Source organism: Quercus lobata, chromosome 1 (assembly GCF_001633185.2).
Source record: "Quercus lobata isolate SW786 chromosome 1, ValleyOak3.0 Primary Assembly, whole genome shotgun sequence".
Classification (NCBI taxonomy): Eukaryota; Viridiplantae; Streptophyta; class Magnoliopsida; order Fagales; family Fagaceae; genus Quercus; species Quercus lobata.
This window is the reverse complement of record NC_044904.1, coordinates 5,607,998-5,679,786: the sequence shown is the minus strand read 5'-3', so window position 1 is coordinate 5,679,786 and position 71,789 is coordinate 5,607,998. Positions and strand designations below refer to the sequence as shown.

At 34.7% G+C, this 71,789-nt stretch overlaps 6 protein-coding genes across 6 annotated transcripts; 2 read left to right on the top strand and 4 right to left on the bottom strand.

The window, feature by feature from the left end:
- The first annotated feature begins 9,057 nt into the window (after positions 1-9,057).
- LOC115975970 (protein FAR1-RELATED SEQUENCE 4) lies at positions 9,058-14,850 on the top strand. The gene is made up of 4 exons (XM_031097031.1): positions 9,058-9,268; positions 11,186-13,400; positions 13,480-13,533; positions 14,436-14,850. The coding sequence occupies exons 2-4, from the start codon at positions 11,346-11,348 to the stop codon at positions 14,595-14,597; spliced, it is 2,271 nt and encodes a 756-aa protein (XP_030952891.1). The 5' UTR covers positions 9,058-9,268; positions 11,186-11,345; the 3' UTR covers positions 14,598-14,850.
- A 13,170-nt stretch (positions 14,851-28,020) lies between these two features.
- Positions 28,021-29,459, top strand: LOC115975961 (DNA damage-repair/toleration protein DRT100-like). Its single transcript, XM_031097020.1, has one exon. It carries the CDS (start codon positions 28,056-28,058, stop codon positions 29,151-29,153), a length of 1,098 nt encoding a protein of 365 aa, XP_030952880.1. The 5' UTR covers positions 28,021-28,055; the 3' UTR covers positions 29,154-29,459.
- Positions 29,460-31,466: 2,007 nt separating this feature from the next.
- LOC115975952 (60S ribosomal protein L31-like) lies at positions 31,467-33,497 on the bottom strand. The gene is made up of 2 exons (XM_031097009.1): positions 33,321-33,497; positions 31,467-32,032 (listed from the first exon to the last, which is right to left on the bottom strand). The coding sequence occupies exons 1-2, from the start codon at positions 33,395-33,397 to the stop codon at positions 31,753-31,755; spliced, it is 357 nt and encodes a 118-aa protein (XP_030952869.1). The 5' UTR covers positions 33,398-33,497; the 3' UTR covers positions 31,467-31,752.
- Positions 33,498-35,642: 2,145 nt separating this feature from the next.
- LOC115975940 (18.2 kDa class I heat shock protein-like) lies at positions 35,643-36,539 on the bottom strand. The gene has a single exon (XM_031097000.1). It carries the CDS (start codon positions 36,300-36,302, stop codon positions 35,835-35,837), a length of 468 nt encoding a protein of 155 aa, XP_030952860.1. The 5' UTR covers positions 36,303-36,539; the 3' UTR covers positions 35,643-35,834.
- Positions 36,540-47,306: 10,767 nt separating this feature from the next.
- LOC115971426 lies at positions 47,307-54,420 on the bottom strand. Its single transcript, XM_031091707.1, has 12 exons — positions 54,071-54,420; positions 53,524-53,729; positions 53,233-53,430; positions 52,688-52,759; positions 51,546-51,641; positions 51,187-51,266; positions 51,004-51,079; positions 50,709-50,919; positions 50,303-50,499; positions 48,767-48,872; positions 48,381-48,470; positions 47,307-48,218 (listed from the first exon to the last, which is right to left on the bottom strand). Exons 1-12 carry the CDS (start codon positions 54,363-54,365, stop codon positions 47,368-47,370), a joined length of 2,478 nt encoding a protein of 825 aa, XP_030947567.1. The 5' UTR covers positions 54,366-54,420; the 3' UTR covers positions 47,307-47,367.
- Positions 54,421-64,246: 9,826 nt separating this feature from the next.
- On the bottom strand, positions 64,247-71,514 carry LOC115975922. The gene is made up of 12 exons (XM_031096983.1): positions 71,008-71,514; positions 70,523-70,725; positions 70,231-70,428; positions 69,701-69,772; positions 67,790-67,885; positions 67,383-67,462; positions 67,203-67,278; positions 66,787-66,997; positions 66,466-66,662; positions 65,605-65,704; positions 65,278-65,367; positions 64,247-65,122 (listed from the first exon to the last, which is right to left on the bottom strand). The coding sequence occupies exons 1-12, from the start codon at positions 71,489-71,491 to the stop codon at positions 64,371-64,373; spliced, it is 2,559 nt and encodes an 852-aa protein (XP_030952843.1). The 5' UTR covers positions 71,492-71,514; the 3' UTR covers positions 64,247-64,370.
- Between the last annotated feature and the right edge of the window lie 275 nt (positions 71,515-71,789).

Sequence of the window (71,789 nt, the reverse complement as noted above, 5' to 3'; positions counted from 1 at the left end):
AGTAAGAGTTAAATGAGCACCAAAGCGTGCAACAGAATCAGACCAACTTGGAGGCAATGGCAAATGCATGAGAGCTAGAAAAGTAATGGGCTCGTATGAAAGTGAAACATGCATACAAGGCTTTAGCCCATAAGCCCAGAGGCAACAACAAGTCAAAAAGATAAGTGACATCACAGCAAGAGTAGTACAGTGACATGACAAGAACACCAGTTAGCCCACGGACACAGGATGAAAAGGGACATGGGCCAAATTAAAGAAGAGAAAGCCCATACCCAGCCTGAAGAAGAGATGAGATGCAAATAATGAAAGCCCAAAGTCTCATTCACGCAATAAGAGTTAAATGAGCACCAGAGCGTGCAGCAGAATCAGATAAACTTGGAGGCAATGGCAAACGTGTGAGAGCTAGAAAAGTAATGGGCTCATATAAAAGTGAAGCATGCATACAAGGCTCGGGCACCACCTATCTGTACCCAACCAATTCAGGAGAGGTGGGCTATGGCTTAGAGGTATAAGAGGGTGTGGTTAGGCGGTGAGGAGAAGGGAGAGCCTATTTTGGGGTTCCCGCTCAAATTCTTTTGTGGGAAATGTCTTGTTGGGATGACATCTCATTCAAAAGAGGTAAACATGAGCTAAAATCATTAGATGCATATTATAGAGGTTGGGAAGGGAAAGGTTTAACCCTTATTCGGATGAGAGTGTCAAGGGGAGTAAGAGACAACCACTTTTGTCTGGGGATGAGGCGTGGCACAACCAACATAGTGTAGTGGTGGTGGCTGGGTAGCTGGCAAACCAGTGGGTAGTCTTAGAAGGACACCCACAACAAGCCGAAAGCGGTTGAGGGGTAAAAATGGCAAATCCTGTCATGGCAGGCAGTATAAAAGGCAATAGACGTGCACAGTGACAAAAGGGGGGGAGGAAAAAGGAAGAGAAAAACGGTAAACAAGAGATATAGAAAAACAGAGTAAACAAAGAAAGAAAGAAGGAATACAAAAAAATCAAAGTAAGGGAAAAATACAAGTGATAGGAGTAAAAACATGCATCAGTAGGCTACCCACTTCTCTCCCTCTTAATAGCCCACTCTTTAATGAATCAAGAATTCAAGATTAAGCCATCTAGGTTTTTTTTTTCTAAAGTGTGTAACTTCTACGGCAGAATTCCCCTCTAAGGTTACCCATATTGGAGATTGGTTCCCTTTTGGACTTGAATTTGCTAAAGAGCCAAGCCCATTCTTTTAGCAGACTAATCTCTTTTTTTTCTCTTGTTTTGATTGATTAATGACTAACGTGACATCTTGCTATTAATCTTTATTTGCCGTAATCATGTTGTGGTGTCTTTCTTCCTGAAACTGTTCACATATTATTGTTCTTAGTAGAAGATGTTTTAGTTAAAAATATTTTAGTTATCTTGCTACATTGTTTTTCTTGGTATAACATTCTATAACAGTTTTTCCTGTCGTGAGCACATGACACGCTTAAGACTCCTGCTAGGGTGCATTAGCACAAGAAGGGCCTAACTTGCGCATAAGCTGGCCTAAGGTGTGTTTCAATTAGGCTAGTCCAAGGTGTGTTTCAATTAGGCTAGTCCCGACTCTCTTATCCCAAAATCACAGGGCTGTGGTACAGCAAGAGTAATTCAAGCCAAGACACAAAAAGGCCCACCATGCTAATATTTAACAATCGTGCTTTATTCTTAACAATACTTGATGCATCATCTCTTTTTAGAAGGATTGTTATTCATCATAGACATTATTTTTCTAAATATCAAAACCAAATATACTTTGATTGTATTTATAAATTCATGAAAATTGATTCAAAACCACCTTTAAAGATGAAAAGAAAAGGCTAGTAACTCTCATGGCTGTACTTGTACCATACATGCAATTTAGTGGGTGCATAGGTTGCATAAGATAAACTCTTATTCCTCTTTTCGTTCATGATATATAGACTTCCAAATGTTGCATATTCGTGTCCTTCGTACGTAGCATGGTTGAATGTTAAAGCATATTCCACTTTGCACTTTGTAGTATTAGGGATATTTTGTTGAGTCTCAAAGTGTTACCTTTTCTCTTTAGCACACATTCCTTTTGCTCTTTTTGTGTCACTTTTGTTTTTTTGTTTTTGTTTTTGTTTTTTTTTAAAGAAATATATTTATACGACTTTTAACACTTTCCAACACACAAACAAGATTCATTAATCTAATTTATTTATACGACTTTTAACATTTTATTATCTAAAATTTATTGTGAAAATATCATATACGTAACACTTTTCTTAATAAAAAACCAAGCCACATAAATAAAAAAGAAAATGGTGTGCATGATTCATACTTAATAGCACTTTCAAATTTCCCGATGAATAGGCATTGCTAATTTCTAAGAACATCATTTTTATATGGAAACAAATAATGACATATTGAATTCTTTCTCTTTCTTTGGGACCTCAGTACGTACCTGCCCCACACCATTGTTTTCATACCCCACATCTATAAAACCTAGCCAGACTTTAGGGTTGCACTTGAACTGTCCAATTTCTGATTGAGATTGATAAGAAACTGAGAATGACCCTACAATAAAATAACTTAAGCAATACATTATTAGGACATAAACACATATTTTCTGGAGATCCAAACTTTTAATTGTTACATAATTTAATATTTGGCGTTGTGCATGCCTTATGATGTGCATGTTCATGATGGTTTATTAATTATTTCTCGAATTCTTTTTTGGTTCACGGGTCATTTCTTAAAATATTTATAAATAGCTAGATCATGGTCAAGTAGTAGTTCAGAGGAGCAATAATTACAGAGCTTATCTAATTTCTTATCTTAATAAAATAGCTTGCTTATCGCATTAAAGTGTATGATGTTTTTGTTATAATATTTCTACTTATTGGTTATCCATCTTGACTTTATGTTTCTGATTAGAAAGATTATTTAATTTGGAAAAAAAAACTATTTTTTTAATATAGAAGAATTTGGTTCATAGCTTAATGATTGCTGTTTTTGCAAACAATAATTATACATTGATTTATATTGTTGCCGAGGACTCCATCTTTCTTGCTTGATTTTAGCCAAGACATATATATGTGAATTGCTGGAAGTCCAATAACTCAGGCAGGCTGGCTATAACTTTAAGTAATAACTATTGACTTTTGAAACTTAGATATATGTGGTCCACCTGAGTTTTGTTTTTCTCCACTAACATGTGAAGACTAAGGGCTGTTTGGATTTTAAAAAATGCTCACTTACCATTTAAATATCATCACTCATCATTGTATAACTCATCACTTATTACTGAAAATATCACAACTTCCTAAAGTGGCATGTTTGACACTTGTTTCCAACTTTGATAACTTAAAAAATTTTACTTTTTGTGGGACCCACGGATTGACTTAGTGCAGCTTTTACTTTTTATTTTTTTTGCCTTCAACCCCCACTACCCAAACTCACCGAACCCAAATTGCTCTCAAGCATCGTTCATCGCCTCCCTCTTCATCCATTCACCGAACCTAGCACCCAACTAAAAAAAACTATCGAACCAATCCACCATAGCAAATCCGGCCATTAACACCACCAACACCTTCAACACCACAACAAATTACACTATAAAGCTTAGAAAGAACTAAAAGAGGGAAAACAGAGAAGAGAAAAGATCATGAGAAGTGAAGAAAGAAAGAAAGAAAAAGAAGGAAAAAAGAAAAAGAAAAAAAAGAAGAGAACCCAAGCCTAGAAACCTAGTGAAAAGGAATGAAAAAAAAATAAAAAATAAAGAGAAAAAAAATGCAACCAAACCCAGAAACCCAATGTGAAAAGGAAAGAAAAAAAAGAAAAAAAAGAAGAAGAGAAGCCAAGCCCAGAAACCCAGTGAAATGGAATGGGAAAAAAAAAATGCAACCAAACCTAGAAACCCAATGTGAAAAGGAAAGAAAAGAAGAAAAAAGAAAAAAGAAAAAAAGAGAACCCAAGCCTAGAAACCCAGTGAAAAGGAATGGACAAAAAGAAAAAAGAAAAAAAATGCAACCAAACCTAGAAACCAACATGAAAAGGAAAGAAAAGAAGGAAGAAGAAGAAGAAGAAGAGAATAGAGAAAGGTGATCATCCTAGACCCAGCGTGAAAGACAAAAAAAAAAAGTGTGTTGGAGAGAGCAAAAGGTCTGACTGTGGGTCTCATGTATCATGTATGTGTGTTTATTTACCAAAATGCCATGGAAACTCAGTTTTGATAACTTTTTTTTTTTTTTTTGGGACAAAAATGAGCTAGATAACTTGAAAACATCTAAAATGTGTTTTCAGTTTTCATAATTCATCACTCAAAAATCAGAGCATTGAGTGATGGAAACAAAAATTGAAAACACATCCAAACAAACTACTCAATTGTAAGACTCACCAGTTTTGAGTTATGGGCGATGGAAACAGAGTTATGAGTGATTGGAATACTACAAATCCAAACAGCCCCTAAGACTCTGCTATTGTTGAAGAGTTGTAGAAAGTTAATCAGAAAAGCTGCATGATATATATGAGAAATTAAGTTAAAAATAAGTTCAAAGTGATAGAAACAAAAATTAAAAACACATCCAAACAAACTACTCAACTGTGGGACTCACCAGTTTTGAGTTATGGGTGATGGAAACAAAGTTATGAGTAATGAAATACTACAAATCCAAACAGCCCCTAAGACTTCGCTATTGTTGAAGAGTTGCAGAAAGTTAATCAGAAAAGTTGCATGATATATAAGAAATTAAGTTAAAAATAAGTTCAAAGTATTGATCAAAAAAACAAAAATATATAACCAAGGTAGTTTCCATTGGTGTATATATATGTATATATACGTGTGTATGTGTGTGTCTTTAGCTAGACATTGGTATGTTATCAATACACTTGATCTCACAAAAGAGGTCCACAATATTATTTATTATTGAAGGAGATTCTTGAATCTGCATTAAAGTCATCAACAGTATTAATAATCTGCTGCATAACTTGCTGAAGCTTAAAGCCTTTTTCTCTAGTTGTTCCTTCTCTCTCTTGGATTAAAAGAGAGAGAACTTTGTGGCTCATAATCTAGCTAAGTATTATTGTGATGTAATAGTATGTTTTTGCTGTAATAATTCCTCCATCTTGACTGATATTTGGGATGCTTGGAGGAAAGATTGTGTTTGTTTCTGCTAGCTAGTTAATGAAGGTTAATTTGGTTTTTAAGCAAAAAAAGAAGTCATTTTGTATATTTATTGTTATTTTTTGACAGTTTGACACTTGCCATCATTGTGATTTTCATTAAGATTTTGCTCATATTATCGTCCTGATCGTTAAGTTAATCACTTGTTCTCTGTAAGTGATTCGCCACAAAAAAGAGTCTAGTTTATAAAGGCTATAAAATACAGTTTCCCACTTGACACTTGAGTTCAAAAGTCGATAACACCTTTAAGTAATATAGTATTTATCTAAGTGTTTATACTTTATATTAGGAAATACATTCTTATTATTAGCAAAATTACTAATTAAGTAATGAAGGCTATATTTTGTTTATTGTTAATAACAAATTAATAAGAGATTTAAAAAAAAAATTCAATTAATTTATCTATTATCCTTTAATTTTAAGTTTTTGATATTCAATTCAAATTCATATTTAATTTCAAATAAACATTTAATTTTTTTAAAAATATTTACAAAAAAAATAACACTACTTATAATATAATTAGAATAAAACAAATTTTATAATGTAAACTTGTTTTGTCAAAGTCATAATTATAACTTTACTTAATAAAATTGTTTCGTTTGTTTTGTTGTAAAATGTTTCCTAAAAAAGAAAAATTACGAATTTTTAAGTGTTTGTTTCATTGAAAACTTTATAGCAAATCAAACGCAACATACATAACCTCAATCTTTACAAGTGAAGGTAGGTTAATAATAGAATAGCCAAAAACAACGTGATTTCATAAGAATCTACCATGCTTGTTCGTGATTTCATAAAAATCTCTTATGTCGCGAGAACAATGTGATTTTACATATAACAAGTATTCAAGCCATTGAGCTACTACGAGAGCCGGTGTGATTTTACATATATAGAGAGAGGGTGATTTTTTATGAATCTCTTTTTATCGTGGATCTCGTGATTTTTCCCTTTTGGATCAATCGAGAACAAAGTCTTTTTTTTTTTTTTTTTTTTTTGTATCAGAGAACAAACTACAAAGTCATTTTCATTTGCTCCAGTTTGCTTTTCTTCCACATTTGGCAAGACAGAGACAGTGTCGTTTAGGAGGTGTTGAGGCATCTTTATTTAGCATGTCACCAACTCGAGCAATGTCAAATAACATTTATGAGCAGTCCCATCAAAGAAGCTAAATTTTTTAGTTTTAAGTATCTCACTTTATCTACTTTACAAAACACTAAATATTAATAGTTTTATTTTAATATTTAACACATTAAAATAATTTTCATAAAAAAAAACACATTAAAATAATATAAATTTTTTTAATATTTAACACATTAAAATAATATAAAAACACAACAAAATAATGTAAGAGTTTGCTACAACAAGAGTGAAAGTGAGTCTCAGGAGAGAGAGAGGGATAGAGAACTAAAAATCATTAGAATTAGAGCGAATTCTCTCATATATAAGAGTTCACTGTATCTGAAAGTGAAATTATTTTAGATGTAGGACTTTTGATGTAGTATGGTTTTTATGGTTTAGAGCATCATCAATGGTTTTAAAATATATAGCATTTAATAATTCAAAAGGCTATTTTATTTATTTTAACATCTTATTTTACAATACACCTAAACATCAATGATTCTATATTTTTTACCACTTCATTTAAATATGATTTCTTTATTAATTTTGATACGTCTTCTACACCTAACATCTCACTTTAAAATACGCCTAACATAAATGATTTTATATTTTTTACCACTTCATTTAAATATGATTTCTTTATTAATTTTTATTCATCTTCTACGCATCTTTCTCTCTCTTCCTATCTGTCTCTCTCTCATATGAAGATTTTGAAGAACAACCAGCAAACCAAAACCCCAACCACCTCCACTGCTCAACACCTCCACTACCACCCACAACCCACAGCTACCTTTACTGCCCACCACAACTCTGATTTAAAAAAATTAAAAAAAAAAAAAAAAAAAACAACAACAACAATCACCACCACCACCACAAACCCACCTTAATCACTACCACCACAGATTGGAAAACCATATGAAACCCACAAACCCATATCAAACACAAGCCCATATGAGACCCACATACCTACAAAACCCAACAACCTAAACCACCATTGCACACCATGGTTTTGAAACTTGGACCGTTTAATGAACCGAGAAAGAGAGAGGTTCAAGATTTTTAAGGTTAAATCAAGGTTCAACCAAGGTCAAACCGTGATTTTTTAATATATTTGATACTTAAATTGGTTTGTATTGATTAATTTTTCATCCCTGACCAACAAGATGTGCGTGGCCCAATGGTTTGCATGTTGGACATGTTATTTCACTTACTAAGAGCAGGTTTAAGTCCTGCCAGTAGCATATTTCATCAATTTTTACCAAAATAATGACATGGATGAACCGGGTTCGTATAGGACCGGTTCTCAGTTAACTTGGTTGGACCTGCCATTCCTGTCCAGGTTTAAAAACAATGCCGCACACGCACACCACCATTCACTGAACTATCTATATGCATTTTTTTAGAGAGTTTATGTTTGTGAAGAAGAAGAGAGGAGGAGAAGAAGAGAGAACAAATAGAGAGAAGGAAGAGAGAAACAGAGAAAAAAGAAAGAAGAGAGAAACAATAGTATTTTTTTTTTAGAAAAGAAGAGAGAGAATGAAACAAAAAACTTTTTTTTTTTTTAATAACTTTGGAGTTATAGTAAGTTGCCATTTTTGACAGTTTACTATAGCTCTAGAGCTAAAAGTTTTAGCTTTAGCACCAACAATGTAGCATTTATTTTGTTGTTGTGGTGCTAAAAATAACTTTTTAGCAATTTAAGAGCACCAATACTGATGTTCTTAAGTTGCTAAAATAGATATTTAGTAAGTGTTTGGATAGCGTTTTGCGTATTTGACTGAAAATTACCTAGGTCCTACGTTACTATTTACAAACCTCACAAAAAGATGAAAAACGCAGATGAATTATTTTGTACTGTTCATGTTACTATTCAGCTGAAGTTGCAGTACTTTTAGCCCAAAAAATTAGTTAGCTTATAAATTATTTTGCTGCAAGTAATAAGTTTAGTAAAATAAACAGTATCCAAATAGATCTTGAGAGATTTTGACAACTCTATTGTAAATGCTCTTCGGTGCCAATGTGTTGCTTAATGGGCAGCTCATGATGACTTATGACATGTTTGGTAGATTATAATAGGCATTGTAATGTAATAGTTATTCATATGGTTTAGTTATTCTTTAGTTAGGTTATGTTTTTATTATAAAGAATAGTCATTCCTTATGAATAGTTTTTCTTCAAAATGAGGAATAACAATTAATATTTAAAAGGTTGTATTAGCTATTCCTTAGTAAGTGCAATAATTTCAAAACTTAATATATTTCTAAATAAACAAACTTTCCATATACATCTAACAATTATAAAAATAAAAAATCATAAAAATAACACATATTTCTTAAATTTAAAATTAACAATTTTTAAGAAAATATAATTGTATAAGTAAGATATTTCCTAAAAAAAGTTAAGTTTCATTATAATCTTATAACTCACAATCAAACTAATGAATATGTTTAGTTATTATATTATAACATACTTTATTACTCGTAATAAAGATTACAATTCTTATCGTAATTCTTATTCAGTATACCAAACGTATCCTTATTATTATGGAATGAAGTACCAAACATTGGATCAAAATTTTAAAAATTTAGGAGGCAAAATCAAAATTAACACAAATTTTTGGGTTGTTAATTGCAATTTTCAAAAATGAATAAAGCATTGCCCACTTGCAAAATCCACTCGCATTTTTGTTTCCAAAACAACCCTCCACCTCAGCTTAATAAAATTACCATAGCACCCACAAGTGCCACGTGGCATCACCACAAGACGAGTTGCTCTTCGTTGAAGCGCAAAGCGAGTCCCCAAATTTGATCAAACCCAGGCCTATTCTCCTTCCTCCTCTTTCACAGACCCAAACCCAAACCCTAACCCTAATCTCTCTCTGTCTCTGTACCTCTAATTCTCTCTCTGATTCTGCGTCTTTTGGAACCCTGATTGCTTCATTTTTCGGTGGGACTGATTGGAGAATGTTTGAGAAATTTAAAGGTAAGCTTTTTTGAGCTCAATTACGTTGAATTTTGGTTTGTTTTGAACTTTTGTCAAATTTTGAAATTGGAATATGTGTTTCTTAATTTTAAGTTATTGTAGTGTAATGATTCAATTTGCTTTGGAAACTATACTCTTCTTGTTGCAATTTGAAGGTTAATGTTAATTTGTGTAGGTAAAGTGAGTTAGTGTAAAAATAGTAGCTTTTTGAGTGGAAGTGAATTGGGTCATGGAAAATAACTAGGATTAATTAATGGAGTTAAAGGAATTTGGGAAATGAAAAAAATTTTCATTTTTTTGTTGGGGTGGGGTGGGGTGTGGACTATCAATAATGCCTGATTTTAACAAAGGTGAAGAAAATGAATACAGGTTCATTTTAGTGATATAGGAAGCAATTGTGTGCTAATTTCATTTCTGTAGTAAAACACCATGTCCTAAATTTGTTTTTCTGAGAAAGCTATCGGAAATGATGTGTAGTCGCTCACAATTTTTTGTGCACCATGCATCGTTGAACTTGAATGCAATATATCTTTGGGAGATGGTAGGGCAAGATGGTTTGGTGGTATTTGGAGCAAGATGCTCATTGGTGGTTATTAGGATGATGGAGGTATGGTATTTTAGGAAGACAGTCAATTTGGTAAGAAGCAAAGTTGCAAAAACATTAAAAGGAAGTTGGTTTTAATAGGGTGACTATAAGACCCCCAAGGCCTCACACCTCTGTTGATGTCTTCAGTTGTAACCACTGTGTTTATATTGCATTGGCAAAAAGTTGGCTCCGAATATGATTCAATACGGTAACTTATCAAACAAAGAAAAAAAAGAACAAACATTGTGGGTTGTTTCTTGATCTTAATTGGTGATTGTAAATGAGTAGGTTATTTCCACAAAAAAGGGCTAGTTTGTGCCTTTGTGGCATGGGCAGCTGATGCAAGGTCATGTTGTTACTCTTTTAGTTGCCCGAACTAGATTGGGCTGTGTCTTGTAGTGGAAATATTTTTTCTGCAATAATCAGCTTTGACTACAATTGGAGTGAGCAGTATGTAATTTGACGATGGATGAGCTTAATGGATGTAACATGTTGATGGGTTGATATTGGTTTTGGTGACGATAATGTTTCCTTTGGTGTTGGTGGAGTGTAGCATCTTCTTTTGAAGGAGGAAAACCATCTGAGGAGAAAAAGGGGAAGGAGGAGAAGAGGGACAAACATTTTAAATTTAACTAGCACATCTTGGTGTTTCCAATGGAGATATCTAGGCATTAGTTCCCCTCTCCCTCAACTATCAAATTATCAAAAAAATTAGTATATATCTTAGTTGTTAACAAGTTGTCTATTATGTTTTTGGGGTGGGGGGAAGTAAGAGTATGTTGGAAAATGTGATAAGTTAGTTCCTTGTGTTTCTGACATGAAGTTTCCTGGATGCTTTACTAGCCATAAGAATAATTTCATCTATTCTTCTAGAGACTTGATTGCGTGTTTAATTAAGAAGGTGAAATGATTAATGTTCAGAAAATATAAAAAATCCCCGGGGGGGGGGGGACAGAATAAGTAAAGTGATGGGTACCTCTGAACCTGATATGTGAAGGTCTTGGAGGCATTTTAAACCAGCATGGTATGAAAAGCAGTGCCATTTGTGCATGTGTGTGAGCATGTTAACAGAAGATATAGCATGTAGAAGCAAAATCATATGATTCCAGGATTGATTTATACAATGGAGTTATAAAGTTGTAAAATTTTCAGTCATTGAGCTGTAATTCCACATGATAAGAATTCCAAATTAATTCCAATTCTGTGCATTCAATTGCTGCATTAATTTAATGTACTTTAGAATCAGTTTATTGGATAAATAATATGCCTAAAAAAACTGTAAATTAGTTTGTATTGATTCTGATGGAAAAATATATGTCCTTTTGTTTCAGGTGCTTTGGTAATGTTATCGGTGAGATGGAAATTTACACTCTCCCCATGGGAGGAGATTCTGTACAATATTTATGGGACATCATATGAATTACTTTAGATAAATTCTGAGCAATTTTGAAGTTGAAGTGCAAGGTGGATCTGAATATTTCCACAACAATCATGGATTCTAATGTCATCATGGATAATGCAATTGTAGAGCCTCGTGATGACATGGAATTTGATTCGCATGAAGATGCGTATACATTTTACAAAGAATATGCTAAGTCTGTGGGATTTGGCACTGCCAAATTAAGCAGTCGTCGGTCTAGGGCATCAAGGGAATTTATTGATGCAAAATTTTCGTGCATAAGATATGGAAATAAGCAGCAATCTGATGATGCCATCAATCCACGACCTTCTCCAAAAATTGGTTGTAAAGCAAGCATGCACGTAAAAAGAAGACAAAATGGAAAGTGGTATATATATAGTTTTGTGAAGGAGCATAATCATGAACTTTTGCCTGCACAGGCGCATTTCTTTCGAAGTCACAGAAATGCTGATCCACTTAAGAATGATGTCAGAGTACGAAGACGGAAAAATTTAGCAGCAGTATCCAAGTTGTTCAGTGCCTATCAGAATGTTGATTGCTTAGAGAGTTATATGAGAAATCAGCATGATAAGGGACGGAGTTTGGTTTTAGAACCTGGGGATGCTCAAATACTACTTGAACATTTTATGCAGATGCAGGAAGAGAATCCAAGGTTCTTCTATGCAGTCGATTTGAATGAAGAGCATCGACTGAGAAATGTGTTTTGGGTGGATGCCAAAGGCGTGGAAGATTATACTACCTTTGGTGATGTAGTTTCTTTTGACACCACATATTTCACAAACAAATATAAAATTCCATTGGTGTTTTTTATTGGAGTTAACCATCATATTCAACCCACATTGCTTGGTTGTGCATTGATTGCAGATGAGACTGATTTTACTTTTTTTTGGTTAATGCAAACATGGTTAATAGCGATGGGGGAACGAGCTCCAAGAGTAATACTCTCTGACCAAAACAATGCCATAAAAGCAGCTGTTGCAGCAATCTTTCCAGCCACGCATCATTGTTATTGTCTGTGGCATGTATTGGAAAAGATCCCTAGACAGCTTGAATTTTTGAGCATGTGGTATGATACTTTTATGGCAAAATTTAATAAATGTATCTATAAGTCATGGACAGAGGAACAATTTGAAAGGAGATGGTGGAAATTGATCAACAGATTTAATCTTAGAGAGCTTGAATGGATTCAATCCTTGTATGAGGATCGCACACATTGGGTGCCTACTTTTATGAAAGATTTATCTTTTGCTGGGCTGTCTACACATTTACGCTCAGAGAGCTTAAACTCTGTGTTTGACAAATATATCCAAGGGGAGACTTCATTGATAGATTTTATGAAACGATACAGGGAAATTCTTGAAGATAGGTATGAAGAGGAAGCCAAAGCAAATTTTGATGCATGGCATGAAACACCTGAGTTGAAGTCTCCATCTCCATTTGAAAAACAGATGTCACTAGTGTACACACATGAAATTTTCAAGAAATTCCAAGTAGAGGTTTTGGGAGCAGCTGCTTGTCATCTGAAGAAAGAAAATGAAGATGAGACGATAACAATATATACTGTTAAAGATTTTGAAGATAATCAGAATTATGCAGTGGAATGGAATGAATCAAAATTGGATATATATTGTTCATGCCGCTCATTTGAATATAAAGGTTATCTCTGCAGACATGCCATTGTTGTTCTCCAAATGTCTGGTATGTTCAACATCCCATCTAAATATATATTGCAGCGATGGACTAATGCTGCTAAGAGCAGGCATAGCATTGGTGAAAGATTGGATGAGGTGCAGTCTAAGGTCCGTCGATTTAATGATTTGTGTCGACGAGCCATAATATTGGGTGAAGAGGGTTCACTGTCTCCTGAGAGTTACAATATTGCACTCTGTGCGATAAAAGAAGCTTTGAAGCAATGTGCAATTGTGAATAACCCTGTAGAGAACGACACAAGAAATATGACCTCAACAACTCCTGCTATTTGTGCTGTCGAAGTGAATCAGTGCGGTAATTCATCTAATGAGATTGTTCCTGATCCTAAAGTGACCAATGGAAACAAGGCTCCTAGGAGAGCTGGGGCTGGGAAGGAAATGGCAAGTAATGAAAATAGTTTGAGTAATAAAGGAAAGGTTAGTGAATGTAATGGTTGACATGTTAACTTTTTAACTGTGTTTCATACTGATGTTTGCTTCATGTCTATATTAACAGGTACCCCAGCCAGAAGCTGTGAACGTTGGCATACAAGATGGATTTCTCCAAATGGTATGTGTGCTTGCACCATTACACTTATTTAGCATATAAGGAAAAAAGAAAGTAATTTACTTTTCAATTTAAATGAACTCAATTCTCTATCAAAATTACTTTTCGGTGAGTTGGATTCACCTTTTGGAAATTCTTTACTTCACACACACATTCACATGCGCATGCACACACACATGCGCGTGCAGAATCTGGTGGCAATGACTTGTGAAGATTTGTTACTTCTACGCTTGTAATACAGCACCTAATTTGTGGACTATCATGTACTAGAAAGCAACTCCGGTACTTATAATCATCATCCTTGCTCCCTTTGTAGCAGTGCTACTTTGTCTATGGGCCTAAATGTTCTCTATCTCTCTCTGTGTAGTGAGTTGAAGTAAAGAAAAGAGTGGATGGTTGCGTATATGGTAATGGAAGTACCAATAAAAAAATGGTGCAACTTTCATTATCCTTGATAAATGGACCGAGTTTGATGTGACCTCAACTTTTACAACCCTTGGGTTTAACTTTTGTAGATGGTCTTTAACTTATAGAATGGGGATAACGCCACCCCAAACTATTGATTTATAAATAAAAAAAAAGGTTGCCTATATAAACTCTCGTAAACCCCGCATGAGTGAGAATTTTGTGTATTAGGTATGACATTTTTATATGGTCAAGAACATTGATTACACTGGTTACATGTCAGTATTTAAATGGAAAATTAAATTTTAAAATCATTAGCTTCGAGTTGTACTTTGTTGAGATTTCATAGTTTTGGAAACAGTTAAGACCTCCAGGTCACCACAAACTACTCAATTGTTGTGACTACTGGAGTGTTCTTATGAGGTGTTGAGCTATATAGCTTGGTTAGGCTCATTAAGGGAATGCATTTCTATAATATTTTTGATGTTATACTCGTGCAGGAAATGTCTGACATGAGGCCTGCACAGTTACACAATCAGTTTCATAATGTGGTGCCAACGCAGTTACATAATTTGGTGCCAACAATGTTTCACAATGTTGCGTCAACACAGTTCCATAATGTAGCTTCAACAAATTTGCATGAGAATCGTCTCCCCCGATAGCTTGACTTGCAGCTTTTTTTTGTAAAATTATGTACACAGTGGCTGCTCAAGGTCCGTAACATAATTACTTGTAACATTTTATAGTTGCTAACACATGCACACGAATGAAGAGTGTTGTGCAGTAAGGTGATGTCGTCCTTCTACTCACCTAAAACTAGTATGGTAAGATCAGCTGTTATTATGATAAATGAATTTTGTTGCCTGTATATGGTTAGTTTCAGTTTCATTTGCTTACATTCTATTTCTTGTTAAAGGTTGGGATTCATCTTTTATTAAAAAATTTATCTGTTAGACCTGGCATCAGAGTTTGCGTTTGTGAGATTGGAGTTAGGGATGGCAATTTTGCCCCGCCCCGCTTGACCCGCCCCTCCCCGCTTCGCCCCCTGCGGGTTTTCCCCACCCCGCAAAGGTGGTGGGGCGGGGATGGGGTGAGATTTTAGACCCGCACCACGGGGCGGGGCGGGGATGGGTTTACATTTTTTAGACCCACCCCGCCCCATCCCTGTCCCGCCCCGCCCCGCCCCGCATTAATACGCATTAATAAGGGTTAAAAGGTAATTTTTTCATACCCTAAAACCCTACTATTTAAACAAAAATATCATCATCTTATTTTATTTAAGTGGAGATTCTTTTTGAAGAACTAGGCAATTTTTATTTTGTTATGTATTAGGAGTTTGAATTATTTTATTATGTCATACTATGAGATTCTTGTTGTGATATTATCTTGTTAAATATTTAGATAATATTATTTAGTATTTGCTAAAAATTAGTTTGATTCAATAGAATAAATTTATTTATAATTTCAAGTATATTTTTATTATTGAAACATGTCATTTTATTTGAAAAAATGGTAATAATTGTAGGGAAAATTAACAAGAAATAAAGTTTTATGGTGTAGGGCAGGGCTTCGCGGGTCTTCGCGGGGCCTTAAGGGGCGGGGATGGGGCAAGAAATTTTCCCCGTCATGCGGGGCGGGGCAGGGATGGGACAAGAAAAATCTATGCGGGGCGGGGGCGAAGATCACATCCTTCGGCCCCGTCCCGCCCCATTGCCATCCCTAATTGGAGTAGGGGGACTTTAATCATGCAAAATCGTTAAAGTTGTGTTGGTGATTAGAGTAAATGGACACGAACTATTTTGGAGCTGCTGACACGAACACAGAAGTTTGAGATAAGATCCTTTTTATGAACATCGACAACAAAATCTTCCTTTCCACCAATTTTTATAGCATCCATATCAGCCTCAACTTCCCAGGACTTTCTAGCATTACGAGTCTGTTGCAGCTCCTGCTACTCACAAGGACAAGGGCTCTGCAGAAACGAAGCTGAACTCCATCCCATCATCCTGACCTTTTCCAAACTCCTTCAACAATGATGAGAACTTGCCATCCAGGTTTAGTTTGAAAAGGAGTAGGCTGAGGAAGAATTTAGTTTCTGACTCCTGGTCTGTCTATCTGCCATTTTAGCTGACTATTACCTGCAAATTAAAGACACGCTAAGAAATAAAACAACACTAGGTACTTGAATGCTACCCGAGCTCATAGAGGACTTTGTTCCTGTGATTCCAAATAGACCCCATTGTGCTAGCAAGCACAATTGAGAATGAAACAAAAATTTCAGATTCAAACCAAACAACTCTTAGCTAAGCTGCAATGCAAGAAGAAATGGTTCACAGTTCACACCCTCATCTGCAGCAAAACACAGATGGCATTTGGAGTCCACAATGAGATTTAGCTTAATCAGTTCAGTCTCTTATTTTTTTATACTGGATTTCAATCATGCCATAAAACTTTAGAAAAAATTACTTAGGATAACAAATAAATTACAACGAGAAAATATGTGCATTTTGAAGGGGAAGGATAGAAAAGGGAAGGAAAAAGAAGAAGCTTGAAGCTTTTAATCATCATTTGTTTAATAAACCAGACTTTCCTGTTAGCTTGTTCTCCTTCAAATAATGATGCCTGGAGAAACCAAGCACTAAATTCCATAAGAAGTTGTTCCATATTTAAGGGGGGAAAAACAACGAAGTTGCTCCAGGAGCTCCTCAAATTGGTCTCCCAAATCTAGATAATACAAACTTTAAGTAAGGCCTTTCAAGAATCTCTTCCCCACTTTTCTCAAGTTGGTCACAGAATATGGTCCCGAAGTAACTTAAATAAGACTCACGAATGCTCCCACAGCTTCATCGAAGCTGGATACAGAAGATGTCAAACAATTTCATCAAAAATTGAGAGAAAGAGACACAACATAGCGTGTGTTTAAGGTTTAACTAATTAGACCATTGTGTGGTGAGTAATTATTCAATATTTCTGAAATATAGTGGCGTGATAATCTTTTCTCACATGAATGTTGGGTCTTACTAATTACAATCATGGTAGAATTCACCATTCATGTAAGAGGGAGTATCATGCTACTGTACTTCAAAAGTACTAAATAATTGTGACTTGAAGGTATGTTATCAATGAACTCCATTTTCCAAAATTTTCCTGCCTTCAATTATACTTCTCCAAGCCCAATATGGATCACAATTCATCACATCCCATCTTTGCCTTCATAAAACATGACAATTTGAAAACATTGTAAAACATAGTGATCCAACCACTCGTCTCCATCCCAATTTGGTAAGCTTTACTAGATTAAAATTTAACAAGTCAATGAACCCAAGTTTTAGACCATCAATTTTTTTTTTTTAATAAACAAAACTTTTCATGTTAGAGAAAACAAGCACTACATGCCATAGAAACTATAAATAAGGCCTTTTCATGAATCTTCTCCTCCCCACTTTTTTTCCTCAAGTTGGTCACATAATATAGGTCCCAAACTAACTAAAATTAATAAGGTATCTGTTGATTCATACCAGGAAAAAAGAAAAGAAAAAAAGAAAGACACAACAGAGCGTGATTTAAGGTTCAACTAATTAAATTAAGAGACACAACACGTAGCTAATGGTCCTTGTTAAATGGCACGCCGAAAGGACCGCTGCCACTGCACATGCATAGACCCCAAAACGATAATCTGTCTCAAAATGGGATTTCTCTGCATTCAGTCAATTTACAAGTCCTGTTCTTGACTCCCCTAGATACCACCTATACACTCAAATAATAACATTTTCCTTTGACCATTTTATTATTATTTATAAGCAACATCAACCTATACACTCAAATAATAACATTTTCCTTTGACCATTTTATTATTATTTATAAGCAACATCAACCTATACACTCAAATAATAACATTTTGTTCGGTTGTGTATGTAATTGAAGTTTGGAACTACATGGGGGTTTCCAAAAATTAGTTCATTGTGGTGATCTAATACATCAACCTAATGCTAATAAATCTTGGCTACTTAAACAACTGAGATTAAAAATGGAATTCTATTTTAAAGGTTTGCCTTGCACTAAAAAGATGAAGAAGAAAAAGAAAAAGAGGAAAGAACCATTATACCTTGAGAGCTACCCCATGCCTATGTTATTAATCTATAAGTGGAATTGGACATGTATGCTTATCAGCTATCTCCTTTAAAGTTACCACTCCTTAGGTTACCTGTCTAAATACGACTTCAATGGGATTCATTCCCAGAGAGAGAAAAAGCAAAGTACTCGTGCAATTGTGAGAGCTCAATTTGGTTTTTACTTTTTTCACCTTCAAATTTGCTTTTGACTAACAATAACATATAAGATTTATGGTACCAATACAATAGTTTTCACAATAGTTAAGTTGATAAGTTATCACTAGTTTTTATTTGAGCTCACCGGTATCACTGACATCACTTTCAAATTAGGAACTTCATTTGGAGTGTCATACTCGTGTAGCATCCGTTTCGTAACGGTGTCCTATTTGTCATATCATGTTATAATTTTTAAAAAATTACTCATATTGTCGTATCGTACCTATACCCGTATCTATGTTTGTACATCCTAGCATTCAAATAACTTTTATTATTTATTATCTACCGTAAACATACAAATTTTGAGGGACACGGAATTATTGAACATATAATTGAGACGGCAGTGTGAAAGGGAGTACATGGAGTTTGTAGTATAGATACGAATCTATCTTGGTGGTTGCCCTGTCCACACCGAAGGTACGATGGTGGACTGGTGGTGGTGACAAATAGGCATGTCACTGTCTACAAGAGCGGTCATGGTTTTGAGATTCATGTTTATGGTTTTAGAAGTATAGAATAGTATAAGTAAATTAATCATTGATCAGTTTTACCTCTCAAATTTTTTATTAAAAAAGAAATTTCCGTTTGATTTTGGGCAAATTGTCTGGAATCTAATTGACTTTTATGTGCATGCGAAAATTTGAAACTATGGTCGGCAAAAGAAACAAAAGATATGAAGTGAGTCATTAAGCTTTGAGAACAGAATCATTTGAAATCAAGACAAAACATGGGAAAATGTTTGACTCTTAAGCTATGTCAAAGCTGTTATTGTTGTGACATTTGATTTAAAAATCAAAAGCTCTCAAATTTCAAAATCCTAAGCTTTTGTTTAATTACATGTTAGTTGGAAATGACTAAATTATTAAACTCTACCTATCTTTTGGGAGTCTCAACACTCAATTCTGGGTCCTCTGTGAGATCTCTAGCACATGTACACCACATGCCTAATCCAAATAATATTTACTAGCTAGAGGAAAATTAAATCATGATCAAAGTTTGGTCAATCAAAAAAAATTCGAGTGTTCTTATAATCTTTTGTGCCAAATTGCCATTGCCAGCCACTCAAGCCAGTTGCTAGATCTTGTGCATAATCTTACTAGGACCATTCTAAATCATTTCCTGTCCTTCAATATATGTCACTATTTGTTTTTCTGGATCGTAGTTTCATTGTTGGCCTTTTTTGTGATTGTAATAAAAGTTTAACTTTATTTCATTCATAGGACATCGTTGTCAGATCTTACATGCAAAATTTTAGGAGATAGGAAGAATCTTCTGGATAAGGTTCTTGTCACGATATTATCTGTAATGTTCGTAGCTTAGTTGTTGCTTTTGATTTTGTCAATTTTTGTTGGGTACGGAGAACATGCAACTCTGTAGCGCATGTAGCTGCCAAGTTTGCATTGAACTCTGATTTAGAGTTTCGCTTTAATAAAGGAAATCTCCCCCCTTGTTAGAGGCTGTTTGTAGGGACGATTTCTTAGCTTGTATTCCTGTTTTGCTCTAATAGAAGTACTGTTTACCAAAAAAAAAAAAAAAAAGGTTCTTGTGACAACAGCAACAGCAACTGGCCTTCACTGGCTTGTAAGGAAATTAATGCATTTTTTTGGGGATAGATACGAATAAAATTTTCAATATTATGACACCTATTTCGTAATAATAATTGCTCATTATGGTCAAGTTATGATATCAATTAGTTCTTTTTAGTATAGATGAGATTCGGGCTTCAAATTTATATTAAAAAATTTACTAATTGGTAGCAATTTTTTTTTTTTTTTTTACTAATACTAATTTAATCCCACTAGGAAAATCAATGCTTGTTTCAAACGAAAAAATGGGGATATTGTGCCTAATTATTACCTTCTTCTATGGGTTTTGCACGACAACTTGAGTTTTTTTGTCATATGACACATTTTATGTTTTGTTTTATTTTATTAGGATTTACTAATATGTGCCCTTAATTTACCAACGTGTGCCTTAAGAGCATATATTAGTAAACCATTTTAGGAAACTTTTTATTCAAAAACGAAAAAGTAATTAACTGTTTTGACAGTTTTTTCAATTCCTCATAAAAACTTTTCTAAAATTAATGGTTAATATGTACCCTTAACCAGATCCTATTTTATTTTTTTCATACGACCGTTGGCCCTTTCAATTGAAGAAGAAAAAACAAAAAGTGTCATATGATTATGATTATGAAGGGAAATGATTAAGAACATAAAAATTTCACCTAGGAGTCATGTCAGTTATTATTATTATTATAATAATAATTACTATTGATAATTAATTTCAGTTAATTTTAATTTCCCTCAACTTGTGAAGATCTTGGCATCATGCACAAGATTTTCTTTACCAGGATACTTTTCATAATTACATTTTCAGAACATAAAAAATGATAAATAAATGTTCCATCAATGAGATATTTATATTTTAACATGATGCTAAAGATTACTATACAACTTCAAGATTCCAATGGCTTTATCTAATGATTCAAAATTTCACATTAAAAATGTTAAATATATTACCAATTTTACTATAAATTGTTATAAATTAATGTGATAATAAATATAATTAGTACCACATCAACAAAAATATATATTGTAAGGACACGATTTGCTCCCAAAACCCAAAAGAAAGGTTAATGGCCCAAAGAGCCCCAAACAATGAATTTGTAGAGAGTGAGCTTGAAACTGAACTTTCAATGAGTTAGGTGTCTAATGATTACAATAGGATAGTTGTTATAAGAAAGTATAAAACAAATAGTCTTGGGCAAGGAAAATCCTCCTCGGCAAAGTCCGAGAAAAGTTATTCTTATATATTTCTCTTAGACTTATACAAAACTACAGTTCTTTAGTTTACAATGGTTTCTCTACAGAATATCTAATGATCCCTTTGTAATGAAATTTTTCTTCTTTATATTTCCCTTTTTTACTTCATCTTAAAGCACTACCATCAGGTGTGCCAAATGCCAAATATTTGGCATTTGGCACACCAAATAACAAAAATAGACCCTCATGAGGTGTGCCAAATGTCAAAAAATTTGGCACACCGCTACAGTACCGTCTCAAATATGAGACGGTATGGACACGTGTTATAAAATTTTTCCCTTATTTTATTCTCTTCTCTCTCTCCGTAGCCCAGTTCTCTCTCTTTCTCTGCTCTCTGGTCTTCGTCTCTCCTCTCCATCTCTCCGTCTCTTTCTCTCTCGTTTTTTTTTTTTTTTTTCCTGAGAAGGCGATTCCGATCTGAGTTTCATTTTCTTTATCTCTCCGTCTCGGCGCCTCTTTCTCTCTCTGTTTTTTTTTCCTGAGAAGGCGATTCCGATCTGAACCTCTGCTCGCCGATTGAAGCTCGCCAATCTGAACCTCTGCTCGTTGATCTGAAACTCTGCTCGCCCAGGGGTGGTCGCCGATCTTTGCTCGTCGTCCTCCACAGTCGCCGTTCTTTGCTCATCGTCCTCCACAGCTCTTGCCGCCGATCTCGTTGCCGATGGTTGGTTGAGTTTGGTCATTGATTGATCTATTGGGTTTGGGTTTTGTTGAAGATTTTGAGTTTTTTTTTTTTTTGGTTGAGGTTTTTGGATTTGAAATTTGTTGGAGGATCCGGTGATTGTGGTTGTTGTGGCGGTGGTTGTAGCGGTGGTTGTTGTTGTGGCAGTGGTTGTAGCAGTGGTTGTTGTTGTGGCGGTGGTTATAGCGGTGGCTGTTGGACCCGGTGGTGACTAGATTGTGCATTTGTATTTTTGCTATGTTTTGGATAAATATATTATTTTAATGGGTAGGAAATATTATTTTAATGTATAGAATTGAAGTATAGAACATCTGATAAATGATATGTTGTAAAATGATGTTCTAAAATGATAAAGTGGGTTTTTGTTGTGTTAAAATGACATTTTTTTTGAGAGAGCTGATGAGAATGCTCTTAGCCCTCCACGTGTAGATCAGATTGCTGGTTTTGATGTTTGTTCCATTGGCACATTCCTGAAGTCTTTGTGGGTAGTTGTAAAGCTGAATGTTATTGTTCAGGTATCATCTCCACATTAATGTGGCCAGAGGGTTAGCTGTAGAACATTCAATGCGGTGGTAGTAACTTTCTTCTTAGATATTTTCTAACTCTCTTTTGTCTTATCCATATTTGATGTTTATCCTTGCTAGCATGATTGTTCGTTGCCTTGTTCTTGACAAAAGGTCGGACTTATGACCTCTACTCTATTTAGCTGAGAAGGTACTTCTCTTCGGACAACATTTCCAGTTTCTCATGACCAAACCCCTTCCATGGACCATTGTTCTATAGGCCTCCGTTAGTATTACCTGTCATCGGATTACTTGATGTCCTTGGACACGGTCCATGGCCCAATACCCATATCTAGGCCTTTATCCCTACATATATATATATATATATATTTATTTATTTATTTATATTTACTTATTTGGATACTGTGTTTAAGAATCGGCATGTTGTTCAAGAATTTGATGTTATAAAATTTGTAATATTCATAATATTTTTTTATTGCATATAAACCGTAGGCGAAAAATCCATGAACAACAGAAATCCAGAAAGATATTTACAGATATAACTTGGTGCTTTCTCTATTGATTTTTATTATATATTAGTGTAATAGTCATGGGGGAGATGTATTGCTTCAAAGTTTTATATTTGTTATGTTAACCATTTGGACTCAAAATTGAAGTAATTTTGTGGTTAGAAACATGAAAAAGTACAATCAAAATACAACTCAACAGTTTATCAACTCTTTTATTTATTTATTTTAAAATTTTATTTCCAAATAAAATACAGGGCCCACAAGCTCACAAAGTCACCAGTGGTCAGGAATGAGTTTGAGATAAGCTCAAGTACCTTTAAATCTACATTTTTTTTTTTTTTTTTGCTGAATTAAATCTACATTATTTTTGAACTTTTTTGATATCTTTGTGATAAGGACAGAGGAAAGATTGCCATACGCACAACTTCACAAAATCGATCCCATAAAATAAATAAATAAAAAACTTCACAAAATCGATGGCCCACTAACATATATCTACATCCTTGTGGGTTAGCTTGTTATGGTTTCATGATTTGATCAGGTAAAAACCACTCAGCTCACAGATCACTGATTTGGATAGTTAAAATATAATATATATTTTTTTAATAATTTGATGGTTGGAAACTTGGGGCTGAGAATCTGAATTCCGGCTGATTTTCTTGCGAATATCAAAAAGTGCCAAATATTTGAGTTACAATGCTGTTGACGATAGATAAAATATAATTAGAATTTGAACTTTACAATTGTTTTTAGTAGCTTAATTTGCAATGGAATTGTTTGTTTGATTAGATTCACATTATAAAATCGATAAAGTGAAGATAGAGTGAAAACTATTGGACACAAAGCAATCACATATTTTTAAAACATAAATGAGTGTGCAATAACCATGTTATATAGTGTCACAATTTCGTAAATATACAAATCACTTTTTTTTTTTTTTTTTGGTTATTAGAAAGTAATACACATTCTATTGGGTTTTGAACTTACAATCTCACCTTTTACTACTTATGAAAGTAGAAAGTGTTGTTTGAGCATAGTTCATTGGTCACAAATTAATATTTTGTTATAAATGTAAAATTGATGTGCAAACTTGTGAGATTTTCTAAGATGATAGTATTTAAACTTTTGACATATATACGTTACGTGAGACTACCAATTCTTCAAATTTTGAATTTTACATAAAGATTGTTTGCTTAACAAGTTTTTATTTTATTTTATTTTACGTGAGTTTCAATTATCAATTAGTAAAGTATATTGTTATTAAATAAAGAATTTGGGTTATAATCATGCTTACACCAAAAAGAAACCAATGGATATTTTGGCTTAATAATAAAGATCAATTATCAATTTATCATATAGTGAATAGTATAGGTTTTAGATCTTATAGTAAATTAAAAAAAAAAAAAGCTTTTAGGGTTAAAAGTGGTTAATTTATATTTATATATATATATATATATATATATTGAAGGTGAATAAAAAAATTGGACTATCTCTAGTTCGTCCATTGTGTTGTCCAAGACCAAGAAGGTCGTCCACCTGATATATTAAATATTCAGAATTTCAATAGAGATTTAACCTATGAGTGCCTTCAAAGGAGGTTGTCCAAGTGCAAGAAAGTTGTCTAGCATGGAGTCCCCTGGACGATCGCCCAACACTTAGAAATTTTCAGAGTAAATCTCTATCCAAAAGCTTATAATTCGGACTACGTTCTATTATTTTGAAGTGGGAGCGAAATCCTTATTCATCGCTCTAACTTCTCACTAAGTTCTTAACTTCCAATAGTAGTTGTAGAAGTTAAGTCCGAACCTTTTAATTTCCACTCACTTTGGGGAAGTTACTAAACAAATAACCACTCCAAAACTCACTATAAAAGGACTCAACCATATCAAATTAAGGAAAATTTTTCACCACTTATAAAATTGAAATTCCTGAGTTCGAGAGAGAAAACTAACTTAAGCATTGGAAGGTTCTTAGCTGGTTCACCCCGATCATCTTTGATCTTGTGCTTCTTTCTTTTCAGGCCTTCCAAGCAATCTCAAACCCATTGAAGTCTGGAGCATTCAGCTTACTGATTATCTGTGTACTATCGTGTATATATATATATGGTTTTTTTGCTAGGACTTTGAAAATGTTTTTTTCCTATATTTTAGAAATACACATACAATTATTGTTTTCAACAAAAAAAAAAAAAAGGGTGTCGGTAAGAAAAGTACTTTCAATTTGGTAACAAACAAATATCATTTTCATATATATGGAAAAAGTACCATGGCAGAATAATATCACATTAGTGTCTCATAAAAAAAAAAAAATATCATTAAATTTAGTGGGTAATGAAATGCACTTCACTAGGAGTGTGATTTAGACTTAATACTACACTTTTTGTCTGTTAATTAACTTAACATTATATTGATTTTCTTTGTTTTGATACTCTCACAAAAGCATGAAAAATTATAAGGCTTATGATTTTTTTTTTTTTTTTGAGTTTATGTTATATTGTTTTATCATTGTGAAATATCACATTATTAGTTATTTTCAAAAATACCTCATAATAATTATTTTTGAATTGCTATATGGTCTTTGTCTTTGCTTGAACTTCATTCACTAGATCACTGGGCCACAAACAAAATTGACCTCCACCTTTGTTAGGTCACATAGCTTCTATACAGTGATGAAACTGTACCATCTGCAAAATGACTGGTGTGAATGACAAATGGACAAAATGGCCTTCAATGTGAATTAATTATAGTAATAGACTACTTTCTCCAAGGACGAATCTGGTGACTCTTCAAGGGAGACAAAGATTCAGGTATTTAACATGCATACTGTGACATTTTTTGTTAATGTGGACCTCATCTATTATTATTGCATGTATTTGTAAAAAGGACACTGTGCTTGTTAATTTTTAAGTTTTTAGGAATTGAACATGCATACATTTTAGTACATTGTTTGGTAGATCTGGGAAAAAGTTATGGTTTCCATTCTATTTTCTGTACCAATAATTGGAAGTGTACATCTTTAGAGAGGAGTTGATCCAAAAGAAAAAGAAAAAGGACCTACATACCTAATTGTAAAGTAAATGAATTCTAGATATATTCTCCTTATTAAAGTGCAAGCTCTACTACTTCAAACTTTTCAGAGAATGTTGTGCATTTTTTTTTTTAGTTTTTTAATTTTTTTATGATAAGGCAAAAATTTGTGATGATACATGTTTATTGCTATCTTACTATCTTATCCAAAACTTAGAAGTCATGATTTTTTTTCCCCAGAAATTGTATTAGTCAAATTATATACCTTAATATTTGCCCAAGTTTTGCCCTAAAGGAAATTATTTTTTCCAAACTAGATGTTAATATTTTTTTTAATACTAATTACAAGATAAAAATTATAAGCTAATCTAATTTAAATGTATATATATGTGAAACTGTCTTCAATTAAAATTTAACTTCCTCTCACTTTACGCATGGTGATACTATCACTTAAAAAAAGAAAAGAAAAAAGATGTTGATGAGCGGTAAACTCATTATTCATTAATATTTACTTAGTTTACAAGGTCAATATGCAGTAAATACTTAGTGATCCAAATTACTGAAGTAGGGGAATTTGAAAATCCTTCTTGAATGATACTACTTCATATTTTTATTATCACGAAAAACATATATATTTCGATAAGTAAAAAGGTATGTATTTATAGAATTCAAAAAGAAAAAGAAAATATTCTCCTGAAAAATGACCTTAGTGAAGTTGGACCTTAAAAACAATTATTCTCCCTTAAAGGCTTTCAAAGTGAGTCAGTGACATTCCCCAGAATAAGAAAATATATGGACAGATCTGTTTTAGGTAAAGAAATTTTTTTTTTTTTTTTTTAAGGACCTATAACTGCCACGTATGCATGTTATTCCATGCCTCTCAGCCTCTTCACACTTCTTTTTCCCTTAAAGCTTATCCTCACCACATGTTGTGCTGCTCTTCCTCAATTATTATTAGCTTCAGCTCTGAGTCTCTGACCTCTCTCCAATCTTTCGGACTTTTTTTCTTTTCTTTTGGAATAGTAATAGCAGACTAATAGTGAACTAAATAATAAGACAATGTTCTACAATCCTGACCATATTAAGTTAAATTTTCTCCAATTTTGTTTATAATGGAGCAATTAAAAAGTTCCAGAATCACTATTTACTCAGCGATAATCTATGCAATACGCTAATCAATTTGTAGCAAATATGCATTTTCATCTAATGGGGGGAAGTATATGACTTGTGTTTTGTGTTTTTATGAATTGAACACGTTACGATGCGAACATGTGTCCATTATAAAAAAGACACTGGATATAAATTTCACCTATAGAAAAATGGAGCTATTTACATATATATATATATATATATATATTTCAAATAAACATTTGAGTGTTCAAATAATGCATACATTAATGGAGATTGGTTGCTTATCTCCAAAATTTACATACATAAATATATATACTATACTATGCCAAACTGATCCAAAAAAATTATTGAAAGTCAAGTAGATCTTGTCTAAAAACATGGTAATTTTCGAATCCTGTCTCAATCCTTATCCTCACAAAAAAACTATATTTATTATTATTCAATGATTTGATGTGGCAGCGAACGCAATGAAAATTCGAGGAAACAGTGACACATGAACTCCGTGTCAATCAAAGACAAACCTGTAAAACAAAGAAAATTGTTGGACCACAATATTTTTCACCATTTCTTACCATAATTGTGATGCTGTAAATTATGATGGGTGAAGAAAAAATGGTAAGTTTGTGTGTATATAGGTGATGGTTAACTACTTACAGTCTGTCATATTTTAGTCGTAACAAGACAGTCGTATAATAATTTATATTCCTAGAACTACTAAGTGTTCGTTTAAGATCTGTTTATTTTGCTGAAATTAAAAACTTTTTGCTGAAAGTACTGTAAATAAAGATAAAAATGAACTGAAATAGTACAATGAGACTTACGAATAGTACCAAAAAATACAATGAAACTCATAAATAGTAATTAAAATAAGTTAAATAATAAAATAATTTATAAAAAATAACCCATGCAAGACGCACACTTAAAAAAAAAGAAAGAAGAAAATCAATCCTAATCTACAAATCCATGTTAGGGGCAAAATCGTCAGGAAAAAAAAACAAGACCATCTGACAATCAAAATGCCTATATAAACCTAGTCACTCACTCACTCACTTCCCATGTCCATGCTTCACTCTCCAACGTTAAAATCTAGCTACAATGGGCAGTGTGGTTTTGTTTTTAACGCTAACATTGCTCGCCGTTAGTTCTTCCACCGTTAAGTCCTGCCCGCCGTCAGACCGGGCAGCACTGTTAGCTTTCAAAGCTGCCCTCCACGAGCCTTATTTGGGCATCTTCAATTCATGGACGGGCAGCGACTGTTGCCACAACTGGTACGGCGTTAGTTGCGACCCGGAAACCCATCGGGTCGCCGATATAAACCTCCGTGGAGAGTCAGAAGACCCGATTTTCCAACGGGCTCACCGAACCGGGCACATGACCGGGTATATCTCACCAGCTATTTGCAAGCTCACGCGCCTCTCTTCTTTTACTGTCGCTGATTGGAAGGGAATTTCGGGCGAGATTCCGGATTGTATTACGTCGCTTCCTTTTCTCCGAATCTTGGATCTTATCGGAAACAAGATTTCGGGCGATATTCCGGCCGATATCGGGAGGCTGACGAGGCTCACTGTTCTCAACGTGGCCGATAATCTTATCTCCGGGAAAATCCCACCTTCTTTAACGAATATCTCCAGCTTGATGCACTTGGATCTCCGAAACAACAAACTCTGGGGCGAGATACCCCGAAATTTCGGCCAACTCCGAATGCTGAGCCGGGCTTTACTGAGCCGAAACCAGCTCTCCGGCCAAATCCCAAGTTCCATTTCGAAAATTTACCGTCTTGCAGATCTGGATCTCTCTTTGAATTCAATCTCCGGTCCGATACCGGAATCGCTCGGTCGAATGTCGGTTCTCGGAAATTTGAACCTGGATGGCAATAAAATTTCGGGTACCATACCGGCGAGTTTGCTCAACTCGAGGATAAGCAACTTAAACTTGAGCAAAAATGCGATCCAGGGTCAAATACCGGACGTTTTCGGACCGAGATCGTACTTTACAGCGCTGGATTTAGCGTATAATAATTTGAAGGGTCCGATACCGAAATCGATGATGTCGGCTTCGTATGTCGGACACTTGGATTTGAGCCATAACCACCTTTGTGGCCCAATACCTGCCGGGTCTCCGTTCAATCACCTCGAAGCGTCGTCGTTTGTTTATAATGATTGTCTTTGTGGGAAGCCATTAAAAGCTTGCTAGAAGAAAAAAAAGTGTTTCGGCCGAGATAGGATGAGTTTATCAGTGTCGGTTAAACCGAAATATCGTCATTTGTTTGTATTATGTAAGAGTAAAATTGATACTCCTATATATTATGTTTTTAATTTGTTGATTATAGTTTGAGTTTAACGTTAACCATATATAAATTATATATATGTTACGTTGAGTAATGAAAAATTTAAGGTTTCAAATTCATGCACGTAATTTGCATGGATGGAATTATGGTGTGGGGGCCACCAAATAATTTACAATTGTGGAAAAAATTAATGTCAAATTCATTACTAGTCACGGGACTTACGTGTACATGGTGACTTTCATATTGATGTGACCAAAAATAATGATTATGAATTATGATTTTGAAATGAGACTTGAGAATTTTGGTTTCAAGCTAAAAGTTAAAGAAACTATTGCTTTGGACTTTGTAGTTTGACGGTGAAAAGCAACCATGACAATTGTGGAAAAAATTAGAACAATTTGATGAAATGTGACATTGAAATCGTGTAGTTATTTCGGGCTTCATTGTCTTTGCGGTATTGGTATAATCAATGTCACCGTCGGCATGGTCCTTTTCGACATCTTCATTGTAAAAGGGCCATTGAATAAGGATGGGATAGAATTGAAGGTGCACTTGTCGATTTGATAATATTCATTGCATTTATATCTATATATTCTTGTTTTGATTAGCATATAATTGAAGCCCTCGATACAAGATGGTGGTAACTAATAAGTATTATCATCATATGAATGATCTCTAGTTATAACGAGTTATTTTTATTTTATTTTTTATTTTTTTACACTTCATTCAAATGGAAGAGAGATTATTTAAGTAGGAAAAGAGATCATTTAAAGTAGCTTAGACATTTTCAAAGTTAAATGAAACCTCATTTTTCCTGAATTTTATTTTTAAAAATATTTGTGAAAATTATAACTTCACTTGAAACATAATTTTGTCATATATTTAAACAATTATGAAAAGAAAAAAAAAATTAAATGAGATACAACTTGGGTCCAATGTGATAGTGCATTGGATTCCAATACAATGCAGACACGTCACATGTTTGCATAGTATTGAGTCTAGTGTACTAAAACATTGAGCCTTAGCATATTGTTGAGTCTTGTATTTTGGAGCATTGGACCCTAGCCTTATGGTGGTTAATAAGTCCGATGAATCACCTAATTGAGATGGAAAAAAAGCTTTTAGGAATTAAGGGTGAACTGGCACATGATGATAATCATCATTGTAAGAGCAAATCCTATTGAAAAGCTCTTTTTGTGCAAGTTGTGCAGAGACAAAACACATGGGTGTGGGGATTTGGTAGCCGTTTCTCACAAATTTAAATAGAGAAAAACAACACACGTGAATGTACATTTTACAATAAAAAGGGAGAGGGGTCCAACGGTGGAATGAAGAGCATTGCAACGTGCGGAAGACAACCCATGTATCATGTATGAATATGATTAAAGTTTGGTAGCTGAAAGCAAACTATAACGCATTACACGGACATCCATTTAATACCATGATGTGATAAACAGAACTAACACATTACACGAGCATCCATTCAATACGATGCGATGTCTTAAAGAGATAGCCTAACGATTTCTAGATAAATGGTACATGAGTAGTTCAAACTTCAAATAGCACATCATTTTATTGCAAATCTATGGTGGATTGTGAAACCGTAATTTCAAGATCCGTGGGTTCTAGTAAACTTTCTTTTTGTCTAATAAAAAATCTAAGATTTAATCCCTCATATTATTGGATTTTCAAGTTTCAACTATGAATGGGTATCAAACAAAAGAAAAAAGCTATGGATGATAAAATAATCCACTCTTCAGCCTTTATATCCTCGTCCACTTCAATATAGATTTTGTTAAATCACAATTTGTGTCAAACTTCAGGGGCCAAAATGGTTATCCAGTTCTTAGATCATTATGCCATCAACAAAATTTTAATGACCAAAAAACACAAATGAAAGTTTGGCTGAAATTGGTGAGGGATAATAATAAACTTTTCATTTATGTTTTGGAACAATTTAGGGTGTGTTTAGATACCATTTATTTTGCTAAAAACTAAAAACTAAAAACATTGTAACAAAATAATTTTTAAATGTGTGAATAGTACCGTGTGATCTATTTTTAATGAAAGTTTTGGTGAAAAAAAAGATTTGTGGGTCCCGTGAACAGTGCACAAGACCTACTGAAAAATACAGAAACACGCTTCTAAAAAAAAAAAAAAAAAAGCCAAAACTCAGACACTTAAACGTTATCATCAGTATCCAAACGGATACTTAGTCACAAAACATGCATCTTATTAGTAATCACGATATTCATACCAGAATGGTTACATAATAAAAAGTAAAAATGAATATCATACGAACAATGCTGCAGAATTAATAGATGTGATCAAGGGGCAATCTAGAAATGGACCAAAAATACAAAAATTGATTGGCTTACAATTCATAATCAACTCTCTGCTGCTCAAATGTTAATGTTTAGACAATCCAGAAACATATCCAAAATTCTAAGTAAAATAGATATAAAATAAATGAGTTACCAAAAAATTAGGCAACCATGTTACTGCTCAATCATCTCCTTCAATGACCTTCGTGCCCAATCCCTTCAAACCCTCTGGTGGAATCTCAGTGACAGTGACTAGTGAATACAGCTCCTCCTTGGCATCTTCCTCATCATTTCTTTTCCGGGCAATGCGAACACGAATCCTCCTAGGCACACTTCGGATCCCATGGCTCCATATTAGCTTGTTAAGCTTCACATCCACCCTGACATCTGTTGTTCCCATAGCCTTCTGGGCAAACTTCCTAATCTCCTTTATGGCCTTTGGAGCCTTCTTTTTGAATGTGCTACAAAGAAAAAAGACAAACCCCATGAGGGTATTAATTTCTAAAGTAAAATTACACTTTCAGGACATCAGAAGAAACTAAAACACATAGATGATGTAGTCAGAAATTTAAAATTTGCTGTCTCAAATCCTGATCAGAAAGAACTTGTGGCTATGTATCATCCGTATAATCCAAATTACAACACTAAAAATCAGGATTTTGAAATCACAGAAAGGTATCGAAAGGCCCTTAAATTACATCATAAACAGCACTTGATGTTAATGTTACTGAATGTAAACCTAGAGATTCTTCCCTGTTGAATTCAATTAGAATGAATATCATCAAAAGAAGTTGAGGTAAGTATAAAAACAAGGACTACCATTGATTGAAGCTTTACACTTCCATTTTGCAAGCTAATCCATTCCAAAACAACACAAGGACACTCCAAAATTTTATGGTATCAGGGATATCCCTTCCATGTAGATGGATTAAATGGATTCAGCACATGATCATTGAAATGCATAGGGCAAATTATTCAGTCTAGTCAGAGTAGATTAGCATTTTCCCAACTCATTCATTTAATATACACTCGCATAAAGCCGCAAAACAGAATCAAATAAACTCTATGACAGAAGTTCTGAAACTACAGTTCCCCAATGGTTATACGTTTCAAATGTGTAGCTGCCATCAGCCATTATAGGCACATGATGAAAGTAAAAGAGAGTCCATTTACTATGTACCTTAGAAAGTACAAACCCATCATCTAAAATGGCCATTAAACAAAACTGTACTAGTCACCCAATTACTGCAATGTCCCCATTTACAACAATGGACTTGACTTTTACCTAAAGTTGTGCATAAAACATAATGGGTTCCTTCAACTTCAACATGGCATCTAAACCTACACTAAATTTGAAAGAAAACAAGTACCTATCTTCTCTAATGAGCAAGAACTAACTAAATTATAAAATGCCACCAAAAAAGAACAAACACAAAGATAGCTACACAACAACCAATGTCTTAGCTATTAGTTTAAAAACATTGCAAAACAAAATCACAAGAATACCAAACCAAAATCCAAAATTGCATACAAAACATGTCCTTTGCTCAATTTTAGAGATCCAAACAAAACCCAATCACTCATTTTCAGCTTAAAACCTAAGCCCAGTCGAAATTCTCCATTTTTTCACTTTTTTTTCCCATGGGTTCAAATGTGTTACAGATCTACGTATGTCATTCACGATAAATATGGAGGACAAAAACGGAATTAAAAAAAAAATGTTTCCCAAAAGAAATTCAAAGCGTGTACCATCCATGAAGGCGCTTGTGGAGATTGATAGTGTACTCTCGGCTGACGACCTCCTCTTTTCTTGTCTTTTCCACCATTGTTGCTGGTTCTGAAGCTTTTGCAGCTGAGACAAACCCTAAAACCCTAATTTGGTGAAACTGTAAACCCTAGATGAGAACAGAGGCGTTGAAACGAAATATATTTGTAGTGGTGGGCTTGTGGTCTAAAATGCATTAGGTGGGCTTTTACTAGGGAAAGGGCTCGGTGGGCCTATTAGTAATTTTCTCTTTTTAGACTACTATTGGGCTGGGCCTGGCCAGTAGTGACAATTTAGGGTGGCTATTTATAATATCATTCTTGTCAGGGTTGATTTGGCAAAAATAAAACACGTGATTATGCACATGTGTCAATTTGGGGTGGATTTGGTCGGCAATTTGAGGAAGAAAAGGTATTTGTTTTGACATTAACACTTTTGGAAAATGAATAATTTTACATAAATTATCTTTGTAAGAACTAAATTTGAATCTCTTGCCCAGCAGATAGATGGACAGAGGCCTAAAAAGTCTAAAATAATGAATTTGTAGAGAATGAGTTGGAAAATTGGGCTCTAATGAATCAGACAAACACAAGAGTTGAGGAAATGGACAGGTTTATAATGAAGAAAATTGTCTTCGGCAAAGTTCAAGGAGATCTATTCTTATATATTTCTTTCGGATTTGATTACAAAATTAGTTCTTGATGCTACAGTAATTTTCTCTTCGTTTCTTGATCCCCTTCTCCTGTTACCTCTTCCTCCTTTTATACTTCCTACTCCTCTCATCCTTGTCCTCCACGTGCATGCCAGATAGTTGGTGTTGATACTTGTCCCATCAGCACCTTCCATAAGTCTTGTGTAGTAGCTATAAGGCTGATAACCACTGTTTAGGTATCATCTCCACATTAATATGGCCAAAGAGTTAGTTACAGTGCATTTAATGTGGTGGCAGCAGCTTTCCCCTAAGATATTTTGGGACTCTTCCTTGTCTGATGTCTCTGTAATGCTTATTCGTACCAACGAAATTTCTTGGAACATTACTTTGGGCAACAGACCACCTCTTTGGACCTCGGCTTTGGCTAGCCGATGAGGTATTTATCCTCGGCTCACCTTCTTGAGCCATTATGACCAAAACTAACCTTTTTGTTTAATAACACAGTCTCTTCTAACCATGATTTCCCCTCCTCGGACAACTTGAGTCCTCGACTTGGGCCACAGGCCCAAAATATAAATAGATAATGAATTCCTAGACTCAACATCCCTACAATCTTATTTTCTTATGTTTGATAACGACTTTAAAATAAGTTAAAAAATTATTGTGGCGGACAAAAAGCAAAACAAAGACTTTGGCGTCAATTAATATATTTGCTATCTACTATCACAATTAATTTCCTTAGAGATGGAGTGTTAAGTCTACCTTTAAATACGCACTACAAGATCATGAAAGACTTTGTCAAAACACCATATAGAGGTGCTATCATTCTCATTAATATTCAACTTAGAAATTAGATTAAAGACAAGTTAAGTGCTTGTCCTCGAGTTTGGTTTAAGGAATGTGCTATAGAACAGATAAACTATATCTCCCCTTTTCTTTTCTCTTTCTCTCTCTTTCTCAGATGTTCTATTTTGCCTTATATAATCAACTTGAATGCATCTGAATGTTACACTTAAAGGGTTGGGATCACATTCCTTGGATCCTTGTCCCATCAAGAACATACCAATAAGTTTTACACTAAAATCTTAACTATGCCATCATTCACTGACAATTCCTCATCAATGCGACCAGGGAAGTGACTATATCGTATTTAATGTGGAGAAGATAGCTTCTATGCCCTTCCTTCTGCATCCTTTTCATGTTCGGTGCCAAGTCAATTTTCCCTTTGGGGTGATTTAGCTCCATGCCCTTTATACCATTGGTGCTCGTCCCTTTGAGGTTTAGTATGTCCTTGAAATCCTCACCAAATGAGTTATCCCAACCTCTCTTCAAGTCGTGGGATTTTCGTCCTAGATCATTTTATGGATTTTAACTCCTCGAAAATAACCTTAGCCGCTTGTTTAACTACTTTTGATCTTCGTCCTCCCACAATTATCTTTTAACTTCCTTTCCTTTATTTAGTTTTACGTGAGTTAAAGTTGTTTTTCAACAATTTTAACAAAAAAACAACTCGATTTCGTGCTAAGTTAAGATATAATTTTCTTTGATATTTTTTTATCCTACCAAATATTCATAAACTTTTCTAGTGAAACAATATATGGATGTAAGCAGCAATATTATTATTATTATTTTTTTGTTGAGAAAATGTAAGCAGCAATATTAAGCACTCTGTTTTTGCATTCCATTGAACTTAGAACTTTTATATACTCCCCATACAGCGTATACTTGGGAAAAATCATCACAATTATCAAAGAAACATACATGTACTAAATTTATTATCTGCAATCACAATTTAAGGCCATAGTTTATTCTAATTATTATGGTACAGAGGGACCAAAATCACAATTTAGCCAGAAATCTCAATGGTCTTGACATCAGGCTTCTTTGCCTCCACCTTAGGGACTGTCACAGTGAGAACACCGTTCTCCATTGCAGCCTTGATCTGATCCATCTTAGCATTCTCAGGAAGCCTAAACCTCCTCAAGAACTTGCCACTGCTACGCTCCACTCTATGCCACGTGTCTTTCTTCTCTTCCTTCTCCACTTTCCTCTCTCCGCTTATTTGGAGCACTCTGTCATCTTCAACTTCAACCTTCACTTCCTCTTTGTTGAGCCCAGGAAGATCAGCTTTGAACACATGGGCTTCTGGGGTCTCCTTCCAATCCACACGGGTGTTAACCAAAGCAGAAGTTTCTCTTGCAAACTGAGGTTCAGATGAGAATGGGAAATCCTTAAATGGGTCCCAAATCTCGAGCGAGAATGGGTCCAATATGTTGCTTCGGTGGCTACCAAAGAAGCTTGGAATCAGAGACATCTTAACTAAGAGCTGTAGTACAAAGAAAACCTTTGAAGTGGTTGTTTGTTGGAAAAGCTTACAATGACACTTGCTAATTCTGACTGGTTTGGGAAGAAAGAGTGCGGTAGTGAATTTATAGGTTTGTGGGGATTCTTCAGGTATTTTCTAGGGAGTTCCGGTTGTTGTGTCTTTTTCCCTTTCTGCTTAATGAATTTTCTGGCTGTTTCCTGATTATTTTCAATGAACTTTCTAGCATCTGGGTGAACCTTGTTTGGACTTGGCCTACAGTGTATCTCGTGTTGCATACAGCCACTGATTCGTGTATTGGGCCTATCCACAATTGCATTAGCACAAATTTGGCAACACATTTTCATCCCAATCAAGATTTAACCCAAAAAAAAAAAGAAATCCTTTGTATTAAATTATTATTAGTATTACTATGATTTTATGGTTGAAGATATTTGAATTCTGATTTTGCTTCTAAAGGAGAGAGAAAATCACTGATATAAGACTCTTCCCGTGTGTATTAACATTCAAGTACACATAATGTGTGTGAATATATGATTATGTCAGCCAGTCATGAAAAAATCAAATTAATTCTAGTAAATTTTTCGAAGCATCAAAATTCAAATTAGCTTAATATATACGAGTCATTTTGAAAATAAATGCAATTCATTGTAAACATGTTATATATTGATTGGATAATTTGATAGTTACAACAATAGGAATGCTATGCCAAAGAGTTACAAGGCTCTTAGAAAAAAATGGTGTTTATTAAAACTTTAAATTAAAGACATAAAAAATTTCAAAACCTTTTCACAATTATTAATATGATATGTTATTGCAATTTTTACATAATAAAAATGATGTTGGCAATGAGTTAATGTGAACTTGATGTTATCTATAATGAAAACTTGATATGTTAATGCTAACAAGTTATGTAAAAAATTGTGAAAAATTGTCTCCAACATTGCTTTTATTAAAACTAGTCACAGACCCGCGCATTGCGCGAGATAATTTTTTTTTTAGGGTGATCTTATTAAATATATTTGGGGTAATAAGTAATAACACTCTCCCATTCTGTTTATATTAATAACAAAATATTTTAACTTTATTTAAGAATCTGTTTATAAATGTTTAACCATGGTTAGTGTGGGGCCTAAATGATTTACGGGCCAGGCCCATCTACCTGGGGAAAATCCGAAGGCCCAAGCCGAGGAGGGCTATGGCCCAAGCTCGACAAAATAGCCTGTGGATATCGCCGAGGACGGCTCAGTCCTCGGCAGACCCAAAGTCCCCCCCCTGAAGGAAGGGTAAAAACGGTATAGGACCGAAATCAGGACGAAAGATCTAAAATATCCAGGGAAAGCTGCTCTCACTGCCATTCAATGCTCTGAACCTGACAGAGCCGCAGTCTTTGGCTTTTACAACCACCCCCAACGACTTTGAATATGAGCTGATGGGACAAGTATCAATTTTGGAAAGGTTGACCCTATAAGTGGGCGAAGGACAGTGGACGCAGGCGAGTATAAAAGGAAAAATAAGTAACCTAAAGAAGGGGGTTGGGAAAAATGGCCAAAAACCAGAGCCTCCCAGCCCACCTCCAGGAGAAAGACTCCAGGGGTGTAGGAAAACTTAAACTGGTACGAACACCGCGAAAAACCCACCGCCTATCGATCAAGGCCTAGCCTTCCAAACCCACGCTCTACAAATGATGTTGTTAGGGGCCTTTTCACGTGCGAACCCGACACTGTTACGGTCCGCCACGAATCGCGTCCTTACAATTGGCGCCGTCTGTGGGAAGGCTTGTGTGTTGGTATAGGAAGTGGGTCGATAGAGTTTCTTCGTTATATCTAACCGTTGGTTATAGAGTTCTAGTACAAAGTTCTGTTACGGACTACGTTTCTTGATTAGGGGCTTGGTTGAGGAGCTAACTCCCTTAAAGCCAAGGTCCCCCGTAAAGAGCAAACTAGGCACTGGGTAACGTTAACCGTATGGATAAACTCTAGGGGCTTGGCTGAGGAGCTAACTCCCCTAAAGCCAAGATCCCACACAAAGAGAAAACTAGGTTTTGGACAGAACTAAGGCATAGCATGGTCCACCGGACTCAAGCCTCTGGGGAAACCAACTACCTGGATGTGAAAAACTAGGTTTTGGACAGAACCAAGGCATAGCATGGTCCACCGGACTCAAGCCTCTGGGGAAACCAACTACCTGGATGTGGAAAACTAGGTTTTGGACAGAACCAAGGCATTGTATGGTCCACCAGACTCAAGCCTCTGGGGAAACCAACTACCTGGATGTGGAAAACTAGGTTTTGGACAGAACCAAGGCATTGCATGGTCTACGGACTCAAGCCTCTGGGGAAACCAACTACCTGGATGTGGAAAACTAGGTTTTGGACAGAACCAAGGCAGCATAGTCCTCGGACTCAAGCCTCTGGGGAAACCAACTACCTGGATGTGGAAAACTAGGTTTTGGACAAACCAAGGCATTGCATGTCTCGGACTCAAGCCTCTGGGGAAACCAACTACCTGGATGTGGAAAACTAGGTTTTGGACAGAACCAAGGCATTGCATAGTCCTCGGACTCAAGCCTCATTGCATGGTCTACGGACTCAAGCCTCTGGGGAAACCAACTACCTGGATGTGGAAAACTAGGTTTTGGACAGAACCAAGGCATTGCATAGTCCTCGGACTCAAGCCTCTGGGGAAACCAACTACCTGGATGGGGAACCAACTATTTAAAAAAAAAAACTATGGCACATAAACCTCAAAATTCATCCGAAGAGAGCTCTGCGTTAACAGATGGGTTAATACCTTGATTGTGCGGATTCCTCGGTCCACCCTTTGATCCCCCAATATCAAAGGGGTTGATGCGATACGGCGTAACATATTATCCAGAAGCACAACCAAAGCCCCTCGCTACTCGGCTACCCTCTCGGACGAATTACTTAGAGTTTGTCGTACTCGGACATCGCTCTTGCATGCATCGCGTAGCACTCAGCCGTTATCCTGGTTAGTTCCAAGAGTTTAATTTATTTGATGACTAACCTTGTTATGTTTGATAATATTTGTAAGTCTAAACTAGTAGGAATCTGTATTAAGGCCTTTCTCTGCCTAGAATATCATTAAGGGCAAACTCATATTTAATATTCATGCATAAAGTAGTGGTTACGGAGAAGAAAGATATGTATAGAGAAATAAACACATATTTTATTAAGACAAAGGAACAGTACAGTGTACAATGGAAAGCTGAAACAAAGCCTACATCGAAGCTAACTACGTAAGTAACGAAGAATACAAGAGAGTAAAGATAAAGCCGAGGAGGCAGTTCAGAGAAGAGGTTGGCTACTGCCTCGAGACCTTATTCCCCCTCCATGCTTTTGCACGCCCATAACTCAGGCAGCAAAAGAACCCAACTTGGGGCCTGCACTGGTACAGAAAAGGTGCAGGAAACCTGACCTCAAGCTAACACCATCTACAGAAAAGGTGCAGGGAGCCGGAAGTTGGGAAGCCCCCGCAAAAATTTGCCTGCTACAAGGCAGACGGCGCTGATGGCGGAAATTCCTTTTTCTGACATACCAAAAATCTGGCCTGACCAGAACCTGCTTCGGATTTTGACTAAAAGAAGGAGGAATACCATCTTCCTCCTGTCAAGGCGGAGGACTGGCTTGAATCTGTGCCATCCTTGTCCATACCATATCACCTTGAAGATTCGGTGCCTCTGAAGCGCGCGGAGACCTTTCATCCCTATCCAAGCCTCAAACATCTTGCTTTGGGGCAGTGGCACTAGAAAGAGAGATCGCGGATATGGAAGAAATATAGTTCTGAAGGGAACGGGAGAGTTCATGTGCAAGTGAAGTGATCCCCTATCCCATTTACACCCAGAAGTAAACCGATGGCATTTAATTCGCGCAGCGTCCCAAGGAACGCTACAGACAAAATGTCTCTGGCTCGATTTCCAACGTCGTCTGCAACCCTGAGGATAAAGGAGTCTCGAGAGGGTGCACCTCGAACATTGGGACGCCAAAAGGTACCGCGTGATCAAAGGTTATGGAAACACCTCTTAATTTGTGGGCCCAGTAAATTCGCGGCCCAGGCCCGTTCAGCATATGGGCCCAGGGACAGAACCAAGGCCTTGTATGGTCCTCGGACCCAAGCCTATGGGGAAACCAAGTACAAAAAATTATAAAAATTACAAGTTTTAGACAGAACCAAGGCCTTGTATGGTCCTCGGACCCAAGCCTATGGGGAAACCAAGTACAAAAAATTATAAAAATTACAAGTTTTGGACAGAACCAAGACTTTGTATGGTCCTCGGACCCAAGCCTATGGGGAAACCAAGTACAAAAAATTATAAAAATTACAAGTTTTGGACAGAACCAAGACCTTGTATGGTTCTCGGACCCAAGTCAATGGGGAAACCAAATACTTGGATAAGAAAAGGTTTGAATCCCGTAAGATGGGTTACTTGATAAAAATGTCAGGTCACTTCATCCACGGTTTAAACACCATAAAAGGTTAAGGCCAATAAAGGTGTAAGGAAGGGGGTGGAAAGCCCCAACACTTAGTCATATAAGAAGGCCGCTCATTTGGTGGGTGCTATATCTTCAAATGGTTATTCCTTACATGACATCAAGCCTTCGTTTCTCTCCTCGGCTAGCATGGGGTAAGTATTACTCTTCACTGATCGGCCTTATTATGTCAAGCATTTCTATTAAAGTTATGGCGACGTCTTTTTATTATCAAATCTTTTGGTCTTAGCCGTCATTGATTTAGATGCTATATTAATATGCCGAGCAGCGTTTGTAGATCCAAAAGAAAAAAAAAGCATAGAGACAAAACATGCGAAATAAAATAACAACGATTTTTATTAATACGAAAAATTATTACAATGTACAAAGAAGGGCTCGAACGAGCCTATACAAAATGCGAACTGCCTAAGCGATAGTTACATCCGTAGTACAGATAACTAAACTCCCAGGCGTCTTCTAAACTCGTTTTCAAAGTCTCTCCAATCTTTGCCTCGATACTGCTCATATAATGATAAGAACCTTCTTTGGGAAGAAATGGCGGAGAGGGAAATAGTAAGGAAGAAATCAATGAAGAAGATGGAAGAGATGAATGAAGAAGATGGAGGACATGAGTAAAGAAGGAGGAGAAGAAGAGAGAAGAGATGAAAAGAAAGAAAAAGGAGCAAAAGAGGGAGAAGTGAAAGCACCAGGATGGAACTGGTGCTGGGAAGACTAAGAAAGGGAGATGGAGAATAGCCCGAGTGAAGGAAGAGAGGAAGAAGTAGAGACGCTTAGTCCCTGCCTCGATCCTGACTCCCAACACACTGGAGCCATACTAGGTATGCTCATAGGAGAGTGGTTGGTACTGATGATGGGTGTTCTCGACTCAGTCACGCCGAAAGTTTGACGTGACGAGTCCCTGCTTCGGATTTTGACTGAAAGAAGGGTGAGGTTGATTTTGAGTTTTCGTCATCCCTGTCCCGATCGAGCCATAATGAGCTTTATTGGAACATGGCGTCTATGGGAGGGGTTTGGCTCCTGCATCACTCGTTGTTATGATAAAGTGTATCACGATTTAGTTTGTGGACCAGTGGGTAAAATGAACCCTCGGGGAGGCCAAATGTTTCAAATCTCAGAAAGATGAGAAGGAATTCTTTACAAAAACAATAACCTCCGCCTTTCCTTCTTATATTGAGGGTGGAGCGGGAGACATTTAATAGGTTCAGATATCCAAAGGAATCTGCCAACACGAACATGCCGGTTCCGTTTCTCCACCCCATCAAAACAAACCGCCGAATTAAAGCAGTCTCGTAAATAGTGGTCATTAAAAGCACGTTTTGGGATACCCAAACGATAAGAGCGCATCAAGCGCGAAATCAAAAGGCTGCCTCATAGACTGGCGCGTTTCTTGGACAGATGAGGAGCCGCCAGCATTATTAAAAGGCCAAATTGATTGGGCCGTAGGAAGAGGTTTGGCATCACCAAAACCCCCCTTTCCAACCAAGAGGTTGGACAGCCGGGTTTTGAGGGGCTATTGTGGGGCCCAAATGATTTACGGGCCAGGCCCATCTACCTGGGGAAAATCTGAAGGCCCAAGCCGAGGAGGGTTATGGCCCAAGCTCGACAAAATAACCTGTGGATATCGCTGAGGACGGCTCAGTCCTCGGCAGACCCAAAGTCCCCCCCCCCTGAAGGAAGGGTAAAAACGGTATAGGACCGAAATCAGGACGAAAGATCTAAAATATCCAGGGAAAGCTGCTCTCACTGCCATTCAATGCTCTGAACCTGACAGAGCCGCAGTCTTTGGCTTTTACAACCACCCCCAACGACTTTGAATATGGGCTGATGGGACAAGTATCAATTTTGGAAAGGTTGACCCTATACGTGGGCGAAGGACAGTGGACGCAGGCGAGTATAAAAGGAAAAATAAGTAACCTAAAGAAGGGGGTTGGGAAAAATGGCCAAAAACCAGAGCCTCCCAGCCCACCTCCAGGAGAAAGACTCCAGGGGTGTAGGAAAACTTAAACTGGTACGAACACCGCGAAAAACCCACCGCCTATCGATCAAGGCCTAGCCTTCCAAACCCACGCTCTACAAATGATGTTGTTAGGGGCCTTTTCACGTGCGAACCCGACACTGTTACGGTCCGCCACGAATCGCGTCCTTATAGTTAGTAAAGACATTACTCATAATTTTAGAATTAAAATACAAATTTATAAAATAACAAAACATTTGAAATGACAAATCTCTCCATAACTCATTGGGAAAAGAAAAGAAAAAAAGAAAAAGAAAATGAAAAGACATTACTTAATATTTTGAAATACACTTTAATTTAAAATTTTAAAATAAGAGAATTTAATTTTAAAATTAAGGTTAATTTTGGAACCTACCTTAAGCACATGCAAGTTAGTACACAATATTTTAATATTAATTTAACAAAGTTTGGTCAAACAAATGTAAATGGTGAAAATATTTTTTTCCTTTCAAGTTTGAGGTAGAGTGTCATTTCTTCAAACCTCAAGAAAGGGGAATCTAATTACCTCTATATTATTATTGTTGTTGTTGTTGTTGCTGTTATTAATAATTAATTTTTCATTTTCTTATAAGTTAATAAAAACCTTACATATACCTTTTTATTTATTTATAGAATATACATTTTTTTAACCTTTACATATCTTTTTTTTAATGTCAATCTTTACATATACCTTAAGTAAACTTTATATATTCCACTTCTTTAGATGTGCAAAATCATAGACTACTACTTCATAATGATAGTAGCTAATTAGTTTTATCACTTTTTTTTTTCATAATTTCATTTATAACTTTTTTTTTACTATTATCATAATTTCATTTCTTCTGTAATTTCTATTATTACATGAGAACATCTCCTTTTAGTTATGAATTAGAGTTTGATTAGTTTTAAGTTTAAATATATTGCTATGATTGTGTTTAATTATTTATTATTGATTCAATTTTTTAAATGAATGTAACAGTTGATTTTCTTGTACTGTAAAGTTTTTAATGTTCTTCATATTGGTCATATTTATTTTTTATTTTTACTTCTCCTTACAACCTCTTTATTTTCCAATTAATAGTTACTAATTGACATTTGATTTTTTTTTCTTTACCGTCTCTCTCTCTCTCTCTCCATAGGCAACCTATTGTTTTCCAAAACTTGATGATTATTTCATTGCATTAAATATGCATTGTAGTTTTTTTTTTTTCCATTTAATTTTGCTACCCTTAAGTTAGTATATCCATAACTATTAGTTTCTTTATATTATATTTGGTTTGATATCCTCATTATTATTATTATTATTATTATTAATTTAGTGTTTCCCAATTGGCATTTGTTTTGTATTATATTTTTTCTTTGATGTATTGGGTTTGAGAATGAGTGTGTCCCTAGTATTACTCCACTTTATGAGGACACTTTTATTTATTGAATTTAAGTAAAATTTTAAAATTTTAATTTTTTTAAATAAAAAAAGGAGAGAAATTAAAATATAAATAATTTAATGATATGGAAGATGTGGGGAGACGAATAGTGATATTAAGGTAGAAGGTAGTGGAGAGATGAAAAGATAAAGGTAAGGAAAAAGCTTGGACAAAGTGTAGATGAAAAAAAAAAAAAAAGTACAGTTTTTTAAGGATAATTTTATTGATTTAAATTTAAATAAAATATTCCATGTTTAATTATTATATATATATATATAATATATAGATGTGATTGAATTTTACTGTTGAATAACATAAGATGAGAAGAAAAAAAAGTAAAAATAAAATATATAACAATAAATACCAATAAAGAGAACAATTGCACATAAAAGATTTTTATTCTTTCTTATAACTCTAATTAAGATTGATGGTTTTTTTTTTTTTTTTTTAATATGTATTTTAGTATTGTGTTTTTTTAATTTCCCATTAGAAAGTATTTTCTTTCCCTTTTATAATTTTCATTGAATTTTGGTTTGGATTAATACTTAGTTGTTTTTGGAAATAGGAATTTGAATATGCCTACCAATTTTTTGACTAATAAATTATTATAAAATCTATTTTTTATTTCTTTAGTTTTATTTTAATTTTGGTTAAGTTAACCTTGTAATTTTGTGATGATTTTTTATTATTATGGTAATTTCCTTATTCCATAAGAGATGAGTTGTATATTAAGCAAATGTAACACACTACAACAAAGTTAGTAGAATATGGTTCACCTTAAAAAATATTAATGAAATACACAAAAAAAAAATATTAAAATGATATCCACCCCAAATGTTTTCCTATAATGACAAGCTTTATCTTTTAACCTCTAAGAAATGCAATGCAATGACCAAAGGATATGCCCCTTTAATATATTGTCTCTAATCAAATAAACAAAGGCTCTTGTCCCCTTTAGGTACAGGTTTATATGGAATTCAATTGTTTTCAATTTCTTCTTTCCTCTATAAGAAAGAACCATCAACCTTAACTAACCAAAAAAAAAAAAACCATCAACATTAATTAGAGTTATAAGAAAGAACAAAAATAGGATAACATTTAACAATTAAAGAGAAAAAAACAATTTAAAAAAAAAATCTAAATGGCATTAACCAATGTGGAGTTTTAATGAACTCTTGGTCTACCTAGAATATAATAGAGAAAATAAAAATGAGACTAATACTAATTCTAGGAAACATATATAGAGAAATAGAAATAAGGATGCTAATTAAAGAACATTAGCAATACCATCAATCCCGTTTAAAGCTTAATCATAGCTCCACTAATTTGCTAACTTTCAACTTTTGGCTAGTATATATTCAGGCGTTCTCCAATGCCATAAAATTCCTTATAGTCTGGTTTTACTTGAATTCCGGCAAACTACCCAATCAAATTAAGGAGAAAATAAGAATAATGATTCTAGTGTAGAAAAAAAAAATCCCAAAGATTAGTAATTTGGCATAAATAGAAGAATGTATAAAAAATTCATCAAAAAATTGAGAGAGAAAGAGAGAGAACCTTTTATTGAATTCTGGCAAACTACCCGATTAAATTAAGTGAGAAAATGAGCATAATGATTCTAGTGTAGAAAAAAAAAAAGAAAAAAAAGAGAAAGGATTCCCAAAGATTAGTAATTTGGCATAAATAGAAGAATGTGTAAAAAAATTCATCAAAAAATTGAGAGAGAGAGAGAACCTCTTTTTTGTGAGAGAAAACCATGCATAGAATGAAATAGATAGTTACAAATTTATAGTAAGAGAATGTGAATAAGAAGAGACAAAATAAAGGAATATGAAGAGAAAGAAGAATAAAATATTTATGTAGAGGGTAGTGGGGAGATGAAAAGAAAAAGAATATATTTATGTAGAAGGTAGTGGAGAGATGAAAAGGTAAGGGTGGAGAAAGTGTGGAAAAAGTGTAAATATTAAAATAAAATAAAAAGTAAATGTTAAAAACAATTATAGAAAAATTGGAAAGAAAATGATAATGAGGTGGACGATGATGTGGTTCAACTAGAGCGTAGTAACAATAAATGCTACGCTTCAGCTTTTAGATATATATAGATATAGATTTGAGGAGCAACTAATAAGAAAGGGAGAAGAAAAAAAAATCATAATTGGAATGATAATGTAAATGACATCACATAAAATTATATCATTTCCATAATTTTCTTTAAGGAATCTATTATCTATATTAATAAAGAATAAATCATTGCAAAATTGCAGTAAGGTAATGTATTAGATAATTATTAATTGCAATGCATATTAGCAGGGTTGTAAATAAGTTATGCCAAATATTAAAAGTTTAGGTTTGCTTAATTTAATTTAATTTCAATCACGAAGCAAGTTTGGACACATCATCAAGCTATAATATATATCTAAACTTGGTTTATTTTCTTGTTGAAGAATTTCAAGCTTGTTCACAACAAGCTATTTAATTAAATTATTTTTTTCCCCGTGTATAATAAGAACAACAATTAGAATTTCTTACCACCTTCACAATTTTATTCCAATAATCGATAACTTAATTATAGTTACGAATATATCATTTGAGTCAATCTATAATAAATATATCATTTGAATTTGACGATGACCATGAGGATGATGTGAAATTTATTTTAGAAGAAAAAAAAAAAATCCCATGAATTGCTAACGGAACCAAATTTTAGGGTGTAAAATCAAGTTTTTGAAACTTTGAAGTGTAAAATCCAATAAATCCCAAACTTTAGGGGTGTAACTTGTAATTTACCTTACTTGTTATTATTTTGAAGGAGATATCAAGCGAATTAAGCTTTTTTTTTTTTTTTTTTTTTTTTTTTTGGAAATAGTTTCAACCTATAGCGTCAATTCCTGATAATAACTTTTTATCATCAAACCAAGACATTAATCGGTTTTTGGTGTTGGTGAAGATTGAACATTGATATGTTATTTAACCATTTGAGATTTTATCAATTGAGTTAATTGGAATCAAGCAAGTAAGTTAAGCTTGAATGTTTAAATAAATATTATAAAATTCACTTAAAATAAACATTGGTAAGTTGGACATCACTTTTATAAATATGGTGGAACTCCCACTCTCCCACCTAGATTGTTAAGCTTGAATGTTAAAATAAACAGTATAAAATTCATCCCGGAAGCTCAACAATGGTGCCAGAAGAAAATTCCTCTTAGGCGCTTTTGCCACAAAGCTGATAGGATGATACTCAGCTAGTCCCTTTTCCATTACAAAGCTGGCAGCCTGATTAAAATTAACATCTGATGAGCCTGATTTGCAGCTGAGCTTGATGATTGCACTTGAATTGTTATTCACACCATTATGCACAAAGCAATCCTTGTTGCTTTCTGACTCCAATGATACTGTCTCAGCCCTTCCATCCAATCCTGCAACCAACCGGAAAATCGAAGAGCCACCGCGAGCAGGCGGGGTTGCAACTGTAAGGTTGTTATTTATTCCTTGGTGTACTACAACCATTCCTGGCAAATCATATGGTTCTAGCATTACTGACTTGCCAATAGCATCTTTGAGTGTTGAAAATTTTGGTGGAGGTGAGTCAGTTAAGATGAGTCTGAAAGTGGCACCAACAGTGGAACTATTGCCAGGAGGAGGTAAAATTTTCATTGTAATTGAATGGTCTGAGTTTGTTAAGTTAGAAGGTAAGTTTCCAGACACTTGGGAGGAATTCGCTGAGGCATTTGCGAGAAAAACTACGTTTTCAGACTCTTGGATATAATGGTTTGGGTTGGTTAAGACAAAAGTTGAGTTTCCAGACACTTGGGAAAAAGAAACCAGATAAGCATTGTAGGCAGCAGGGATTGGAGTTATCAAGTCTGAAATAGACTTTGCTGATCCAGTTTTGATGTTCCAGTCAGCCTCGGAATGACCCGCAAGCAGATAGGGGCCATAAAGTATTGCCTTAAGAGATGCAAACTCAGGCCGGTCATCTGAAGTTTATTGGAAAGACTTAGTAGTTAGTAAGCAATATATCATCCGTAATAATTATGTTGCTAATCAGAAAAGTTTACCAGAGTTGAGGAAGAAAAAGGGTATGCATGGGATCAGGATTTGCATAAATTGTTTAAGTAGACCATCCACAATGAAAATACCTTTAATATCTTCTGTTCTCAAACTAATGGGCAGCTCAAGTGTTAATTTGTCACCAGGTCCCCAGTTTCTAGTGACAGATAGGAAATTACCTGCATCATGAATGAAATAATCAAGAAAATGGTCATTTTCTGATAAGTAAAGCAAGTTGTTGTCCCCTCATCCTCCCCCAAAAGAATCTATACTTTTTGCACACATATTAGAGTTGGAGAGGATCAGATCATCAGAATAATTAAAAGATTAAACAATAAAAGGGAAACTGCAGAAACAAGCCAAGACCCTTTTTTTGCATTTTGATCTGTTCATTTTTTTGAAGATAAGATAGCACATATATATATATATATATGTATGTATATATATAGGGAGAGAGAGAGAGAGAGATCTAAACCTGGAGCTGGTACAGTCAAACTCTCAGCATTTAGCAATGCCTTAGCATTGTTTGCAAATGTCCAAATTGGTATCCTCAAGTTCAAGGTAGAGGATTTGTGTGTCCCCTGCATGTCAGAATTAGTATCAAAACCAGTTATACCCTAACAGAAACCAAATAATGATGTGAGCACTGCACAAAGAACATTTAATTCTACACCAATGCCCCTTGCCAATCTTGTGCCCCAATAAGAAAAGTTCTTCTTGATGCTAGAATGGATCAACCTTGTAAGATATGTCCCCTTTCTGCTTCTCTTTTCAGTATAGGAGAATATAAAATCTCCCTTTTTCTGCCTCAACTTAATTTTAATCCACTAATTAGTACTTTGAAACACAGCGTATGTTTTTCAGTCTCCACATTGTCACCCTGTGCTCTATATCAGATGGTTCAAGTTCTTTGTTATGCTTTCCTTTATTGTAAATACCAGTACTGTCATATGTGATCTTTGGGTTCTATTAAAGGATGAGTATTTGTACATTCACATGAGTTGCTTGAACATTGGTGTGTGTGGCTTGTGTGTGTGCACTTGCACGTGGACGAGAGAGAGAGAGAGAGAGAGAGAGAGAGAGAGAGAGAGAGTATGTGGTGCACTTGAATTAATTTGGAAAGCTGTGAACCTAATTATATGGTTCAAGTTCTTTGTTATGCTCTCCTTTATTGTAAATACCAGTAATGTCATATGTGATCTTTGGGTTCTATTAAAGGATGAGTATTTGTACATTCACATGAGTTGCTTGAACATTGGTGTGTGTGGCTTGTGTGTGTGCACTTGCACGTGGACGTGTGTGTGTGTGTGTGTGTGTGTGTGTGTGTGTGTGTGTGTGTGTGTGTGTGTGTGTGAGAGAGAGAGAGAGAGAGAGAGAGAGAGAGAGAGAGAGAGTATGTGGTGCACTTGAATTAATTTGGAAAGCTGTGAACCTAATTATGTGCCATAGTTGGGGAAGTACCAAAGATTATTCCGAGGCTGCAGTTCTTTCACTTTGAAATCTTTTAAGAGGAGTATCATACATAATATTTTGGAAGTAATGTCAGCATGTTGTGGAAAAAATGGAGAATTGAAGAAGGAAGTTTAACATGGAAGGAAAAGAATTCAAATTGAATGGAAAGCCTGTTTTGCCATAAAGCAGCCTATAAAAGCGGGAGCCCTTTTTCTTTGGAGAAAATAAGAAATTTGTTCAGGAAGGTAAGACCCCTAACCAGAAAAATTTAAAAAGAAAGTGAGAAATGTTCTTTTGCTATGAAAATAGTCCAAGTTTCCTAGAACCATCACTAGATATAGCTTTTAGTGTTCCACTTACACTAAGTTCTGCCTTATCAATAAAGGGTAAGTGTAACACAAAAGTATTTATGTAAAGGGTGAAGTGTGAATAGAAAACAGAGGACCTGTTTTAGTTTTGATATTTAATAATTTGTTCTTTCTTTCTTTCACTAAGTGATGTCAAGAGCAAAATATATTCAACAGTGATGTCTAGTTTAAGAAATAACTGTGGCCAGTACCTTCATTGAAGAAAATGTGAATGTCACTCGAAGGTATGGATTCGTGGAGAAAACAGGATCAACTTTCTGATTGACCACAATATTTCCTGATTTCCAATTAAGTGAGCTTGATATGTACTGGATAATGTAAAGAACAGGATCTTTTCCTTTCTCTTCAAAATATATTGAATCTCCTATCTTTGAGAATGATTCCATTGCTACAAAAGCAGCAAACAGAAAAAGTTACAACATCCAAGGAACTTAAAAGAGATATAACAGGAGATTGCTCAATTAGAACAATCATAATATGAAAAGGAAAATCATGAGATTCAACAAAATTAAGATTTTGGTGATGTGAAGAAAGAATTTGACGGTCTTTCATTTTCCTAAAGCTATATGAGCTAAAAATTGACAATCAAACCCAGACCTGTGCCATAGCAGCACCACATAGAGTCGAATGGTGTTCCCCATCCATGGTAGCTTTTGGCCTTGGAAGATCCACGACCTAGTGGGAGCATGTAAATCATCACTCCAGGATCTGTTCCTCTTTGTATGCTTAGAACACCATTTGTCAATGCACGCTCATAATAATCTGCATATGCCACTTCTTTGGTCCATGTAAACAGGTGGCGAGAGACCTACAAAAAGTCACCAATGCATGCCAATCTAAACAAAGAATTTTATCATCGCCCTAGAGATTTTATTTTCTTCACAAAATATACCTTCAGCATGTTATAAGTTGTGCATGATTCTTCACTCTCGGTTTGTAGAATATCTCCCACTCGCATTGGGTCAGTCCTGTCCATATGTTAAAAAGATGCACATGAGGTTTCATATTCACACAGTGTAGCATATGGAGATTCAGCTAAGAGGAGATGAATCGAAATTTTGAATAATATCAATACCAATGTTCTAAGAATGATGTTCCTCCTGTTGCATAGCTGTGTGAAGAGTTAACAATGTCCATGAAGAACATCCCTATTGCCTGGCACACCATAATTTTGAATGACAATACAAATCTTTTGAGAAAAATCCATAAACATATTTAATTTCCAATGAAATGACCAAAGCTAATACAAAATAGTGAAGGGTCAAAATGTCTCAACAAGAAAGGTGAAAAGGCCAATTAAACAGGAAGCGCCACATGCATTAAAGCAGCAACCAAAATAAAAAGGGGGAAGGGAGAGGTAAACAGTAGAAATTATAAAAGGCTTTGTCAAGTACTATGGTTGAGATTATTTATAACTTAGGGAAAGCAGTTTACCTTATAAAGTGGATCACCAGTGACTTCATACCGCATTTGAGATCCAATAACAATTGGGATATGTGTGTTGGCATGAAAGTCAGATATCTCATCAGCCTAAAAGTGAAAGAATGGATTTTCGTCAAATAATAGCAAGTTTGAAAATTCGAATCTAGAATAACAAATAAACTTGAATATGAATAAAGTCAGAAGAGTGGCATTTGAACTTATAAGCATAGGAGATGTTGCTTCGAGAGAAGTATAAAATCTGTATGGTATTCTGAGAAAAGAAGAATGCATTCACTATTCAGTGATTCATCTATACAACAACTGCCATCCTTTTGTATTTCTATTTTTGATGAGATAGTAAATATTACCACTTAGAATCCACATAAGCATAGAGACAGAAAATGGGACACAACAAATGCTACTGATGTGATTTATTATAGGACGTATTTTGCTACGGAAGTGAAATGTAAATCAGCCAGAATTAAACTGGATATTTTTTAACCTAAAGATCTTGTTCAGCTTGGGACTAAGGCTTGGTCGTTGTTGTTCTTGTTGCTTTTTAATTATTTATTTTAAAAAACATCATAATTGCACAATTGAAAAAGAACACAAGAAGAGGTCATCTCCCATTACAACCTTTAAACAACACATTTCAGTTCACATCTTCACTTCCTTAAAGCCCTTGACTTCAAACCTTGGTGACACAAATATCACTTCCTACTTCAATAAATAGTATTCTTTACAAAACATAGTTGGTTTTACTCTCACTTTCAAATGCTTTGAATGAAATTTCTTTTCAAAAGCTTTGATTTTCAAGATAGGAATTTAATGGATCCACAAGTGGAAACATGTATGCCTGAAGGGAACCAAAGTGTGCATGCACACACATATGCAATCTGGAAGACTACTGATAGAGCTTATTATAAACGAACAGGTTATTTATTCCAGAAACCTTCTACAAAAAGGTGAAGCAATTGTATCATTAGAAGACAGTGCCACTCATATCTACTTTGAACCTAAAGATAACTGTTTCAGAATTTTTTATATTTGCAGTGGAGACAGCATTCTCTAAGGTAAAGATGTCACAATTTATTGCTGGAAGTTTGTTTAATGACATAATGCTCCAAACTTAGCCAACAGAAAATAAGGATTACCTGTAATGCAAGTGGTCCTAGAAAGCAGGGTTTATCAAATAGATGAGCCAAAAATAAATGCTTTGGATCGTTCTGCGCATAATAGAATGAAAGGCTTATATTAGAGAATGACTTAAGTACTATGAAAGCTACAGAAACAACATGCCACCAGCAAGAAACTAATGGAAATCCAATCAAATAAAGAAAATTACAGTTTCCTTAATTCATATCATATTAGGCAAACTTCTGATAGAACTATGGAAACATTTCAAATGTTATTCTTTTCTTTAGTGGTTATTAGATAATGAAATAAGATACTGAATATTGACTAGTGGAACACAAATAAGGTCATTTTCATTGAAGAAAACATTTCTTGCAGGGTGCTGTCATACCATAAATATCCAAAGCACAAGTTCTGTAACAATGGCAAATTCAAATAATAACCAGTTAGACTGACAATCTTTTATTTCTCCTGATACATATCTCAACCAAGTACAGAAATAATATCAAAAAATTAAATTTGAAGTATCTATTAGAGGAGCTAATACACAGATGAATTTACCTACCGTAATGGTATATAACCTGTAAAGAACATCATTCATGCCACCAGATTCTGTATTAAGTGATAGATAGTGCCTTTCTAAACTGAACCGTGTTACCACATTCTGAACACGGTTGTAAAAATAGTCAACCATCCATGTCACCATTTTTAAAGCTTGATCATTATCAGCAAGTGTATGTTGATCAAGTAAGCCTGCCAAGATCTGTCAAAGTAGAGAAGATTGAAAGCTAGTTGTAACTTTTTAAAGGCCAAATAATTAGTTTCCATCTTGTAAAGCAACAGAAGTAGATTCTACCTTGTGAATTGTGTAATAAGGAGCCCCCCATAGTGGTTTTATATCTTCAACACGATCAAAAAAGTCAGTTGGAAATGCAGAAAGATATCCAGTGCCGATTTTCTCCTGGCAGGCAGATAAAGCAGACACTACTGCTGACATTCTCTGTCTAACAGTGTCATTGTGAGTGCTAGCCCACATTTGTGCTGTTGCACTCAAATAATGCCCTTCAAGATAGCAAAAACTAGTTGTTCATTGTAAACATGAAAGATTAAATGTAAGATATTAGAATTTCTTTAAAAGAGGCATGTGGATCTTTTCATGCTACTCGACCGTACATTGGATCATATCTCTAGTTACCCTTTTTAAGCATCTGAATAATGTGAACCAATGTGCCAGATTTCACCCAATAAAGAAAAAAAAAAGCTAATTAACTCTAGCTCAAACGGAACCTACTTTCAGTTAAGTACAGATGAAAGTTACTATCTTGGGTTCAAAAAATAAAAATATAAGTAGAAATTTGTGACATGTATGGTGCAAAAGTCATAATAACAAGTTTAAAACCAACCTACAAAATGACCCCGAGCTTCATTATCTGGGGATTCCCACCCCCCATATGGCTTCCCAGGTGTTGGCAAACCGGCTATCTTCCTATAGCTCCAAACCAAACTATCCACATCCAACATCAATAGGTACTCCAAATTCGTTTGCTGTGCTTGCCAATGTATTGAGTTTGGATCCAATCTTACATCATGCAATGACATTTCCTGGAGCAAATCACTGGACACATTAAAAACAGGTCGTTTTTTCATTTTTTGATACATTATTTCCCAAGTCCGTTTATTGGCGGAATTGTCAGTCATCGTATAGTTGATATCAATCCTCTTGAAATTCGAGAGAGTGAATTGAAGTGTGTTTCTTGATTCATTAGTAAGAATGTTTGTGCATTCCTTGGCCATGGCATAACGACATAAACCAAGGACAGCAAAAATGACTAACGTTTTAAAGAACAAAAAGCCTTCCATATTTCTTAAAATCCCAGAACGCAAAAGCCTTGAACATGCAAGAATTCAGTATGAACAAAGATCAAAAACTGCTAAAACAGTATGAATTTCAGTTCAAATGAAAAGAATAAAAAGTAGTACTTATATTGAAAACCCAGAACACAAAGCACCCAAATTTAGTAAAAGAAAGTGGAACATAATCTAAAACACTCAAACCCAAGTGCAAACTCAAACCCAAAAAAGAAAAAGAAAAAAAGAGAGAAAAGAATCACAAGCAAAGCTTGAACGGTGGAAAAACAGTAGCACACGTGAGGCTCTATTTATACTCGAAATAAGTGACACGCAAATTTTTTTTTTTGAGAAACAAGTGACACACATTAGAAACATAAAACAACTCAAACATATATAAAGATAGAAACTTTTTGTTAGACACGTAGGTCAACATGTGGATTTATATCGTAAAGAATGGCAATCTATAGCTCCTTGTTATTTGAGCTGTTAGTAACATATAACAACTTAAACAATACACATTCCTATCATCCAAATGGAAGGATGAAATTAGCATCGGAGTGGGAAAGATCAAAGATCCACCACCCATTGAGGGGAACTTTTCCTGAAGTAACAGTGTTCTTGTTATATATTGAGATATTATAACCACTTTAATGATCATCTTAAGAATTGTGTATTATTTGGTTTTGAATTGACAATTTGATTTGGTATAAAACTATATAATAAATTTTTTTTTTTGAGAAACATATAATAAAGATTTAAGTGTATTTGTTTTGTGATAAAAATATATACCTCCCCTCTCTCTCTCTCTCTCTCTCTCTCTCTCTTATTTTTAATTTTAGCGAAAAAAAATTATACATTATATTACAAAAGCTGAAACGTAGCATTTATTATTACTATGCTCTAGTTAAGCCACATTAGCATCCATGTCATTATCTTTTTTTTTTTTTTTTTTTTTCAATTTTCCTATAATTGTTGTTAACATTTATTTTTTTAATATTTACACTTCTCCAACCTTTCTCCCACCCTTACCTTTTCTTCTCCCTACTACTTCTCCAACTTTTCTCCCTTCCTTACCTTTTCATCTCCCCACTACCCTCTAAATTAATATCACTCTTCCTCTTTCCCTTCATCTTCCTTTATTTTTGTCTTTTCTTATTCACACATTCTTACTATAAATTTGTCGCCATCTCTTTCATTCTATGCATAGTTTTCCCTCACAACAAAAAGATTCTATCTCTCTCAAATTTTTGGTGATTTTTTTTTTTATTTTTCTTGCATATCTGCTTTAGGTTGATAATTTTTTATATTATTTAAAACTTTACTTTTGGTTAATGCGATTTAGTTTTGTTTTCTAATTTTTTTTGTTCTTTTATTTATTTATTTAGGAAACAGTGATACTTATTACTTATTAGAACACACGAACACGAAATTAATATCACTCTTCCTCTTTCCCTTCATCTTCCTTTATTTTTATATTTTCTTATTCACACATTCTTACTATAAATTTGTCACTATATCTTTCATTCTATGCATAATTTTCCCTCACAACAAAAAGGTTCTCTCTCTCTCTCTCAAATTTTTGGTATTTTTTTTATTTTTCTTGCATATCTGCTTTAGGTTGATAATTTTTTATATTCTTTAAAACTTTACTTTGGGTTAATGTGATTTAGTTTTGTTTTTTATTTTTTATTTTTTATTTTATTTTTTGTTCTTTTTTTTTTTAGGAAACAATGATACTTATTAGAACATACGAACACGAAAGTAGTATTTTTTTTTTTTTTAATATGGTATATAAAAATATAATATTATTCTATTACATAGCATGATTTGGATAATTTGGTATCTATTGTAAATTGATATTTCTTCTATTACATAGCATGATTTTTTAAAGTGCTCAACTTAGATGTTAAACTATAAGACTTTACTAATTTTTGTTTATTCTTTAATCCTTTGTGGTGGACAAAGTACTCTTAATAGTTGTATTAGAAATACACTATAATGCCATTTATTTAGAAAAAAGTAAAGGTTAACCAAACGAAAATAATCGGATGGGTGGCAAATTTTAGTTTTTACAATTTTATTTTAATTATTATTATTATTTTATGACAATGCATATATAGAATTTTAATTCTTAGATTTTGCTAATAATTGTTTATTTGATAATATGTTTTGGGTGGATGAAATTACAACAAATTTTTTTCCTAATTGGTCAAATTAATCATTGTTAAGTTTTATTAATTTTCTAAGTTACATTTTTCGGTGTTTTGGATTGTAGATGGAAAAAATAAGATTTGAAAAAGTTTGTGTAGGGGCAAAGGCCCAAGATCATACAATAGGCCTTGGGTCTCGTATGGAAAATTCGACCACGTCCGAGGAGAAGGCGTGGGTGCCAAAAGGGCTCCCGGCTCAATTCTTGTGGGCCTGAAGATGTTTAAAAGGCGGTCTGAGGAGAAATGTCTCCTCGGACGTACCAAATATGGCTCAAACATGCATTCTGCCTGTTAGAAGGATCCACCCCAACGAGCATTAGTAACAAGGATGAGTCCCACAAGCCCGTAAGAAGGAAGAAAGTGTAGGATGCCAAGGGTGAGGCTGCAGCTGCCACATTAAATGTATGACAACTACTTTTCTGGCCGCATTAATGTGGAGAGAACTTGTAAACAGTGTTGCCTTGACTACCACAACTCACAGAAAGATAGGGGGGATGTCCGATGGGACAGACACTTAAGTGAAGGTTTAGATGATCAACAAATGTAAGGCCCTGATGACTTCAAGAGGGCTATATAAGAAAAGGGAGTCCCCATGAAGAAGAGAGAAAAAAGGAGGTACTGAGAACAGAAGAACAGTACTAAAACCATAGCCTTTGAGCAGAGACTGATATATATCCCCCACGTCTCCTCGGACTGAATATCTAATGGACATGAAAGGGGGCTTTCTTACTTTCAATTGTTGCATGACCCAATTTTAGCTAGTATACACTTCGTTAAGGTCTAGTTCTGTAGCTCACTCTTTATAAATTCATTGTTTCGGGCTCCTTGGGCCAGAACCCCATACTTGTTGGGCCTAGGCCTTGAATCGTGACCCCACAGTTTGTTTAAAACTAAAAGAATAATTTCCAAATTTTATATTCTTTTTAATGATTCAAAAAATGTTATAAATAAATTTTATTAAAAAATGAATATTTTCTTTAACTTGTCTTTTGAATTTCTGAGAAAAATTGTATTATTTTCATTTTGATACGACAAAATTTATATTTATGATTTATAATTGTTCCTATATTACATTTATGATTGTTCCTATAATAAATAAAAATATGATTATGAAATACATTACTCTTTATTAAATTAGTTTAAATTGTAAAAATAATAAATAATAAAATCACCATAAAATAATCATCTCGCACAATGCGTGGGTTCGCGGCTAGTTTATATATATACTAGTCGCAGACCTACCCAATGCGTAAGAATAAATAATAATTTCGTATTGTAATATAATGTATAATTTTTTTACTAAAATTAAAAATGAGAGAGAGAGAGAGGGGGAGGTATATATTTTTATCACAAAACAAATACACTTAAATCTTTATTATATGTTTCTCAAAAAAAATATCTATTATATAGTTTTATACCAAATCAAATTGTCAATTCAAAACCAAATAATACACAATTCTTAAGATGATCATTAAAGTGGTTATAATATCTCATTTTTTTTTTTTTTTGGTTAAAAGGGAATTTCATTCAACTAAAGAAGCACAGCAACATCAGAGTTAGGACAAATCCTAACATGGTACAGACCATACAAATCTGAAAGATAACAGTCACGCAAACAGGGAGGGGGGGCATTGTAATGCATTATATCAGCATCAAGCTGTTTGTTTCCTTCTCTAGCAAGACCATCAGCACAACGGTTTGTTTCCCAGTAGCAATGCATCACTTTAACTTGCGGAACTTGGGAAATTAGGAGCCTGCAGTCAGCCACCATAGCAGAATTTACAGCGTTAGTATTGCTAGAATCATTCATCAAATTAGCAATAATTTTAGCATCCAACTCAATTTCTAGAGCATTGATTTGAAGATTTTGACACATGATCAGCCCATCCCTCAAGGCCCAAAGTTCAGCTAGGAAACTTGTTGTGGTTCCAATATGCCTAGAAAAAGCATGAACCCATAAACCTGCATCGTTTCGGAGTATACCCCCACCACCTGACATACCAGGATTACCCAGCGAAGAACCATCAGTGTTTAGTTTAAACCATCCCCTTTGAGGTCTCTCCCATCTGATGAGCTTTTCAACTCGAAGCTTGTGGCAGCCACGTTCTGAGCACAGAAAACAAACTCAGCTGCTCTTTGGGTGATTTCTTTGTGGATTGCTTGACCAGTGGGTAGATTTTTGAAAACCACCCTGTTTCGGTGCTGCCATAATATCCATATTCCAAAGGCAAATAAAATGTTCCAAGGGATTTGAAAGTATCCAGTCCTTTTCTCTAGTTTGCAATTTTTTTCCAACCAACAAGAACACTGTTACTTCAGGAAAAGTTCCCCTCAATGGGTGATGGATCTTTGATCTTTCCCACTCCGATGCTAATTTCATCCTTCCACTTGGATGATAGGTATGTGTATTGTTTAAGTTGTTATATGTTACTAACAGCTCAAATAACAAGGAGCTCTAGATTGCCATTCTTTACGATGATATAACTCCACATGTTGACCTACGTGTCTAACAAAAAGTTTCTATCTTTATATATGTTTGAGTAGTTTTATGTTTCTAATGTGTGTCACTTGTTTCTCAAAAAAAAAAAAAAAAAAAATGCGTGTCACTTATTTCGAGTATAAATAGAGGCTCACGTGTGCTACTGTTTTTCCACCGTTCAAGCTTTGCTTGTGATTCTTTTCTTTTTTTTTTCTTTTTCTTTTTTGGGTTTGAGTTTGCACTTGGATTTGAGTGTTTTAGATTATGTTCCACTTTCTTTTACTAAATTTGGGTGCTTTGTGTTCTGGGTTTTCAATATAAGTACTACTTTTTATTCTTTTCATTTGCACTGAAATTCATACTGTTTTAGCAGTTTTTGATCTTTGTTCCTACTGAATTCTTGCATGTTCAAGGCCTTTGCGTTCTGGGATTTAAAGAAATATGGAAGGATTTTTGTTCTTTAAAACGTTGGTAATTTTTGCTGTCCTTGGTTTATGTCGTTATGCCATGGCCAAGGAATGCACAAACATTCTGACTAATGAATCAAGAAACACACTTCAATTCACTCTCTCGAATTTCAAGCCGCGAACCCACGCATAGTGCAAGATGATTATTTTATGGTGATTTTATTATTTATTATTTTTACAATTTAAACTAATTTAATAAAGAATAATGTATTTTGTAATCATATTTTTATTTATTATAAGAACAATCATAAATGTAATATAGGAACAATTATAAATCATAAATATAAATTTTGTCGTATCAAAATGAAGATAATACAATTTTTCTCAGAAATTCAAAAGATAAGTTAAAGAAAATATTCATTTTTTAATAAAATTTATTTATAACATTTTTTGAATCATTAAAAAGAATATAAAATTTGGAAATTATTCTTTTAGTTTTAAACAAACTGTGGGGTCACGATTCAGGGCCCAGGCCCAACAGGTATGGGGTTCTGGCCCAAGGAGCCCGAAACAATGAATTTGTAGAGAGTGAGTTACAGAACTAGGCCTTAACGAAGTGTATACTAGCTAAAATTGGGCCATGCAACAATTGAAAGTAAGAAAGCCCCCTTTCATGTCCATTAGATATTCAGTCCGAGGAGACGTGGGGGATATATATTAGTCCCTACTCAAAGGCTATGGTTCTAGTACTGTTCTTCTGTTCTCAGTTCCTCCTTTTTTCTCTCTTCTTCATGGGGACTCCCCTTTCTTATATAGCCCTCTTGAAGTCATCAGGGCCTTACATTTGTTGATCATCTGGACCTTCACTTGAGTGCATGTCCCATCGGATATCTCCCCCCTATCTTTCTGTGAGTTGTGGTAGCCAAGGCAACACTGTTTACTAGTCCTCTCCACATTAATGTGACCAGAAAAGTAGCTGCCATGCATTTAATGTGGCAGCTACAGCCTCACCCTTGTCATCCTACGCTTTCTTCATTCTTACGGGCTTGTGGGACTCATCCTTGTTACTAATGCTCGTTGGGGTGGATCCTTCTAACAGACAGAATGCATGTTTGAGCTATATTTGGTATGTCCAAGGAGACATTTCTCCTCGGACTGCCTTTTAAACATCTTCAGGCCCACAAGAATTGGGCTGGGAGCCCTTTTGGCACCCACGCCTTCTCCTCGGAGGTGGTCGAATTTTCCATACGGGACCCAAGGCCCATTGTATGATCTTGGGCCTTTGCCCCTACACAAACTTTCTCAAATCTTATTTTTTCTATCTGCAATCCAAAACACCGAAAAATATAACTTAGAAAATTAATAAAACTTAACAATGATTAATTTGACCAATTAGGAAAAAAATTTGTTGTAATTTCATCCACCCAAAACATATTATCAGATAAACAATTATTAGCAAAATCTAAGAATTAAAATTCTATATATGCATTGTCATAAAATAATAATAAGAATTAAAATAAAATTGTAAAAACTAAAATTTGTCACCCATCCGATTATTTTCGTTTGGTTAACCTTTACTTTTTTCTAAATAAATGGCATTATAGTGTACTTCTAATACAATTATTAAGAGTACTTTGTCCACCACAAAGGATTAAAGAATAAACAAAAATTAGTAAAGTCTTATAGTTTAACATCTAAATTGAGCACTTTAAAAAATCATGCTATGTAATAGAAGAAATATCAATTTACAATTGTAGGGCCGAGGAGCTTATGATCCGGCCCACGCTTTATCCGGGCTCAGGGCCCGTGCCGAGGAGGTAGTGTGCCGAGGATGAGTAATCAAAGGCCGAGGGGTTAAGGGGAACAGCTGAGGACGACCCTATCCTCGGCACTCTGAGATTTTGATGAGAAGAGCAACGTCTTAGTGAAGGCCCTCCCCAAATAGTCCCCTGAAGGGGATGTGAGTGGAATAGGGCCCACGTGGAGGTACGGTGCGAAATAGGTTCAAGGAAAATACGTCCCCTTCGCATTAAATGCACCGGCCAACGTCCTGATCATATTAATGAGAAAAGACGATTGGACGGTGTAACTTCGATCCTCGCAACTAATAGAAAGTAAGAGGGGACAACTGATGGGACAGGTACAGAAGTAAGCACCTGCCTGACCAACGAGTGGAGGGCTAGGATCAACCAAGAAGGACTATATAATGTAAAAGTTAGTGCACAAAGAGGGGGCTGGGAAAAATGGCCAAAAACTAGAGCCTCCCAGCCCGCCTCCAAGAGAAAGACTCCTAGGGCAAAGATGACTTAACCATGTATGGATATCACGAAAAACCCACCGTTTGGCAACCAAGGCCTAGCCTTTCAAACCCACGCTCTACAAATGATGTTGTTTGGGCCTTTTTACGTGCGAACCCAACACTGTTACGGTTCGTTACGAATCGTGCCCTTACAACAATAGATACCAAATTATCCAAATCATGCTATGTAATAGAATAATATTATATTTTTATATACCATATTAAAAAAAAATACTACTTTTGTGTTCGTGTGTTCTAATAAGTATCATTGTTTCCTAAAAAAAAAAACAAAAAAAAATAAAAAAAAAAAACTAAATCTCATTAACCCAAAGTAAAGTTTTAAGGAATATAAAAAATTATCAACCTAAAGCAGATATGCAAGAAAAATAAAAAAATACCAAAAATTTAAGAGAGAGAGAGAGAGAGAGAGAGAGAGAGAGAGAGAGAGAGAGAACCTTTTTGTTGTGAGGGAAAATTATGCATAGAATGAAAGAGATAGTGACAAATTTATAGTAAGAAGGTGTGAATAAGAAAAGACAAAAATAAAGGAAGATGAAGGGAAAGAGGAAGAGTGATATTAATTTCGTGTTCGTGTGTTTTAATAAGTAATAAGTATCACTGTTTCCTAAAAAAAAAAAAAAGAACAAAAAAAATTAAAAAACAAAACTAAATCGCATTAACCAAAAGTAAAGTTTTAAAGAATATAAAAAATTATCAACCTAAAGCAGATATGCAAGAAAAATAAAAAAATCACCAAAAATTTGAGAGAGAGAGAATCTTTTTGTTGTGAGGGAAAACTATGCATAAAATGAAAAAGATAGCGATAAATTTATAGTAAGAATGTGTGAATAAAAAAAGACAAAAATAAAGGAAGATGAAGGGAAAGAGGAAGAGGAAGAGTGATATTAATTTAGAGGGTAGTGGGGAGATGAAAAGGTAAGGGAGGGAGAAAGGTTGGAGAAGTGTAAATATTAAAAAAATAAATGTTAAAAACAATTATAGGAAAATTGGAAAAAAAAAGAGAGAAAAAGATAATGACATGGATGCTAATGTGACTTAACTAGAGCGTAACAACAATAAATGCTACGTTTCAGCTTTTAGAAATATATAAATATAGATGAAGTGTCTTTGGCCTGAGGAGTTGCATTGTTGTTTACTTGTGATGCAAATTATTGAGTGCTAGGCCCAAGCCCACTCTTGGATCCATTGTACCATCATTATTATACATACATTTATTGTACTATCTTATACTATTATATTGCAATTGTACTATTGTACTGTAGTATTGTGTATTCTAAATATAGTATTTATCATTGATCACTCATTCATTGATATGGTTTACAAATATTTTGAGTGGTGGGCTAAATGAGAAAGAATAAAATTACAAATTTTAAGCTTGTATGGAAATCAATGCCCTAATGAAAATAATGAGTCAAAGACATAGTTTATTGAGATGATAAGTTGTGATTGATGTAATATTACTTTCAAATGAATCAACTACTAAAACTAGTTTTATTGTGCATGAACAACAATATGCTAATTTAGTAATTACGACAAAGATTGTAATAAGTTATTTGCCACTACACAAATTGGAGAATGTTTGTTGCTATAATTGTAAATTTATAATAATTCAATAATAAATTGGAGAACAAAGAATTGGTGATAGATAAAAGAGACAAACAAGGAAATAATTGGATATACATCACTGTCAGTTTCTTTAAGACCTTCTCCCCTCTCCTTTGTGTGTTAAAAAAAAAAAAAAAAGGAAAGATATTCAGTTTTGATAAATTAACTATTGCCCCAAATTTTTTAGTTATTAAGAAATGATGAATTTATTCATTTAACCTTTAATATGCAGGGCAAACAGGTAGAATTATTAAATAGGAAATAGAGCAAATATCTAATTAAAAAAAATAGACCATTTACTATGATATCATGATAAATTATCAATTATCTCAAAAATATAAAAAATAGTGAATTTAATCATTTAATAATAAATTTTAACGTGCTTATAAGAGATGATCAGACTATAGAGAGCGCATGCATTCTCTCTTAAGTCTCATACAGAACCAGACAAAGTAAAGATCAACAATCTAAAGCCAGAGTTCTATTATATCAGTTCTTCCATAATTTTGTTTTCTCCCCTGTAGATAAACATTGAGATAAGCCTGCATGATATTTACCTGAATTTATTCACAATCACAAGTCAAGTTAATCTGTATACCAAACGCATCAAAGTTATTTTCATTCTTGATTTTGATCTTTATCCACACATTTAAAACTATATGATCACAAAAATGATCATTTGAAGTTGACATATTATTTCTCTTCATTCGTGTTACATAATTTTACAGGTCCAACAGTACACGTAACTTGTTGAACTTGAAAAAAGTAGCAAAATAGCAAGGAGGCAAGGGTACATATTGTAAAGGACCTCCCACTCTCCCACCAAACTAGTTAAGCTTGAATGTTAAAATAGACATTATAAAATTCATCCTTGAAGCTCATTAATGGTTGCAGAAGAAAATTCCTCTGAGCCCCTTTTGCCACAAAGCTGACAGGATGATACTCACTTAGTCCCTTTTCCATTACAAAGCTAGCAGCCTGATTAAAATTGGCACCTGATGAGCGTGACTTGCAGCCGAGCCTCATGATTGTACCTGTACGGTATTTCTCACCACTATTATGCACAAAGCAACCCTTGTAGCCTTCTGACTCCAATGATACTGTCCCAGGCCTTCCATCCAATCCTGCAACCACCCGGAAAACAGAAGAACCACCGCGAACAGGAGAGGCTGCAACTTGAACTTGTTTATCTTTGCCTTTGGTCGCCACAACCATTCCTGGATAATCGAATGGTTCTAACATGACTGACTTGTTGATAGCATCTTTAAGTGTCAAAAACTTTGGAGGAGGTGAGTCAGTTAGGATGAGTCTGAAAGTGGCTCTAACAGCAGAAGTGTTGAAAGGTGGAGGTGTTTTTTCCATTGTAAGTGATTTTATTGAGTTGGTTAAGACAACACTTGAGTTTGCAGACCCTTGAGAAAGTGAAACCAAATAAGCATTGTAGGCAGCAGGGATTGGAGTTATCCAGTCTGACAAAGACTTAGCTGATCCAGTTTTGATGTCGAAGTCTCTAGTGGTGTGACCCGCAAGCAGATAAGGGCCATAAAGTATGGCCTTAAGAGAAGCATACTCAGGCCGGTCATCTGAATTTTATTAGATAGAATTAGTAAGTAATATATCATCTGTAATATTTCTGTTGCTATTCAGAAAAATTTACAAAAGTTAAGGAAGAAAAATGGTATGCTTGGAATCAGGATTTGCATAAATTGTTTAAGTGGACTATTCGCAATGAAAATACCTCTAATATCGTCTGTTCTCAAATTAATGGGCAGCTGAAGTGTTAGTTTGTCACCGGGTCCCCATTTTCTAGTGACCGATAGGAAATTACCTGCATCATGAATGAAATAAGCAAGAAATGGTCACCCCCCAAGGAACTCTACAGTTTGTACACATGATAGAGTTGGAAAGGATTTGATCATCATAATAAATAAAAGATTAAACAATAAAATGGCGACTGTAGAAATATGCCAAGACCTTTCTTTGCTTTTTGATCTGTTCATTCTTTAGAAAATAAGGTAGCAGAGAGAGAGAGAGAGAGAGAGAGAGAGAGAGAGTTGATCCACACCTGGAGCTGGTACAGTCAAACTCTGAGCATTTATTGATGCCTTAGCATTGCTTGTCCAAATTGGTATCCTCAAGTTCAAGGTAGAGGATTGGCCTGCCCCCTGCAGTTCGTTTTTTAATTAATCAGTCACCTTCACACTTAATTAGTACTTTGAAAACAAAGCATATGTTTTTCAGTCTCCACATTCTAACCCTAAGCTCTATATCAGATGGTTCAAGTACTTTTTTAACACAACATAACTGATGGTCAGCTTAGATGTTGTCTTTGTTATGCTCTCCTTTATTGTCAATACCAGTACCGTCATATGTGATCTTTGGGATTTATTAAAGGATGAGTGTTTGTCTATGCATTCACAACTCGTGTTGCTTGAGCAGTGGCGTGTGTGGCTTGTGTGCATGTGGACGTGCGTGTGTGAGAGAGAGAGAAAGAGAGTGTGGTGCGCTTGAATTAGTTTGGAAAGTTGTGGACCTAGTCACATGTAGTTCTTTCACTTTAAATCTTTCAAGAGGAGTTTCATAGGTAATATTATGGAAGTAATGTCACATGTTATGAAAAAAATAGTGAATTGAAGTTCAATTTGGAAGTACTAAGAATTTGATCAGGAAACTAATCTGAACCAGAAAAATTAAAAAGGAAAGTGAACAATGTTTTTGCAATGAAAATAGTCCAAGTTTCAAAGAACCATCACTAGATATATAGCTTTTAGTGTCCTACTTCCACTCAAGTCAGATTTATCACTAGATATATCTTTTAGTTTTGATATTTAACAATTTTCTTTTTCTTTGTTTCACTAAGTGTTGTCAAGAGGAAAATATTTTCAACAGTGGTATCTAGGTATAAAAAATTAACTGTGACCAGTACCTTCACTGAAGAAAATGTGAATGTCACTCGAAGGTATGGATCTGAGGAAACAACAGGAAGAACTGTCTGATTGAGCAAAATTTGTCCAGATTCCCAATTAAATGAGCTTGATATGTACTGGATGATGTAAAGAGCTGGACCCTTTACTTTATCTTCAAAATATATTGAATCTCCTAGCTTCGAGAATGATTCAGTTGCTACAGAAGCAGAAAGATTAAAAACTTATTAGATCAATGGAACTTAAAAGAGATATAACATGAGATTGCTATAATAATATGAGGAAAATCTATATGAGTTAAAAATTGACAATCAAATCCATACCTGTGCCATAGCAACACCACATAGAGTCAAACGGTGTTCCCCATCCATGGTAGGAGACGGCCTTGGAAGCTCCATGACCTAGTGGGATCATGTAAATCATCACTCCAGGTTCTGTCCCTCTTTGGATGCTTAGAACACCATTTGTCAAGGCACGCTCATAATGATCTGCATATGCCACTTCTTTGGTCCATGTAAACAGGTGGCGAGAGACCTACAAAAGGTCACCAATGCATGCTAATCTAATTATATTTACATTTACCAGGGTAGTGTATCTCAGAAAAACAAAAGGGCCATGCATACACAAATGTCAAAGGGAATCCAACCTTCGATGTAAATGTGTAAATTTTTATATAGCTGCAAATCGGCTTTCAAAAGAGCAATTAATAAAGAATTCTATTTTAATTTAAACAATATACCTTCAACATGTTATAAGTTGTGCACGATTCTTCAGTTTCAGTGTCTAGGGTATCTGCCAATCGCTTCGGGTCAGTCCTGTTCATATGTTAAAAAGATGCACATGAGGTTTCATATTTACTTTATAGCATATGGTGCTTAGTTCACCGGAGATAAATTGCAATATTGACTAATATTAATACCAGAATTCTGACTCTGATGTCCCCCCTGTGGCATAGATGTGTGAAGAGTTCACAACGTCCATGAAGTACGTCCCTATTGCCTGGCACAAAAAATTTTGAATGAACATTACAAATCTTTTGAGAAAAATTCATAACCATATTTTTAGCATAAGGTAAAGCCTCAGAAGAACTGTATCGCCTCTAAAGTGACAAAAACAAAGACAAAATAGTGAAGGATCAAAATGTCTCAACAAGAAAGGTGAAAAGACCAATTGAACAGGAGTGCAGCATCAAACCAACAACCAAAATAAAAAGGGGGAAGGGAGAGGTAAAAAAGTGCATATAGTGATTCAGCATAAGCATATGCAGTAGAAATATATAAGGCTTTGTCAAGTACCATAGTTCAGATTATTTATAACTCAGTTTACCTTATAAAGTGGATCACCAGTGACTTCATACCGCATTTGAGATCCAATAACAATTGGGATATGTGTGTTGGTATGAAATCCAGATATGTCATCAGCCTAAATGTGAAAGAATGAATTTTTGTCAAATAATAGTAACTTAGAAAAGTGTGGAAGTCTGAATATGGAATAACATAGAAACTAGAATATGAATAAATTCAGAAGAACAGCTTTAAACTGTATAAGCATAGGTGATGTAATTTTGAGAGAAGCGTAAAATCTGTATGGTATTCTGTGAAAAGAAGAATGTATGCAGTACTCAGTAATTCATCCGTACATTTAACACCATCCTTTTGTATTTCAATTTCAAATCAGATGGTAAATAATATTACTTAGAATCAGTGACGGAGCTAGGATTTTAGTCTAGAGGGGGCAAAATTAAAAAAACAATATTAAAAGTAAAAATAATCTAAAAAATATTAATCAATAATAATAACAAAACAATGGTAAGAAAATATGAATATATTTCATGGTATTAAAATAAATAAACAAAAATAACCAATTCATAGTCATACCTACAACAAATTTTACAAATTGATGTGGTAAAAATGTGAGTAGTGTTACTTAAACAATGAATATATGTTTGAAACTATTTTTTGTGATTGGTGAGATGCTAATTTGTAAGACATAAGTAGTAAAATTTGTAATATTTCTAGCATCACTTAATAATAAAATGCTGTGAAATGTATCACAGTGAAAATGGTGAAAATAAAGATATTAAATAAAAAAAGAAAAAGTAGTGAAATAGGTGCAAGACAGACAAAAACTGCTTATGATAATAGTGAAATGGTGAAAAGGTTATCTGGTTTGGTCTTTAGGAATAAATTTTTCTTCCTTTCTTTTTCTTGGGTCACTTTCAAGTGGGTGTCCTTTTTTTTTTCTTTTTCTTTTTTTCTCAATGTCTCAGGCACTAACTAGAGTAGACTACATATGCAAGAATGTTTTAGGAGTCAGAGGGGGCAGGTGCCCCCCTCGCCCCCCTCTGGCTCCGCCCCTGCTTAGAATCAACAAAAATTTAGAGACAAAAAAGTGGGACAAAATAATTGCTGCCAATGTGATTTATTAAAGATTTCTTTTGCTCCAGAAGTGAAGTGAATGATAGGCCAGTAGTAAACTGAATATTACTAATCTAGAATTGAAATAAAGGCAAGGACAGACAGAATAAATCCAGCTTCAAAGATTCACATATTGGAACACTGGATCAACATAAAATTGAATCTCCTTTTTTCTGTTAAGGATCCATAGCCAACCCAAAACAAATTTGGGAATAAAGCTAGGTTGTTGTATTTTTTTTGAACATCATAAATACTCTATTAACAAGAATACAAGAAGAGTTTAGCTCCCATTACAACCTTCAAACAAAAAATTTCAGCTCACATCTTCCCTTCCTTAAAATCGTAACACTTCAAATAATGGTCAGATATATTACTTCCTACTTCAATAAATAGTGTTCTTTACAAAACATTGTTAGTCTTACTATCAATTTCAATATGTTCATAATGATTTTTAATTTTAAAGGCTTTGAATTTTTGCAAAAAAGATAGGAATTCAATGGATCCTCAAATGGAATCATGTATGTTTGAAGGGAATTAAAGCGTGAATGCACACACATATGCAATCTGGAACATAACCAATAGAGCTTATTATAAAAGAACAAAATATCAATCCTGCAACCTCCCACAAAAAGTTGAAGCAACAATACCATTAGATGACAAGGCCACTCATTTCTACTTTGAACCTAAGATAACTATTTCAGAATTTTGTGTATTTCCAGAGGAGACAGCATTCTCTAAAGTAACAAAGTCTCAATTTACTGCTGGAAGTTTGTTATATGCCAAAATGCACTATACTTAGCCAACAGAAAATAAGGATTACCTGTACTGCAAGGAGTCCTAGAAAGCAGGGTTTGTCAAATAAATGAGCCAATATCAAATGCCTTGGATCTCTCTGCACATAATAAAATGAAAGACTTATATTAGAACCAAAAGATCAGAATGACACAGGTACCATGAAAGCAAAAGAAACAACATGCTACCAGAAAGACATTAATGGAAATCTAATCAAACAAAGAAAACTACACTTTCCACAATTCATGTCATATTAGGCAAACTTCTGATGTAACGATGGTAACATTTCAAAATGTTACTCATTCATATCCTTAGTGGCTATTAGATAATGAAAATGAGGCTATTTTCATTTAAGGCAACAGTTCTTGCTCGGTACCCTCACACAAAAAAATCCAAAGAACAAGTTCTGTAACAATTGCAAATTGAAATAATTACCAGGTAGAAAACAATCTTCTATTTCTCTTGCTACATATCTCAACCAAGTACAGAACTAATATCAAGTACTTAAATTTGAAGTATTTATTAGAGGAGCTAATACACAGAGATGAATTTACTTACCGTAATGGTATATAACCTGTAAAGGAGATCATTCATGCCACCAAATTCTTCATTAAGTGATGTATAGTGCCTTTCTATACTGTACTTTGTTACCACATTCTGAACCCGTTTGTAAAAATAGTCAACCATCCATGTCACCATTTTTAAAGCGTGAGCATTTTCACCAAATGTATGTTGATCAAGTAGGCCTGCCAAGATCTGTCAAAGTAGAAAAGTTGAAAGCTAATTGTACAACAATTTTGAGGCCAAATATATCATTTCCATCTTGTAAAGCAACAGAAGTAGATTCTACCTTGTGAATCGTGTAATATGGAGCCCAAACAGGCTTTATAGCTTCAACACGATCAAAGAACTCAGACGGAAAAGCAGAAAGATATCCGGTGCCAATTTTCTCCTGGCAGGCAGATAAAGCATTCACCACTGCTGTCATTCTCTGTCTAATGGTTTCATTGTGAGTGCTAGCCCACATTTTTGCTGTTGCACTCAAGAAATGCCCTTCAAGATAATTTAAAAAAAAAAAAAAATCTTGTTATTCATTGTAAACATTAAAGATAAAATGTCAGATATTTAAATTGCATCTTAGATAGAGATATTAAAATTCCTTCTGATTGGGGGTTCGGCTTCATGGATCTTTTTATGCTACTCATCCTTACCTTGGATCATATCCCTAGTTACTTTCTTTAAACTTTAGAATAATGTGAACCAATGTGCCAAATTCCACCCACTAAAGAAAAAAAATAGCTAATTTTTTTTTTTGATAACAAGATTAAAACCAACCTACAAAATGACCCCGAAGTTCTTCACTTGGGTCTTCCCACCCCCCATATGGCTTCCCAGGTGTTGGCAAACCGGCCGTCTTCCTAAAGCTCCAAACCAAGTTATCCACATTCAACATCAACAGGTACTCCAAATTCGTTTGCTGTGCTTGCCAATGCATTGAATTTGGAGCCAATCTCACAGCATGCAACGACACTTCCTGGAGAATGTCATTGGAGACATTAAACACAGCTTTATTTTTCATTTTTTGATACATTATATCCCAACCCCGTTTATCTACGGTGTTGGATGCCAAATTTGACCAAGCCGAATTGTCAGTTGGTGTCAAATGCATTTCATGCTGCTTGTTAGTAGAGAAGAGGTGGGATCGAAGTGTGTGTGACAGTGATGCTAGTTCTGGTCTTGATATATCAGTAGGAATGTTTGTGCACTCCTTAGCCATGACATAGGGACATAAACCAAGGACAACAAAAACGACAGACATTTTAAAGAACAAAAAACCCTTCATGTTTATTCAAAAGCCTCGAACTTGGAAGGATTGAATAAGAACAAAGGTTAAAACAGAAAAAACGTTCGACTAAGATAAAGAAAAGACTAAAAAGCAAATGCTTGGACAGTCATGAAAAGCACAAGCACACTTAGGCCCTATTTATACTCGAAATAAAATCCCACATTAGAAACATAACAACTTAAAACAAACAAGTGTACAACGATAGATTATCTATTGTTAGATAAAGTGAGCCTGTCAAATTGTAGACAAACATGAAGGGTTATCTATTGTT

Excerpts from the sequence above, each read along its gene's own strand:
- LOC115975970 (XM_031097031.1), top strand. The coding sequence starts at position 11,346 with ATGGATTCTAATGTCATCATGGATAATGCAATTGTAGAGCCTCGTGAT. Across the intron at positions 13,401-13,479 it reads GTTTGAGTAATAAAGGAAAG|GTACCCCAGCCAGAAGCTGT; the intron begins GTTAGTGAATGT and ends CTATATTAACAG. Across the intron at positions 13,534-14,435 it reads AAGATGGATTTCTCCAAATG|GAAATGTCTGACATGAGGCC; the intron begins GTATGTGTGCTT and ends ATACTCGTGCAG.
- LOC115975961 (XM_031097020.1), top strand. The coding sequence starts at position 28,056 with ATGGGCAGTGTGGTTTTGTTTTTAACGCTAACATTGCTCGCCGTTAGT.
- LOC115975952 (XM_031097009.1), bottom strand. The coding sequence starts at position 33,397 with ATGGTGGAAAAGACAAGAAAAGAGGAGGTCGTCAGCCGAGAGTACACT. Across the intron at positions 32,033-33,320 it reads CACAAGCGCCTTCATGGATG|CACATTCAAAAAGAAGGCTC; the intron begins GTACACGCTTTG and ends TTTTCTTTGTAG.
- LOC115975940 (XM_031097000.1), bottom strand. The coding sequence starts at position 36,302 with ATGTCTCTGATTCCAAGCTTCTTTGGTAGCCACCGAAGCAACATATTG.
- LOC115971426 (XM_031091707.1), bottom strand. The coding sequence starts at position 54,365 with ATGACTGACAATTCCGCCAATAAACGGACTTGGGAAATAATGTATCAA. Across the intron at positions 51,080-51,186 it reads ACATCATTCTTAGAACATTG|GACTGACCCAATGCGAGTGG; the intron begins GTATTGATATTA and ends ACATATGGACAG. Across the intron at positions 48,471-48,766 it reads TTTGACTGTACCAGCTCCAG|GTAATTTCCTATCTGTCACT; the intron begins GTTTAGATCTCT and ends TTCATGATGCAG.
- LOC115975922 (XM_031096983.1), bottom strand. The coding sequence starts at position 71,491 with ATGTCTGTCGTTTTTGTTGTCCTTGGTTTATGTCCCTATGTCATGGCT. Across the intron at positions 70,429-70,522 it reads CATATTACACGATTCACAAG|ATCTTGGCAGGCCTACTTGA; the intron begins GTAGAATCTACT and ends CTACTTTGACAG. Across the intron at positions 66,663-66,786 it reads GTGGTGTTGCTATGGCACAG|CAACTGAATCATTCTCGAAG; the intron begins GTATGGATTTGA and ends CTGCTTCTGTAG.